Source organism: Peromyscus eremicus, chromosome 1 (genome assembly GCF_949786415.1).
Source record: "Peromyscus eremicus chromosome 1, PerEre_H2_v1, whole genome shotgun sequence".
Taxonomy (NCBI): domain Eukaryota; kingdom Metazoa; phylum Chordata; class Mammalia; order Rodentia; family Cricetidae; genus Peromyscus; species Peromyscus eremicus.
In genome coordinates, this window is record NC_081416.1 from 191,929,909 (window position 1) to 191,990,856 (window position 60,948).

The 60,948-nt window shown below is 39.0% G+C and overlaps 3 protein-coding genes and 3 pseudogenes across 3 annotated transcripts; 3 read left to right on the forward strand and 3 right to left on the reverse strand.

Annotated features, from left to right (window-relative positions):
• The first annotated feature begins 29,912 nt into the window (after window positions 1-29,912).
• LOC131894662 (non-histone chromosomal protein HMG-14-like) lies at window positions 29,913-30,188 on the forward strand (annotated as a pseudogene).
• Window positions 30,189-32,456: 2,268 nt separating this feature from the next.
• On the reverse strand, window positions 32,457-33,374 carry LOC131903943 (vomeronasal type-1 receptor 4-like; annotated as a pseudogene).
• A 723-nt stretch (window positions 33,375-34,097) lies between these two features.
• LOC131894644 (hemoglobin subunit alpha) lies at window positions 34,098-34,655 on the forward strand. The gene has a single exon (XM_059244955.1). The coding sequence runs from the start codon at window positions 34,128-34,130 to the stop codon at window positions 34,554-34,556; it is 429 nt and encodes a 142-aa protein (XP_059100938.1). The 5' UTR covers window positions 34,098-34,127; the 3' UTR covers window positions 34,557-34,655.
• Window positions 34,656-41,911: 7,256 nt separating this feature from the next.
• On the forward strand, window positions 41,912-42,900 carry LOC131903950 (vomeronasal type-1 receptor 4-like; annotated as a pseudogene).
• A 3,451-nt stretch (window positions 42,901-46,351) lies between these two features.
• Window positions 46,352-47,669, reverse strand: LOC131894603 (creatine kinase B-type-like). Its single transcript, XM_059244921.1, is given in 2 exon segments — window positions 46,352-47,435; window positions 47,437-47,669. Coding segments are annotated over 2 exon segments (1,128 nt in total). The 3' UTR covers window positions 46,352-46,540.
• Window positions 47,670-53,222: 5,553 nt separating this feature from the next.
• Window positions 53,223-54,119, reverse strand: LOC131894624 (vomeronasal type-1 receptor 4-like). The gene has a single exon (XM_059244934.1). The coding sequence runs from the start codon at window positions 54,117-54,119 to the stop codon at window positions 53,223-53,225; it is 897 nt and encodes a 298-aa protein (XP_059100917.1).
• Between the last annotated feature and the right edge of the window lie 6,829 nt (window positions 54,120-60,948).

Below are 60,948 nucleotides of genomic sequence, written 5' to 3' on the forward strand. Positions count from 1 at the left end.
ACTAAACTACAAGATATTCATAGAATCTGAAGACTATTTTTGCAGTTTGTGTTTTTCCAACTTCTGAATCCCTTTCCCAGATATGGGCATGTACACAGACTTCCTTTCTTATTTGTTCTTTTTTTCCCCCAGACTAAATACAAACTGCTCACCTGACTCCTCAGTGCAGAAACTTCTGTTCAGTGTGCACTTTGTGGCATCCTGAAATCCAGCACCATTGTGATGGAGGCATTATCCACCGTGAGATAAAGGTCTGTGGCTGTGACCTCACCTCCCTTCTGAACTGCAGCTTTCACTTCTGCAGTGACAATGACAGTTCTCGCTTTGGGAGTCAAGAACTTTTTCAGAACTTTTTTTCACAGCTAATTACCAAAGCTGTTTGTGAGTTTCCTGTGAGTGTCTCCAAAGAGACAGTGTTTGGAGAGGCTCTCACATTCTCATGATCTCTGAAAAATGACAGTGACCCAGGATCCAGAAAATATCAAGTTCTTGTGTGCTGGAGTCTTTCAGAGGGGTATATGTGTCTCACTGGGCTCCAGTAAATCTGGATTCTTCTACAAAAGGTGAAGTTGATTATAAATTACCAGGTGCTGCCAGTGTTCACACATTGTGCAGAACATAGTCAACCGGGACTTCAGAGATATCTACTGAAGTGTCTGTAGGAAGAAAAACACAATGTCGGCTGGGCGGTGGTGGTGCACGCCTTTAATCCCAGTACTCGGGAGGCAGAGGCAGGCGGATCTCTGTGAGTTCGAGGCCAGCCTGGTCTCCAAAGCGAGTTCCAGGAAAGGCGCAAAGCTACACAGAGAAACCCTGTCTCGAAAAACCAAAAAAAAAAAAAAAAAAAAAAAAAGAAAAGAAAAGAAAAACACAATCTCATCATCTGCTCTAGAAATCTTTGCAATCTATGTCATACTGCTCACAAATTAACTGGAATGATGATATGGAAATATGCTACAAAGATTTACAAATATCACCCCACTATTTCATGAACTCTAAACAGCCCTATTCATTAAAGAATTTATATCCAATTATCTTTCACAAATGAATTCAATGTGTTCATTAAATATTCCACAAGCCGAGGTTATCTTTGCAGTATAGGAGCCTGCATGGAGCTGACTTTGGCCCTCTGCATGTGTGTGACAGTGTGTAGCTTGGACTGTCTGTGAGGCTCTTAGCAGTGAGATCATGACCTGTCCCTGTTGTGCTTAGCTAGCTTTTGGGAACCTGCTCCCCAAGGGGGAGGAGCTTGGCCCTGCTTCAATTTGATGTGCCTTACTTTGTTCAAGCCTATTGGAGGCCTGCCCCTTTCACAATGGTAACTGAGGAGGAGCAGATGGGGAGTGGGGTAGATGGGAGGTGGGGGGAAGGAATGGGAGGAGAGGAGGAATGGAAACCTGTGGTTGGTATGTAAAATAAATGAAAAAAAAATTAATTAGAAACAGGTTTAATTATAAGAAATGGCATTGAGTGGAAACTGGAATATCCACCATTATTTTGCTTATTTGAAAAATGTGGAGCATTAATCTTTTGTAATTAGGAAGAAACAGAAAAATTAGAGGCTTACCATTTGCTGTCTGGCCAGTAAGTGTCCTTCTTTGAGGATTTTAGGAGAGCAGAGATACAGATCTATACAGTACACAGAAGACATCATTTCTTCTGACCGACAAGTAAGCCTTCAGTTCCCAGAACTCTCTGAGTTTCAGTAATTCCCTTCAATATAGTATAAACTGAGAAAACTGTTCTGCTCAAGGTCAAGGTTTATTAAGATAGAAAATTGCTAGTTTGAATGAGAAGTGTCCCGTACTGCCTCAGAAATTTGAACACTTGGTGCCCTGCTCTTTATACCTTTTGTAGAGGATTGGATGGTGCAATCTTTAGGGGAGAAAATGCTTCACTTCAGAGGACTTTGATATTAAAATCCTTGTGCACTTCCAGTTGGCTCTCTCTGATTCCAGTTGCTTTTGAGGATGTGATTACTCTGCATCCCGCTCCTGCTGCCTTTCCTGCTGCTTGTTGCTGTGTCTCCCTGTTATGAGGAGCAGTCATATGCATACAAATGCCCATAAACGTTTCATTCTGTAAGTTGTTTTAGTTATGGTGTCGCCATAGCAACAGAAAAGCAACTAATATGTAAATTGTTACCAGATAGTGGAATGTTGCTGTGAAACATCTGACTGTGTTGTCTGTTGGAGGAATGTGGAAGAGCTTGGAATTTTGGATTAGGAAAGCAGTTTTGAGGCCTGGGGTGGTGGTGGTGGTGGGTGGGGAGTGGAGGGTAGGGGGCTTGGTCCTACCTCAATTTGATAAGCCAGGCTTTGTTGACTCTCCATGGGAGGCCTTATCCTTTCTGAGGAGTGGATGGGAGGAGGGATAGAAAAGAGGTAGGAAGTGAGGCAATGGGAGGAGAGGAGGTAGAGGAAACTGTGCTTGGTATGTAAAATAAAAGACAAAGTAAAAAAGAAAAGGAAAAGTAGCTGAGTGCTGTGAGCAGCAGCGTGCCACGGTCCATTCTACTCGGAACCTGGAGAACTGTAGGGTGTTAGGCCCAGATCGCGGGGACCCCCAAAAGACCACTATGGAGAATGAATCCAGCATGTAAAAGCAAGGAACCTTTATTGTACAACGCAGCAGTGCGAGCAGAGAGTCCTGAGCTCAAGGGGGAAACAGTTTTTATCATAGCAGAGGTTGGGGTAAGGGGATTTCCAGAGTTCAGGACCCTGATTGGCTGACAGTTGTCTAAGGGTATCTGTAAAGCAAAAATAGGGGTGTGGTAGACTCCAGGGCATCTGGCCACCTTATCTAATGTTTGGAATGTTTGGGATGTCAGGTCCTTCCTCATCCCTGGGTGGATCCCTGGGTAGTGTCAACTTAAGGATTTTCCTGGATCTGGGTGTTGCCTGCCAGTAAGCCTGTCACAGAAGCTGTGTCTAGGCCCCTAAGCCTGTCATGGCTGCTGTGTGGTCAAGCTATTTTGGGGCCCCTTCACATAGGACTGAGAGCAAAGTGGACTTTAAGGGCTGCCTCAAGAGGTTTCAGAGGGAATGGGGGCTTTTTTTTCTTTATTAAGAATTTTTTTATTCATTTTACATACCAACCACAGATCCCCCTCTCTTCTTTCCTCCCTCTGCCCCTCCTAGCCTTGCCTCCCAGTCCGCGTGCCCATTTCCTCTTTCGAAAAGGTAAGGCCTTCCATGGGGAGTCAGCAAAGCCTGATATATTCAGTTGAGGAAGGACCAAGCCCCTACTCCTGCATCAAGGCTGTGCAAAGTGTCCCACCATAGGTAATGGGTTCCAAAAAGCCAGCTCATGCACCAGGGATAGATTTTGATCTCACTGCCAAAGGCCTCTTAAGCAGACCAAGCTACACAACTGTTTCACCTATACAGAGGGCCTAGTCCAGTCCCATTCAGGCTCCACAGCAGTTGGTCTAAAGTTCATGAGTTCCCACTAGCTTGTTTCCATTGTCTCTGTAGGTTTCCTCATCATGATCTTGGTGCCCCTTGTGAATGAGGGAATTTTAACAGCAACCATAGAGAAGGTTGTATGTTATGGGAAACAAAATTGGAGGCATGTAGTGTTCTAAGTCTCTTGATCCTAAATTCCCAAAACTGATTTTGGAGCTATAGGCTTTGGTGATATGTCTGCTAAGCTTCTTTCTTGATTTGAAACAGTATTTCCTCACCATGCCCCATTCCTTGTTGTTGGGATTGAAATGCATATTCTCTATCAGTCAGTTTTGGAAGAATTATTATGAGGTGGTTTTGGTGGGGCTATTATAGGGGTTCGTGGTTAAAAAATTGCCTTGAGTTGAGACTTCTAACGTTGTACAGAATACAGTTTGTGGCATAAGATGTCCATGGGTCTGTGGAGAACAGGAAAAGATGTCTGGTTGTTTGACTGATAAATGCCAGACATAGGCTTCTGACCTGCCCATTGAAATGCTGCCCCTCGGTGCCGCCCTGCTTCCTGATGTAAAAGCCTCATTTTAAGGAAAAATTCCTCCCCTTCCTCTCTCTCTTCCATCTTTTCTCCCTACCCTGCCATGAGGTGTGTACATCTCTGCTTTCCCTCTCTTTCTTCCTGCCCACCTCTTTCCATATCTTCCTCTTTATCTCCCATTATAATAAACTCATTTCCACGAGGAGGTAGCACCTGGGTTGTGAATGAATGTCCAGCCCCTACCAAGCCCACATGGTGTGTCTTGCCTGCCACCCTCTGCTTCATCTGTCCAGCATGCTAGCATGTTTTCCCTCACTTGTGGGATACCCTGGCTTGCCAGGTTCCCCTGAGTGCAATATCATAACAGTGTGTATCCTTGGTTCCTCATTGGTGGTGCTCTAAGGAGAATTTATGAAATATACGGATGGTACATCCTTGATGGAGAGAGTGAGAGTTTATAGCATCACCTCATTTATATTCCTTTCTTTGCTTCCTGTGTGGGTACAAATGAGATCTCTTGGCCTCCTGTTTTGGTTATCTCTTGTCACGCTTCTCTCTCCTTTATCTCCTCCCTCTTTTATGCATGTTCCCCGGAACCATTACTCTGAATAAACCATACCTTCCATAAGTCAGCTTCGCCATGGTAATTTAGCACAGCAACAAAAAGTAACTGCCTCATTCTCATGCTGATATGCTGCTCTTCTCCTCAAATCCCTTTATTTTTCTGTGTTCATTGCCTTCACCCCCTGCTTAACTCTTCTTAGCCCAGTTGATTTTACTGACATGGTTGGAATAAAAGTCTCCTCATTCAATCAGTGTTTGAGTCCATGGTTCAAAACTGATGGCACCGTTTAAGAAAGTTCTTGAAGTTTTGGGAGCTAGGATCTACCTAGAAGAAGCATGTTATTCCTAGAAAAGACTGTGTGCTAAGAACTTTGCCTCTTAACCCCTGGCAGCTAGATTGAGCTCTTCCAGTGTTCTGGGATCTTGACTTGGGTTTTTGTTGTGTTTTTCAGTCTCAGTTGTATGGCTCTTTCTAGTAACTCTTCCAAATGTGTGACTAGTGCTGTAGTTGGAATCTCTACTTTATTACAATCTACACAAGCAACATACTCAGTCTGTCATACCCATGAAGAATAGCATGAATAAGAAGACATCACTGGTGGTAAACATTTATTGAGACTAATGCTACAAAATAAGATGAGTGAGGACAGTAAACAGAATGGTAGTCTTTCATATTAATAAAAGAACAAAGTGAAGACCCAGTTTACATTTCCACAAAAAATATTACCCTCAATATAGAGATTGTAATTACACCAGTAATTTCCAGCCATGTACATGGTTCCAAAAACTTCTTTGTAACTCAATCATAAGCCTCACATAGGAACCAATTGCAAACCTTCAAAGGGTACAGCCTTTTTGTCATCAAGAGTTCTGGCAGGAGTGACAAACTGAGATGCTACTCTGTGTCTCACAACATGTAGGGGATATGTATACTGAGATCAATGCAACCAGGAGATAGATTATTTGTGTATGTGCACCAGGGTCACTGAGACCTTTTGGCTGCAGATTGAACAGCAGTGATTCCTATTGCCCAGTTCTTGGACTCCATTCTGTCATTCAGCAATTTTCCCTTAAATTATTACAATAGACAAATCTCAGAGTCAAATAATTCATTGAGCATTTCTAGGCTTCAATGTGTTGGTGAGAAAAAAAATCACTTGAGTTCAAGATTACAAAGCTACAGTATGCAACATAGCAAGACTATGTTTCAAAACAAATGTTTTATTATAATTATAACTTTCAGTGGGCTGTGCATGGTAACTCATGCCTCTAATCCTAGCACTACAGAGGAAGAGGCAGGTAGATATCTGTGGGTTTGAGGCCAGCCTGGTCTACAAAACAAGTTATAGGGTAGCCAGGGCTATTACACAGAGAAGCCATGTCTCAAAAAAAAAAAAAAAAAAACAAAAAACAAACAAACAAACAAACATGTCTCCAAAAAAAACCCAAAAAACCCCCAAAAAACAAAAACCAAAACAAATGAAAACTTTCAGTAAAACTTTAGAAGTTGATAAATGCACATATTTATGGGTAGAACTCCCAGTACACTTCTTAGAAATATAAGCACTAGGAAAAAGTGCAGGCCACCCTGGGAGAATCAATAGCTAGTGAGTTCAAGTGAAAAGAATGCTCACTTCTAAGGTCCAGAATAAACTGCTCTTTACAAATCACATTAGGAGAAAAGAGACTTAAAATCATTATTTTCAGCATGAAAGAAATCCATACAGTCCTCATGTCATAGTGAAGCATTAAAAAGTGAACACATTACACAATAGTGTGAGTATGTATTCTTAGTGAAAATGTTCATTGTTCATGGCAAAAGACTCTAACCATAAAGTTAAGTTAAAAATTAGGACACATTACACTGAGAACTAGCTGTCATCAAATTTCACAAAAATCTCACAAATACATGCAAGCCTACTCATTTGGAGTAAGGGTGTGGGAGAGAGCCACAGTGAATATATTCCATGTGTTCAACTCTTACCTAATTGCAATAGGATGAAAATGGTAAATCAAATCAACAAAAGGTTGAGGACTAAACAAGAAAAAAAATGTTTAGTGTTCTTATTAGATCTATTGTTTGGTGTCATCCTACAGTAGCATAAATATAAAAGAAAGATCATAAGACACACCAATTATTTAAGAATGAGGAAAAGGCATGCAATTCTGCATACCATCATGGTTTTTACTATAAAGGAAGATTCAGATTCTTGTTTCTTTCCAGAATTAGATCACTGTGATTTTACTTTAACCCTCATCATACAGGTGAAGTTTTTATAGCAAATTCTATGATTGTCATATTGGAAAATTAGTGTACAGTGTATGTAAAATACATGGAGATGGAAATGTGAATAACATAATTACTATGATCCCTAAGCATCTTTGAAGTCAGATTTATTATCATTGAGATGATTCAAAAACAGTCAAGTTCAGGGATTTTATCAAATGATTTTTGGAACATCAGGGGTTAGCACCAGGGCAGGGACATTGTTCTCTTTAGCAAATTTGCTTCTAGCCAAGCAAGTTTCCTATTCCCTTTACTGAAATGGTCTGCATGTGTTTCCACCCCAGAATCCCTCCTTCAGACTTGAGCACCTGCCAGACCTCCCTTCTTTTTTGCTTTTCAGACTCAGTACTAACTGCATACCTCACTTCTGTCCTCAGCAAACCTTACTGTATGTTATCAATGACCTCTGTCTCTTATAATCTTTCCATTCACTCTTCAGAGAAGATTGATGAGCCTCAGTGGGAGTGGAATGATATATGTGTCCCAATTACAGCGGAGTGTTCTGCAGTCTCTTATTCTCCTCACAAACACCAATTGGTAGGGCTACCTGTGTTAATTTCCATCTACTTCAAAAGACTCATCTAAGGAGAAGTAAGAGATGTTGTGAACTATTGGTTTAACAAAGAAGTCATTAGGAGTCATTGTAAGACTATTTCCATTTAACAGAATGCTAACATTAGGTTCTCCTCTATGACCTATGTCTTACCTATTGACATGATGCAGTGGGACTTGGTGATGTATCTGTCTTTGAAAACTTTTTTGTTAGTGGTGGTTTTTTTGCTCTTTACTCTATGTGGGGGCCTATGAACTAGATCCCAAATAAATCACATGAATACTTATTCTTAATTATAAATGCCTGGCCTTAGCTTGGCTTGTTTCTGGCCAGCTTTCCTTAACTTTAAATTATCCTGACTACCTTTTGCCTCTGGGCATTTCCTGTTCTCTTACTTCCGTGACTCTTACTCTTACTCCGTGGCTTGCTGTGTAGCTGGGTGGCTGGCCCTTGTAGTATTCCTCCTTCTTCTCCAGCTACTTCTTTCTTTTTCCTCCCAGATTTCTCCTTCTATATATTCTCTCTGCCTGCCAGCTCTGCCTATCCTTTCTCTTGCCTTGCTATTGGCCATTCAACTTTATTAGACCATCAGGTGTGTTGGACAGGCAGAGTAACACAGCTTCACAGAGTTAAACAAATGCAACATAAACAAAAGTAACATGCTTTAAAATAATATTCTACTATATTTTTTTTCTCCTGTAAGTAACCCATCACTCACATTCCTTTAAATGATGCCAAGAAAACTCCATGGTTCATGAAGTTGGCTTTGGCTGGCATCCTTGTCTGTAAATGCACATATATATGTCAGGTAATCCCAGTATATTTCTTAGAAAAACCAGAGAGGAATAGAGGTAGGGGGAAACTGTATTAAGGATAGATTATTTGAGAAAAGAATCTGTTTTCGGTAAAAGGGAGAAAAAAAGAACAGGTCCATGTTACTCTTGGAGAGGCAATGCCCAGTGAGTACAAAATGCAAGAATGCTCAATATTGCACATCTGAGTAAACTGTTATTTCCCACTCATATTGGTGTCAAAGATACTTCAAGCACTATTTCCCCAGTGAAGAAATCCATTCTGAATCCATTGGTCTTCTGAATATCAAACATAAGAATGAAGATGCTATGACAACAGTATGAAATATTCTTTATTCTTAGATTAGAAAATGGGTATTATACAGTGTACAACACACAACTCTATGTTCAGATGACAAATTAGAAGATGTTACAGTAAGAACTCTCATTGAATTAAAAAACCCACAATCTAGTATGCATTTGTACATAGGTACAGTGTTAGAAAGAGAAACAGTAGGTGACTACTTCAAAGGAAAAAAATCAGTATTTACATGCAACTAATAGGTCCTTAGCAAACATTTCTCCCATGCCTACTAATGGCATACCAAATCTGCATAAACCTTCATATCAAGACTGGACCAGGCAACCCAGTTGGAGGAGAAGTCAGAGACACCACCACTCCTATTGTTAGGAGTTCACCAAAAACCTCAAGATGAACAAGCACAGCATGTATGCAGAGGGTCTAGCACAGACCCATGCAGGCTTTCTGGTTGCCACTTAAGTCTCTCCGAGCCCATATGAGCCCTGTTTAGTTAATTCTGTGGGCTGTGTTCTCCTACCGTCTTGACCTCTCTGCCTCTTAGAATCCTTCCTGCCCCTCCTCGAGCTCTGACTAATATTTTGCTCTGGGTCTCTGTATCTGCTCCTATTAGCTGCCGGAAAAAGCCTCTCTGATGATGATTGGCTAGGCACTGGTCTATGAGTATAGCAGAATATCATTAGGAATCATTTCCTTTACTTTTTTCCCCCCTTGTCAATCTGTTTGTTTCTACTCTACATCTCTAAACTATCCAGCCTCTGGATCCATGCCATGCAAGCAGTGTTGGACATGGGCTTCTTTCTCATGGCTTGGGCCTCAAGTCAGACCAGTCAATGGGCTAAGATGATCAGGGTAAAAGGCAGTTACTATAGGGGCATGAGGCATGGATCAAGGGCCAGAGGTAGAGGGCTATATGTGTTATATATTTATTAGTTTTGCAAGATGTTGAACATGCCTGAAACAACCACTGCTTTCAAGGTTTTTGGTCATGGAGGACATGGCTTGCCCTCCACAAGCTGCTCTCAATGGTTCTGTTTCTTGCAGGAGCAACTATGTGTGGTCCTTCCTGGCATGCTTTCATAACTACTGAAGAGGTTTTTAATTCACTCTCCCAATGAATCAGTATGCTATGTGTTCATATTCAGTGGTTTTAGCTGAAGTGTGAATCAGTGGTTGAGTACATACTAATTAGAGCCAGAACATTTTCTGCTTCTTGACCCATCTACTTTATCCCTTGGCTGAGTTTAACCACTATCCTTTCCTTATAATGAGCCATGACCCAAGCTCAATAGCTCTCTGTGTTTCCAACTTATTCTAATGAATTATTGGCTTTCAGGGAAGTCTGAGAACCAATGACTTATAGGTGTGTCAGAAGTGATGGTACTTCACACTTCTCTGTTTGTCTAAACCTCCCTAAGGTGGATACTTTGTGGACAGAAGGCAAATGCTAAACCTATAATTTTATGCTTCTTCATTAATTGCTGAACAACGAATAATCTTCATTTTCCTCATGAAATTTAATTATAGAATTTTATTTTATACATTCTGGACTTTTAGACTGAGAAGGTAGCACTAGGTTGTGTGACACTAAATGTTGGCTTAGTTTTTAAGAAATGACACACACATATATAAATAAGTGGATTATTAAAGAAGTGGGCTCTGTTCAGACTTTCTATCATTGCAGGTACAATGACTATGATATATAGCATGTTTCCATATCAGCACTTCTAGTTATATGGTATTTTGTTATATAAAGAATGCAATGATTTCTAGTGCAGATTATGACATTGTGCTTTTCCTTTTACTGATAATTCATTGGATATCTAATAATTCCCCAAATGGGATTCTGCTCTTCTGCTGGGTGTGTTAAAGTGCCAAAACTTAGATGTGAGAAAGTTATTAACGTAATTGTTCAGTAGAAAAACTTCGTGAGGACTGGAGTCTAGTGAGACATTTAGACTCCTACACAAGTCTCTCATATGACAGACTGATACTTTCTACAACTTCCATACGAGATGTTGTCAGCCTCTGGAGACAATGAAACAGTAAGGGCCTTGTTAAGCATGTTGTTTCTGTGGAGACTCTCACAAGAAACTCATAATTGCTTTTGGTAATTATCAGTCAAAGTTTCAGAAAACTTTTCAGCTGCTAATGCTGGTGGAGACACTGCCACTGCAAGTGAAAGCAAAATTGCATTTCAGAAGGGACCTGAAATCACAGAGCCACAGATTTTGTCCCAGGTCTCACCCTTCCTCTAAGTGCTGCCTGTGGTACAGTGATGTTCTGTAGATGAGTCTCAGAGGAAGGAACCAGCTGAGTGTCCTTCACTCTAGGAAGTGATATTACATTTAGCCTAAACAAAACAAGTGCAGTGAGGGAATATACCTGGTGTTGTCTTATTATCTTTGGTCATGAGAAAGAGCCAAGAATATTCCTCCCTGGTTTCCACATTTCCCACAGAGAAAATATGGACATGTCAGGGCATTCCCTTTAAGTTCTTGATTTAAACTCCATCCACTTATCATAGTTCATGTAATTTTTTTTTCTAAAAGTACACCTTGTGAGAACTTTGTGCACTCTGCCTCATTCTTAGTTCACAGCTTTCTCACGCAGGCACCCATCAACCCAGCAGTGACTTAGTTTCTATGCCACACTAAGTACTAATCTCACTACAAATTAGTTTTCATTTTGTATATATGAAGGTCAAAGGATACTAAGTAATTTCATAGTTATGGCTGTGTTTCCTTTCCTGGAATCATAACAAATAAATATATTTGATTCAAACTGACTTTGTACTGGGACACTTGCCTGTGGGATGAGGCAAATATTTTAACACTGCCTTTTTACATTATGATGTTAAATTGGGATACCATGCCATTTTATGAGAAAACCTGAATGGAAGTTGAGTCTTTGACATTGTGGCTGACAGCATTTTTAAGCTCAAATGTAGGTGACTGTCTTTGCACACAGCCTGGTGTTCATATGTTTCAAGTCTCTTAACTGCCCACAAAAGCCTTTTAAACCTGAACAGTCATTTTCCAAAAGTTCCCTAAGGTCTTTTCTTGGCAATGAACAGAATGCCATTGTCTACATCAAACATTTATACAAGTTACAGAAGGTACAAGAACAGGGTTATAGCAGGATTATAACTACAATTCTTAGATTGTCACATTGGTTTGCCGTTTTCAATTTAGTTTTACAAAGCTTCTTAACATGATGGAACTGTACATATGCATCAGTGAAAGTACAGTATGGTTGATGTGGTAAGTGCAGCCAAACTTGTGTGCTCCTGTGCAGAATCATGCCATTCAGAAGACAAATGTCAGTCACTGGAAGTTTTCAAAGTAACTTCCAGATTGAGAAATTGGAGTGGTTCACACATCTCTGTGTGCTGCAGGAATTTGGGTGTTTTCTCTCTCCTTTGAGTCATCAGTTTTTTGTCTAAAATGAAGGATGGATGAAACCATTACCCTCAATTTTGTAACACGAAGTGCATTCCACTTCTTAGCCATCATATCTGAGGGTGTCTCTTGGGTCTTATCCATTCTTAGGTTGAAGAAATTACTAATGTATTTTTTTTATCCTAGCTATGGCCAGTTGTTTCTATTAACATAATTGCTCATTGCTTTGAGTATGTCAAGCCATCTCAGTCAACACAGAACTCCAGGTGGGATAAACTGTAAAAAATTCTGAGTGCAGGGGGTTCTCAGTTTTATCATGTATACTCTGATAGATGTTAGTGTTTCTCTGTATGTGATTCACAAGTGTCACATAAAACAAAGATTCAAGTCAGTTTCCTAAAGAACCTCATAAAGAGCTCTCAGTATGCATTCTCATTAATATTCACATGTGTTCAGGTATTCCTAGAATTACCAGCTCAAACACTTTCAATAAACCATTTCAAGAACTCACAGTCTGTTTTGTGATATATAAGTTTCAATGAAATAAACATTTTGAAGTTGTGGTCCCACAGCTCAGCTCAGGTAAAATTACTGAAATTTGTATAGAATATCAAGAAACAACATATTGGCTGGATATAACAGTCCCAGGGAACCAGAATATGAAGCAGGAGGATTACTGAATGTTCCTGATCAGCCTGGATTGCAGAGTGATCTCTTGTCTGAAATAACCTCTCAAAATGAGAAGTTTTAACTAGCGCTGTGATAAATCTAAGTCATTTCACCAATAACAGAGTTCTATTTAGTTTTTGGTGGGACTGGAGGTTTTAGGACCTAGTTTTCTCTGTGTATTAACCTTTAAGGGACTGGATCACTTCCTGGTGTTTTTCAGTGACTTTGATTTTGTGATGTATTGCTAGTTTTGTAAACACTGCTGCCCAGGATGATGCTGTGTGAATGTGAGTTGAGTCAGTGTGATGTTAATAGGCACATAATGATAGTGGTCATTGGTTTGAATCTATCACTTCCATACAAATTCGAAACTTTGTCTTTGAATGTAAAGACATAAGTGCATGATTGATGTGTAGGCTTTTGTGTAATCCAGTTACACAAGATTCTTATTTTACAAAATATTACAGCAGAGTGTCCACATCATCAGTGTTTGAGATACCCTCTTAATTTTCTCTTTTATTAAACATACATTTTTTTCTCATAAAATATACCTTGATCACAGTTTACCTTTCCTCAACTCCTCCAAGTTTCTCTCCACCTCCCTTCCTATATGGTTACACTTCCTTCCTATCTTTAATTAGAAAAGAATAGGCTTCTAAGAGACAACAAAATGTAATAAAATAAAATATAATAAAATAAAACAAAAACTATCCCATTGAATTTGGAAAAGAAAAAAAAACAACAGAAGACAAAGAATCCCAAGAGAAGCCATAAGATTCAGAGACCCACTTAATCACACACTCAAGATTCCCATAAAAATACTAAACTTAAACGATAATATATATGCAGAGGACCAGGTGCAGATCCATGTTGGCCCTATGATTGCTGTCTCTGTGATTTCATATGAACTTTGCTCTGTTGATTTAAAGGGTCTTGTACTCTTGGTGTCTTCTAGCCCCTCTGGCTCTTTACTCTTTCCACCTTTTTACCTCAGGGTTCCCTGATCTCTTAGGGGAGGGATTTGATGGAGACATCCCATTTAGAGCTATGTGTTCCAAGGTTTCTCTTGCTGTGCAATGTCTGGCTATGGGTCTCTGTTTCTGTAAGCTTCTGGAGGAAGCTTCTCTGATGATGGCTCAATAAGTATATAAGAGTGTAGTAGAATATCACTAAGAGCATTTTTTTTTCTTTTTTTTAGACAGGGAGTGTTTGGTTTTGTCCTAGGTCTATGGGCTATCTAGTCTCTGGCTGGTGTTTACATTTCTGTTTTGGTAGCCAGCAGGGTCCCTTCTCATAACAAAAATACTTGGACATAGGGGTGAAGGTTCTATGCAGCAACAACTCTACCTCTTCATGTTCAAAGAGTGTGGTGGGTGTTGTCTTCAGCATTGATGTCAGTTTGTGGAAAGCAACCTATTATTCTGGCAATTTTGCTAGTAGTTATTTTTGTAAGACTTATTTTCCTCACATATTTTCAGTTAAAGGATGGACCCAAATGTATGTTTCTGCTCCAGTCACTGCATAACTGAGACTGGAATAGTTGTAGACAGGAAAATGGTGCCATGAAAGCATTTATGTTTTCTTTCATTTTCTTAGTAATTATAGTTTTCAGAGTTCTCCTGAAGAATAGAACCAATATGATGAATGCTTATATGTACCTTATAAATATTAAATAATTTATTAAATCAGTTTATGCTAAAATTTAATTACTACTGACATACTGATGCCTGATGTTGGGTGTCTCTACAGTTGGAATAATACCACAATGCTTGACTCACCTTGCAGAGGTCAACATCATGGTAGTTTTTCAGTTCTTTGATCTGTGTTCCTTATCTTCCCCAGTTTGGTTCCAAAACCCTGGAAAACCCTGGAGAATTTCTGGTCTTTAGTCCATGGTAGAAGCCTGAGAAAAGGATAGGATATCAGTGAAGGAACTGTCAGCACTAGTATCAAGGTATATCACTTGCTGTCAAAGGAAAAGGCCAAGTAATTAATCTTCCATCTGCTCTGCTTCTTATATCTAGGCTTCTAAGAGAAGCTGTTGCCCACACTCCTGCTGGGTCTTCACAAATCAACTAAAGCAATCAAGACAATTCTTGAGTTGCAGCTTTCTGCTCAAATGATCTAATTTGGGGCAAGTTGACATTAAGACCAACTACAATAAGAATAAACAAACCAGAGAAACCCTGTCTCGAAAAACTAAAAAAAAAAATAAAAATAAAAAAAATAAACACATTTGAGAGATTGAAATGGGGACTCTTCAGTATGAGAGATATGAGCAATATGAGCAATATGAGCAGAGATAATTAAAGGAGTCAAGGATGACTATAAGGAAGAGTGAATTAATGGGGACTATGGGAAATGGCAATCACTATATAGATATGGAATATGAGTTGGGGGCAGAGGTATTCATTATATTCACTCAGAGTTAAGTGATGACTGGAAGTTGTGTACTGTGACATTCAAGTTTGTTAGGCCAAGATCATACAAGGAATGGTCTAACATTGGGGCTTGGTATACGTCAAGAAGAAGGCAGACAGATGTCGGTTGGTGGTGCTTACAGGAGTGGCTGAAGATAAAGAGGGGTAAGACTGATGTGTTTGGAATAGAGAGAACTTCCCCAGAAAGGTGAGAGAACAGAGGGTGCAGAAAAAAGGAGAAGGGCTACATGAAAGTCATGGATGATGTGAGTATTGGAACTTTTAACAGTTTACATCTAGAGAGGTTGACCATATGGAGGTCTGTGTCCTCCCAGCCTGGAGCCTGACTCCATCCTCACCAATGATGCACTTGTGTAATTACCCTGTGTAGAAGCTACTGAGACTGCAGTCAGTCCTCTGCTCTGGCACAGATGCAGTAAGGACTTGCAGTAGGATGTTGTATTAGTTATTGCTTCACTGTTACAGAATATCATCATGGAAAGTGACAGAAGGGAAAGCACTTATTTCAGAGTATGGTTTCAGAGGGAAAGAATCCATCATCACTGGGGAGTTGCTGTGAGAGTTAGGAAAAGCAAGGAGGCAGGAGCAGAAAGCCAGCTGATCACATTTATTTTATTTTATTTTTATTTTTATTATTATTTTTTTTCTCGAGACAGAGTTTCTCTGTGTAGCTTTGCGCCTTTTCCTGGAACTCGCTTGGTAGCCCAGGCTGGCCTCGAACTCACAGAGATCCGCCTGGCTCTACCTTCCAGTGCTGGGATTAAAGGCGTGTGCCACCACCACCCGGCAGCAGCTGATCACATTTAAATCAACACACAGGAAGCATAAAAATAGAGAAGTTATTAGGACGAGGCTATATAATTCACAAGGCCTGTCTGCAGTGATGTATTTCATCCATCAAAGAAATCTCAACCAACTAAGAGATCCTTAATAGCCCCAAGGAGTGCAAAAAAGCAGGAGACAAATACCAAGATATTCTAGATGAAATTTTTCATATACATAACAACATTTTGCTTCTGTTTTGGTAATTTTTTTTTTTTCGAGACAGAGTTTCGCTGTGTAGCTTTGTGCCTTTCCTGGAACTCACTTGGTAGCCCAGGCTGGCCTCAAACTCACAGAGATCCACCTGGCTCTGCCTCCCGAGTGCTGGGATTAAAGGCGTGCGCCACCACTGCCCAGCTGTTTTGGCAATTTATGCACATCTCATGGTGTAAAATCCATTTAGGCCAACTTAAAAAGTCCTCATAATATTTAACAGTGTGTACACTGTTGAAAAGCTAAATGTCCACAATCTTTTCTAAGCTTCAAGGTACTCCCTTAGCTTTGAGCCTTTGAAGAATCAAAATATAAATTAGTTATGTCTAGTATGAAATGGTACAGAATATACATTTCCATCCCCAAATAGTGAAGAAACACTCGACCAAATGGAGATAGAAAGCCAGCAAGCCCAATATCATATACTATAGAGCTCCATATCTGCTAACTGGGGCTTCATTTTATGGGCTTAGATGTCACAACCAATCCAATTCTGTGCCTGAAACATACATATCCTTTCCAATTCATTTCAAACCCTGTAGGCAACTTTTCTCTGCAGATGTCTCAGGGCTCTGGCAATATCCACTTTCTTGGGTCTCCAATGCGACTCAGCCCTCACCTTCACTGCTTCACACAATGACTTCTAATGGCCTCCTTGTAAGCTCTGTGGCCAATGTCTTTCCAAACACAGGTCCCTAGTACACTCTAGTAACTTACTTCATTTCTTTCTTTGAAAAAACTCAATAGAGAACCAGAGATCATTCTGTGAAAAATGTGGATGATTTAAAAGTAGCATTCCTTACAGCTTTCTATCCTAAATGTTTGACCCCATAGTGTACAACTTTGACCATGGTCAACCCCTGACAGGTTGTTAGAAGAAATGTAGCATTTAACTGACTCCTGGCTCTATTTATCCCAATGCCAAACTTAACACTTTCTGCCAAGACCCATAGGTGCTTTCTAATGCCCAGATCTTCCCAAAATCAAATTTGTAATGGAATACAGCCAGTTTATTTTTTTGGCTTTTGTTTCACAGACCACTCTTAAATATGACCTTTGATCAATTTTGAAGTGAGTTGTGATTCCTACAATTTTTCTGCCCCTCTTCCTCAGGGTTCCTTAAGTTCTGAGGGGAGGGAACTGATAGAGACCTCCAATGTAAACTCTCTCTGTATAATGTCTACATGTGGGACTCTACATCTGCTCCATTTGCTGATGGAGGAAGCCTATCTGCTAATTACTGGACAAAGCACAAGTCTAAGAGTATAGCAGGATATAATTAGGAACCATTTCATTGATTTTTCTCCCCTCTCTCTGTGTCTTTCTCTGTGTCTCTGTCTCTGTCTGTCTCTTTTTTTCTCTCTTTTGTCAGGAGTTCCAAATTTCATCTTAAAGAGTCTATATGTTTTTTCCCCTTGGGTTGCAGGGAATGGCCCCTATGAGAGAATTTCAGTGGCTGTTTTGTATTGTTTAAAAGACAGGAAAGCACAAAGCTTATGGTAAAAACTCACTGATGTCTTGGAAAGTGGAATGTCTCATGGCTGAGTCCCTGAAACTCTTCTGGTTCTTTCCACATAGTGTCATTAGGTCATTCCATGAAAAATTATCCTACTGTCCATTTCCTCTCTGTGCAGAGTGTTCTTCAAGACTTCAAGGTATGTTTAATCCAGTATCTGTTTCTGGATATCTCTAGTGAGGCATCTAACAGTTTTCTCCACCTTCCTTTGTCAAATAGTAACTTGAGGGGCTTCCCAATCCATAATTCCTCCTCAGTCCTCCACATCTCAACTTCATTTGACATAGAAGAATTCAGTGAGATCTGCAAACCAGTGGAACACACAACCTGTTTACAATTCTCTCCTAAAACAGATCTCAGAATTCTTTGCATGTTTTATCCCTGTTTGTCAATAATAAAAAGTTAAGAAACCAGAGTAACAACTTTGTCTGTTGGAGACACTCCCAGGAAACTCATAAGCGGCTTTGCTGATTAGTAACGGAAAAAGTTTTGGAAAAGTTCTTGACTCCCAAAGCCAGTGTTGTCGTTGTCCCTGAAGATGAATTGAAAATTGCAGTTCAGAAGAGAGGTGAGGTCACAGAGCCATGAAATTTTACCTCAGGATTATACTGAATCCCTGTGCCATAGTGCTGGCTGTCATGATGTCTGATCTGCACACTAAGCTTACCATCCTACAGATTGAGTCAGGTGAGGATTTGGGACCTTAGTCTCAAAGGCAGAGAAAGTAAGAAGAGATGTCTTAGATCTGGAAGAATTACTCTGGGATGAGAAGTAACTGAGGTAAAAGGGAGATGAAGGAGAAAATCAAATCCTTGGCCAAGAGCTGAATGCATTATAGAGGTATCATTGACCTTATACAAATCTTTGTAAGCCCCCAATGTAAACTCTCTCTGTATAATGTTTACATGTGGGACTCTACATCTGCTCCATTTGCTGATGGAGGAAGCCTATCTGCTAATTACTGGACAAAGCACAAATCTAAGAGTATAGCAGGATATAATTAGGAACCATTTCATTCACTATATTAATCATTAATTAATATAATTAATCGATAATGTCTCTGGGTGAATGATCCCAATTAAATGAGGTCAAAGTTTTAAGTAATCAATCAATTTGATGCTCATGTTACTTTTAACATGAAATGGAAACTGATTTCATCAGTATTAGTGTGTGTGTATGTGTGTATTTCAAGGATTAATGTCAGCAAGAATCTTAGGAATTGAATGATATGAATCATATCATCCTGGATGTGCAATTTGGCATCTGTAATAAAATTGTTCTTATGTAATGCTACATTGTGGTACAGATATGGAGACAGAAAGTGAGTGTGGCTTAACAGTCACTGGCATAATAATTGTGGGTCCTCTCACTCTCCTTTCAAACTTGGTTGAAGTGGAAGTGTAATAGGAATACTGGACAATGATGATCATAACCAAATCTAATTTGTGTGGTTTGTTTTGGTTAGCAATATTCTAGTGCTAGACTCAATCTGATGTCATGACTTTCCTAATTAGTTCTTGGTGGTGTTAGTCTAACTTACAGCCCAGAAAATTGTGAGAGAGGACCCCACCATGAGATAAAGTTGCAGACTCATTTCCCACTTGTTTTTAAACTTACATAATGCATAAGATTTCATCTCAACAGACTCTATTAGCATGTTTCTTGCTTTAAGTTTCAATTTGTATTTGACAGTGGGTTCAGAAATTTAAACATTAAGATGAGAACCACTTACAATAAAAACTGTTCGGTAAAATGCTAGTAATGTAAATAAAATAATGACTTATGAAAATAGGCAGCCTGTGTGTGGAGTGTCGCATCATTAGACTGAATGCTTTGAAGATCACAGAGGTTAGGTGATAGCTTTTGCACCAAACTAGATCTATCCAGGTTCCTATCTTTTCACCCTGTCTCTGTGTTATGAATTCAGACAGTCATTCTATGTATTTGTATTATCTACCTTCATAATAAAAATAACTTGACTTTCCACATTTGTCATGAAAATCAAAGAAGAAACTTATAACACTGATTCACAACCTCTCATTATGACTCACAGATTTCACAGTTTACTCTGTGGATTCTGTTATGACTATACTTGCAAGAACTTTGGATTTCAGTTATGTGACAAGCCATATGTCATGTTCCTGTATAGAACAATTGTTGCTTATCAGAACCTGGCAGAGTGACTCTTAAGGACTTGGACTAAAGAACAGCCCACATGGCTCACATTATGATGGAATGCTGGTCATTTTCTATTTCACATTGTCTTCTACTTCATTTCCCTGAGTGTAGACCTTGGCCCATAAGTGAAGTTCTTAAGTAGGTACTTATGCCTACTTCTTTTTTTTTTTTTAACACATCCCCTACAATTTTATTACTTCCTTAAATTTTCTACCAGTGTCATTATTTAGAAAATGACAAATTCTTTTTTTTTGTGCCTTTTTTTTTCATGCCGAATGCCGTTTATTGAAGGAGGGAAGAGGTCTTAAATACAGGCTTACAGCACAATGGGAGAACCCTGGAGGGCAGAAGTTCGCTACCAATGTTTTACAATCTTGCATCTGAGCTGTTAACACCCATTATGCAGGATACACAGACAAAGAACTTCCCTTAAGCATTCAGGAGGGTGGAAACCAGCAGGGAATTAGCATAGGGAGGATATCAAGGTCAAGGGCAGCAAGCAAGGCAACAGTTACCCAAAACGGGGGCCAGGGCCCTACAGGTCCCCCTTTTACTAAAAAAATGAGCTTCTGACTTAGGTTGCGTGGGATGTCAGCAGGTCACCTTACCCGTCATGGAGACGCCTGTCCAGGCCACACAGGCGCTCTGTCTTAGGCTGGTGAGTGCCCCTCAGGCATTACCCATCTCTGAATACTCATTATCATACAGGCTCAATTGTGTGAGAGCTGCAGAGTTAACTGCTGCCAAAGATCTCAAAGTTTATGCCTACTTCTTATTTAGCTTTTTTAAAAGTGTACAAAAGTTCTTGACAGCTCTTAGTCTATTGCTATTGCTCTTGGTTTCCTTTCAAAGCATAAAGTTAAGGTTCTCCTTCTCAAGAGACTACATAAGGGAGTCAATGAGAGGGGAATATAAAACTGGTCCCCGTTTGGAAACTTTGTCCCTTCTCATTCACTTCCATAGTTCTGGAAGGTGTGATGCACTCCAATAAAAAAGAAGAATCCACCAACATTACTCAAAAAATGAACCCCTTAAGATATAATAATACCTGACCTGATGAGGTATACTCACTGATAGAGCAGTGCTATGAATATTATAGGAATAAACAATGACTTTTTGTTTGGATTTAAGTCCTATCCCCAAAGGTGCAACTCATGCCTAGTACCACTAACTGGAATAAAAGCTTGTGGTAGGCTAGGTCATAGGCCCCAAGGATAAGCTAGTACTGTAATTATATTAAATGAATGTGCTATTAATTACCTCATGAATTACTATATTTATAACCATAGATTATTGTATCTCTCAACCCTCAGCAGAGAAGCTTTTTTTTGACAGTATATGATTTATATACATACCTGAAACCTCCTAATATGTAGATAATGAAAGAGTGTGACATACTTAGCTCTAAATGGTAGATCATCACATTTCCCCTAAAAGGTTCAGAGATTTTAGTCTAAAGGAGGAGCAGAAAGACTCTGAAATTTAGAGTTAGTGAATATTTTTAGTAAAGTGTAAGGGAGGAGATGCAGATGTAGTTGACCAAAATGTGTTATTTGCATGCATGAAATTCTCAAACAATAAAAAGAAAACAAAGCATTTTAAGACAGTAGACACATATTTGTTACCAAATGTGTTCATTGCTTGTCTTTAAATATTAGATCTTGTGATTGATAGATCCACTGAGAACTATATTGGTTATCTCTGGGTGGTGAGTTTGTCCCTTTCTCCACATGACGAGCTAAGGTCAGTTTGACCTATGAATGTTAGATGGTGCTTCAGTTGACTTTACTCTCACTTTCTCTGTTTCTACCAAACCATCATTAGCTATTCCTTAATGATACCTTTCTAATGACACATTTTGGAATTTCCCACCTCAAAACTGTCAAAAATACATTTTTTTTTTTGGTTTTTCGAGACAGGGTTTCTCTGTGTAGCTTTGCACCTTTTCCTGGAACTCACTTGGTAGCCCAGGCTGGCCTCGAACTCATAGAGATCCACCTGGCTCTGCCTCCCGAGTGCTGGGATTAAAGGCGTGCGCCACCACCGCCCGGCCAAAAATACATTTTAAAAAGAAACCCTAAGCTTTTAGTTTAATAAACAGCTTCTACTACTTTAGGTGAACTGTCCCGGCCAGCGGGATCTTCAGCAGAGACCCTAGAAGGGGGAATGGCGAATGATGGGACAAGAGACACAAAGAATTGACAGCAAGACAGTATTCTGATCAAGCTGCAAAATTTTATTTTTCTCAGGTGGGTTTTATAGTAAGCAGACCAGGAAACTTTCTTTGGGAAAAGATCAGGGGACTGTTGAGTTGCCAAGCAACCCAACCAAACAACCTAACCACAAAACATTGTTACTAATGGTCACTGTAGCAGAAAGATAAGGAAATGTTAAGTTATTTTCTAATAACTCAGGACTTGTACAGGCATGTCAAAAGTTTCTGATTAGTGGCTCAATACTGGACAACAGAAACTTAACTCAGGCAGGCAATATGGCATGGCTCTTGAAATTGTACTCGGCAGTGAACCACATAGAGACAAAATGAAAGTTTTACTTTTACAAGAGGAATGATCACTACTATAATATGAAAGAAAATGTGGTTAGTTGTTAGACTAGACTACTGGGAACTGGCAATAGGAATAGTGCTCCTAACACAGGCTGTAGTTGGAATTGTGGGAAATGCCTATCTTCTTTCCTATTATCGTCTCATTTGCTACAGCGAATGCACATTAAAGAACACACTTGATTTTCACACATCTGATCATGGCCAACTCCTTGATTATTCTCTCTAAAGTAGTACTCCAGATAATGGCAGCCTTTGGGTTGAAAGGGTTCTTCGATGACTTTGGATGCAGACTTATTTTGTATTTTAGGAGAGTTGACAAAAGTATGTCCATCAGTACCACTTGCCTCTTGAGTGTCTTCAAGGCCATCACCATCAGCCCAAGTGGCTTTTGTTGGAACAATCTTAAAGTTAAAGCTAGAAAATACATTGGCCTTTCCAGGTCCACCTTTTGGGTCTTATATATAAAGATAAATGTATTTTTCTTTGTTTATAACTATAATATGTGGGAAAGCAAAATCATGACATACAAGATAGATTTTTTTTTTGGTTTGGTTTTTTGAAACAGGGTTTCTCTGTGTAGCTTTGCGCCTTTCCGGGAACTCGCTTTGGAGACCAGGCTGGCCTCAAACTCACACAGATCTGCCTGCCTCTGCCTCCTGAGTGCTGGGATTAAAGGTGTGCACCACCACCGCCTGGCACCAGATAGATTTTTATAATCTGCTCCACTATACACCATGGTAAAATCATACAGTCAGTGTAAACAGCATTATTGGTGTTCCCTGAAGTTTTGTTCTCTGTTCTCTGTGTTCTAGCATCTCCATGGCTGTCACTCTATACAGGCACAAGAAGCAGGTTCAACACATCCACTGCACTCATTTTCACAAAAATCTTCCATGAGTCTAGAGCCACCCAGAGCATCCTGGGCCTAATATCCAGCTTTCTAGCATTTTATACCATCTCCACATTCTTGGATGCCTGTATTGCTCATTTTGTTAATTCAAACTGGTGGCTGATGGACATCACCGCTTTAATCTTTATGTGTTTCCCCACCATGTACTTACTCCCTTGTCCCTATGCCTCATAGCTCCTCTGTGTTCGGGTCCTGTTTTGTTTAGAATGCAAAAGAAAGAATAACCAAGTTCCCTAAACTTACCAGAAGTATGTAACTTATGTGGTTTTACATAGTATCTAACTTTTAATTATTCTTGCTTTCAACATATCAATACAGATTTATGGAGGATATTATCTGTCATTCTAAGTCCAAACTTCTTTTGTATGTACCTTATTTGGTACATAATTCTTCACTTAGTTGAATGTCTTGAATATGTGAGAATAGAAGTCAATAAAGCTGTGTGTTCTTACCCATAGTTATGATGTTTTGTTAACAAATATCTTGCTTAGTGTTTCTTCAAAGAAAATGAATGATTTTGTTTTGAAGTGTTGAAAGTCTGCTCTACAGATAAGAGAATAAGTGTAGAAAAATGTGCAGTTTGGTGAGTAAAAGGGTATGTGTTTGAAGCATGAGTGCAGAGAACACAGGTTGAGGTTGAAGAGATTGGTTCCGTTAAAGAGAAGCACCATGTTTTGCTCTGGACAATGGGGCAGATATAATTATGCAAGAGTCTACTACCTCAATCCTCCAATTTTTGAAAATATAATTTCATTTAAAGGAAGCCCCTGCATTGAAAATGATACTGAAGTAGTTTCCTGCTGAAAAACAACTGTGTAGGAAATTATTTTTCAGCTTCATTTATTTTAGCTCTCAGAGACCACTGTAACTGTGGCAGAAGAGGGCAGAGCACATATTGATGTATCAGCACAACTTGGGCGTATCATTTTCATGGTTCTGATTTTGAAGACTTCCAATGTGCATATAGGGTCATACTGGCTGACATGAAGGTTTTAAAAGTCTGAGAAAACCAGGCAACAAGTACAGGATCATATGTGTTGAAACAAAATCTTAGGAGTCCATTGTTTGAAACTCTGGAGATGAAATCTCTTTTGAAATAGAGACGTTGGTGTATGGGCAATGCCAAGGTCCTGGGATAGTCATCAAAGAAATTTATAGCCTTGAAGAGGAGCCAACCCAGGTGAGAAGTTTTCTGTTCTCCAAGACAAAACTGCAGCAGATGCTACACGAAGGTATTTGAGGCCAAATGATGCCACAAAGAACCCTAGATGTTGCAGAAGTTATTGTCTGCTCTGAGGGATTTTAGTCTGGTTCTTCCAAGTGACCCTTGTTAGCCTCTACTCCTACCTTTTGGAACAGGAAAGTTCACTGTGTTCCATTGTATACTGGAAACGTGTAACTAGATTTTCATCTAATAATAGCTCTCAGTTGAGATGTTGCCTCCACTTTCAGAAGAGACTTTGGAGTTTGTTATTTTAAACAATGCTAGAACTTAAAGATTTGAGACTGTTCCAGGTGAACAAAATTTGTTTTTCATTATGATATACTCATGAGTCCCTGAGGACCTTGGTGTATTGTTATACATAAAATGAGTATATTTGCATGTCAAGTTGAGAAAGGAAAGACTTTAAGTAGTTTTACATTTACTTATTGTATATCTGTGTGAGCAAACATGTGCACGAGTTGAGTGTGTATGTGTGTGTGTGCGTGCATATTTGCATATGTGTTTGTTTATATATATATATGAGGAGGGGAGTGAGTGGTATGGTATTGTGATATTTTATCTAGCATTCATGTTGAGGTCAATGGAAAACCTGAAATAGTGATTCTCTCCTTCTATCATGTGGGTTTGAGGATTCAAACACAAGTTGTCAGACTCAGCAGTAAGTGCCTTTGCCTGCTGGGTCATCTTACTGGCCCAAGGATGGGCTTTTTAGTCTTGACTATCAACTTGACAGGATTCAGAATTAACAGGAGACACAAATATGCATATGTCTGTGAGGGTGCAGCCAGAGCGGTTTATCTGAGGATGCAAGACTGACCCTAAATATGACTGACTAGATATCCTAGGCTGAGTTTCTGTCCTAAAGCAAAAAGAGAACATGGACCATTAAGATGAGTCAGTATGTAAAGGCAGTTGCTCCAAGTCTGATGACTTGAGTTGGATTTTTTGTGCCTATATGGTGGAAGGAGAGAATCAACTCTTGAAGTTTTTCTCTAACCACCACACATGTTGTGAGTACATCTGTATGTACAGTCTGTATATATATATAAAGATACAGACTGTACATATATATGTATACATATGTATATGTATATGTATATATATATATAGTGTGTATAAACACTGTACTGTATACTGGCTGATCAGGTCATAAGTCATATTTAAGAATATATATGTATGTGTAATAACAATTAATTATTAAAAAGGCCATGAATTTGGAACAGAGTAAGGAGGGGTATATAGGAGGTTTTGGAGTGAATTAAAAGGAGAACTGTTGTAATTATGTTCTCAAAAATTAAAAATGAAAGAAAATAAATCTGTTCTCCTCTAAAGCTGTTTTGTGAGGTGTTTGTCACCGTGATGAAAAAGTAACTGATACAGTAGTCAAAGAATTATTTCCAAAGGTGTAAATAGGCTCAGCTAATGCCTGGGTTATATATGAAACAAATAAATTTTTCTAGGGGTATATTTTTTATGTGAAAAAGTAATGGCAATTGAAAAGGGAGGATGGGCAAGGAACCCAGAGACTATGACAACATTCTATTTATCCTTGCAAAGTAGGAATCAGCTATGGACTGTGGGGAAGTATAATTGAAGAGGCCATCTTCCTCAAAGGAGAATGTTTCAGGCCCCCAATATACATGTAATATCACAGATAATGCCAAACTATATTCATACTATATTTTTTTAGACATGTATAGCTACACCCTTATTAGATTTTAATTTACATATCAGGTAAGAGAATAATAGTAACTAATAATTCAAAAGGGCAGGTAAAATAATATACCAATCAAAATTAATGTGAAAGTGGTTTTTGCCCATTAAATTGTCTACCAAACCACAGGTAGAGCACAAGTAACTTAAATCACAGTTCATGAAAATACTGTGGAGTGGTGTACCTCATATTTGTGTGATGTCTCAGCCTGGGTTGTCAGCCTTTGTTGGATGTCAGGAAGCCCTATACTAAAACTCAAAGCTCTCAGTTCAGTCCTCAGAGCTATGAGTGAGTCTTGAATCATTTTAACTTTCCCTACTCCAAACCCCTTAACCAGTGATATGTGTCCTACTTGAAAACCATCACTTTCCAAGAGGCCTGAAAGTGAAAACAGCCACCAGAGGGAGAAAGAGTATTCAGTTCAACCCCAAGGGCCTTTCATGAATTTCATGAAGCTAGTAGCTTGCCAAAAACTTCCTCTAAATCTCTATCCAGAGATTTGTGCTGTGCTAAACTTTGAAGATTGTTAATGCAGTGGTCAGTGATTAGGTCAGAGACTGTTCAACATGCTGAGAATTAACGGCCATTGGGAGCATTATGAGGGCTCTCCCCTCTGCTTTTCAAGCCTCAGGGAATGTCATAGAAGATGGAGAAAAACAGAAAGAACTAGGGTATGGGAAAGAACTCTGTGAAATGTTGTCTGCTGGTCAAATGACTGTTGAGCAAATGAATGCATAGCATCTGTGGTTATTGCATAAAACCTGGATGATATCAAGTTACTTAACAATTCAAACATGAATGGGTAACAGACTCCCAAGACCTCATGCCTAGCTGAGGAACAATGGGAAGATAGTGACTTCTGTGAGAGGGACAGTCACTATTATTTCTACTTGGTGATGCTAATTGGTTACTTAAGCCACAGTGGATGATCCCATACTCATAATTATATGGGCATCATCCATTGGATTCAGTGAGTTTAAAATATTGGTCATAAACAAACAGAAATGAAAATGAAATTAGGAAGGAGATGGATTGTGGGACCTTTTGCAAGAGTGGGAGGTAAATATGTGCCCAAAATGCATTATACACATATATGAAATTTTCAAAGAATAAATAAAAATGTTGTTTTTAAAAGTTCAACACAGTATCTTAATAATTTATGGGATTGGATTTTCTACTTAATTTGTATAACCAATGTAATATTTCACAGGCACAATCAGAGGTTACAAAGAAAATCTCTCACAAGGATGCTGGAAGGCTTATTTCCTAGATGATGCCAGATCTTGGTTAGTTCACAAATATGAATAGTACATAGCATCTGGGATGTTTAAAATGTCCAATGCAGTCTTGACAGCACGCACCGGTGTAGCGTACTTAAGACATTTGTTTTATGTTCAAAATGGCCAGTATAGTTTATCAGGCTGCTTAACTAATAGACCTAACCACAGTCAGTGGAGAAAATAGAGTCAAATCAACCCAGCCCGCAAGATATTACCTTATTTAGAGGAAGAGCTTACAATAAACGTTTATGCATGACATTAACAGTTTGTAGAATACATTGAGCAGTACTTCCACATGCCTAACACTTGTTACAGTACCCCATTGAGAGGAGAATCCTTCTGGTCTTTCCCAGAACCTCTCAAGGAATCCACATTTGTTGATATATTTAGCCCTGCACACCCAGAGCAGACCATGTTTCTCACACACTTGCCTGTACTCCAAGCTTCATCTTTAATACAAGATACTAGTAAAAATTTGTAGTATTTGTAGTATAACATGGATGGAATCTTCCCATTCAAAGGCAGAAAGAGTTGGGCTTCAGGAAAGACATATTGTAGCTCTTGGTAGCGGATAACTGTATCTGAGACCTAACAAATTGTGAGAAACAGAGGCTACAGGTACAGAGACATTTCTAGTGTCTTCAGAAGGTACTGTCACAGGGTTGGCCAAAAGGTTGAGATGGGAAAATGGTGTCTTGCCTGGGTCATTATTTTTCAAATTCCCAACTGAACAGTGTGGCTTCCTAATTTTATGCTTGGGTAGATTTAGGGAGATCTCAACAATGATTGTATCTCCTTCCAGCAATCTATATTCATCGTGTTATTATTGCCTCTTGTTCTGGTAGTGTTTAAGTCACCCTCCTGCATCAAGCCCTAGCACATGCAGCTAACGGTTCTATAGATGGGCAGTGTGAGACTGAGATAACAGCATAGGATCAAAGCAGTATGGCTACATATCTTGTGTTCATATGCATTATGTCACATTTCTACCCAGAAACAGAGATATAACCAGTATACATCACTCTTTCAGCTTCAAACGATTTTGTTGGAATACATGCATTGTGTGATATAATGGGATTTTCTGTTGGTGGGCATTTTTAAATGGCTCTGTGCTTTGATAAACACAGGTGTTATGTCACAGAGATTTTGGATCCATATCCCTGGTGATATTGGCAGCATATTCTCATCAGTATATGGACTCATACTTGGAATGCTATTAGAATAGTTTGTAGACATTGGGATTTCACTACTGTAGACTTTGTGATGATATGTGCAATAGTCAGGTTCCTGGATGAAAGATGATTCCAGAGTCCAATAAGTGTTGCTGACATCATATCAGCCTGTTCAGTCCTCAATATTCTCACCCTGCAGCTTTATTTTTCTTTTGCATGATCTGAATAGTTTTGGATCATTTTGCTAATTTTTGATAATTTAATTAAGTGAATTTTAATTATATTTTCTCCTCTCTTTTTTTGTGATACCCATATATTTTTGAATGTGTGACTTTCAGCTATAGTGTTGGCAACCTACTGGGGGCCACAATATTAATGAGAATGTACCCTCCCTCTCCCAGAAGTTATAAATTACCAATATCTTCTGACATAGAGATGAGATGCCATGCCTACCACCACACTCCATTCTAGAATTTTGTGTGGCTTGAGATTGCATGTTTTTTTTGGTATGATGTCACAACATTTGTGAGTTCATGTATGCAACTGCCCTTCTGTATTTGGTAAATGTTGATTTGTGATAGTAATTTACCACCTCTGGCTCTTATATACTTTCTCTGCCATCTTTGCAAATATGCTCTGAGCTTTGGTAGTAGAGGCTATGATGTAGATGTACTATTTAGGGCTGCATATTCTTAGTCTCTTATTCTGTGTGCCTTGACTGTTGATGAGTCTCTGTGTTAATTGCCATCTACTGTAAAATGAAGATTCTCTGTTGAGAACTGAGAAATGCACTAATTCATGAGTATAATAATAATTAATCTTGAGTTAATTTAACAGTATGTACATTTAGCAGAGCAATAATAGTAGGTTTTTGCATAGGCTTTATGACTTATATTTAGAGGATGCTAGGCATAGAGAAAAGAGGAACTGAGCAAAAACACTTACATTACATATGTATAGATGCAGAGCAGAAAGGAAGAAAGACATGGATGAAATATAATGATGCTTTCATAAGTTTTCAGACATTTGAAATCTGCAATAAAACCAACGTAAATATCTACCTGTGACCCAGAATGTCTTCCATTTCACACACTCAGCCCCTCTGTCCTACCCTGATTCAGTCTTTTGTGTTTACTATTCTTAAATTACTTGTCCACCATCTTCTCATAGAATCTCATAGAGATTCTTTGAATGATGTGGCTTGCATATGATTATTCTCCAAAAGACAAACATCTTGAATGTTGAAATGACAATATTTTAGTATGTAATAGAAATAAAGAAGAAAGATGTAATTAGAAGCTCTGTGACAGGTTCTGTATTGCATGCGCCTCCCATCCAGTGCCAATACGATGCCCAAGAGGAAGGTTAAGGCGGAGCCCAAACTATGCTCCCAGAGGCTGTTGGCCAAGCCCGCCCCTGACAAGGTGGACGCTAAGCCGAAGAAGGCCATGGGAAAGGATAAATCATCAGACAAAAAAGTGCAAACAAAAGGGAAGAGTGGAGCAAAGGGCAAACAGGCTGACATGGCTGACCAGTAAACTACAGATGTGCCTGCAGAAAACGGAGAGACTGAAAACCAGAGTCCAGCCTCTGAAGTAGAAGAGAAAGAAGCCAAGTCCGACTAACCATCCTGTAGCTAGAGTTTTCCTGCCTGGCCCACAGTCAGGACAAATCTCTCTCGCCTGCCAGTCCCACAGCCGCTCAGACCCGACCAAGTAAACACAGAGATTTATATTGGTTACAAACTGTATGGCCATGACAGGCTTCTTGCTAACTTTTCTTACAGCTTAAATTAATCCATTTCCATTAATCTATACCTTGCCACATGGCTCGTGGCTTACCGGCATCTTCACATGCTGTTTGTCATTGTGGTGGCTGGCAGTGTCTCTCTGACTCAGCCTTCCACTTCCCAGAATTATTCTCCTCCTTGTCCCACCTATACTTCCTGCCTGGCCACTGGCCAATCAGTGATTTATTTATTGACCAATCAGCAACACACTTGACATACAGACCATCCCACAGCACCATCCATCATGTCTGTCGGTGTCCCCACCTCCCTTCTTATACAATCCAGAGGAATATTTTTATCAACTATTTTGTAAATGCGAGTTTTTTAGTAGCTCTAGAAACATTCTTAAAAGGTGGGAGGAAGTCCCATCTCATCCCATTTTTTAAGTGTAAATGATTTTTTTAAGAGGTTAAATAAATCACTTGCTGGTTGTTTATTTTTTGGTACAACCAAAAAATAGCAGGACACTGAATCAGGAGAGGCATACCATAGAAGGGGCTAGTTTTATATCCTATAACACAAAGCATACTGAATGGTAATTGGAGTCTTGTGCATTTGTGTCTGGACTATTTTCAGTTATTTCTGGTCTCGTGTTTCTAGTAGAACTGTATCCTAAAAACCCACTCCTCGGTCCTTGCCCTGTCAGAACTGTCTCTGGTCATGGCAGTCCATTTTCCTAACAATTGTGATAATGTGCTGTGAAGGATTGAAATTTTGAATATGTACTGTATGTGGCATAAAATTGTGAGTCAGTGGAATTAAGGATTGTGACCATTTAATTGTTATGTGAAGTCTTAGGGAAAATTTGACAAGCTTGGGATGGAACATCACTGGAATAAGTTCATAGAGAAACAACACGTGGCTCTTTTGGGTACGTGAACACAGTGTATGACTCTTAGAGTTTGGGTCCATGTTTTAAGAATTGAAATGTCTGTGTACTCAACCAATAAAGTCTCAGTTGTGAAAGAGTTAAAAAAAAGTGAGTCATGTTCTGATCCTTTCAGGTTAGATTCTTGGCTCCTAACTCTTGTCAGATCTCTGAACTCTTACAGTGACCTGTGAATACCGTCTTGGTTCTTTGCAGTGTCTTATATTTCCAGACCCCAAGTATCTGCCATACATTTTCCCACATATCTTCTGCCAACTTCAGGATTTTGCTTCTGTTGTCAGAAACACTGCTGGGGATATGGATGCTGATGGAAGCTCCAAGGACTTGACTGTTCTTCTTGCTACCAGCTCAGCCTTCTCTATCCATAATAAAGAACAAAAAGAGGCAGCATCTTCTGCTTAGTGGAATGTTACATCATTGATGATGGAGGAATACAGGAAAAAAGTTTTTCTGACTCACTGAAAAAGAGTACTGGATAGATTTTTTCATACCTAGAAGAGGAGTATGGTATGCTTATATTCAAATTGTAAATCTGTAAACATATGCCTTGTTTAGATACACTTACTCTTTCTCAATCATGTATTTCACTGAATATATGTGAGAGGAGTTTTTCCTTTTTTCATTCCTGGTTGAGTGTAGCTATGTCCAGGCTCAGAACTGACTGGGTCTGGTAGCTTTGGAACAGCTACAGGCAAAGTGATTAGGACTTTATGAAAGAAACTGAGTTTGGAGCATTGATGTCTAGGAGCATGGGTAAGCTAAGCAAGGCTTCCTGTGTGAAAGGTTATGGCTTCACCAGCTGCTGTGATTTCAGAGTTTTATGCCTGTAGAATATAACTTCCTTAGGATGTCTATGAAATATCTACATCAACTGTAATATTCCATACATATAGAGGATGTATATGTACAGGATGCAATGCATAGGATATTATGTATCAGTCCACATGATGCCAAAAGAGGGCATATTTTGATGACAAAATATTGAGCGGCTTTTCCTCAAGACTTCATGTCACAAAAAGGCTCAGAAAAGTGGGAAATAAAGGATCAAAAGTCTAGATCCCAACAGTTTAGGTATTGTTGAATGCACATTTTGACATTTGAAGCTCTCTGAAAATCTTTTAAGATTTACCTTAGAAAGACAAATGACTTCACCCTCAAAGCATTCTGTGTTATTTGCAAAATTTGATTTTGTGAAAAAGCCTGCATTTTACATAGTTATAATGACATTGGGAATTTTGCACCCTTTATCCAGATAAAGCAGGTCCTGGACACAGTAGAGTCCTGACTCTTAAGAATGAAGGGGCTCAATGTGGGAAAACACAGAGTTATGATTGCTGTGATGTTCACCAACCATGAATTGTTACTATATAGTAGAGCAGTACAGCCATGCAAGATTGCAGAGAAGGTATAAAAAACCAGAAAGGTAGACACTAGGGCCAGGATACTCTGGGTTGCTCTGGACTCCATGGATCATCTGTGAGAAACATGAGTGCTGTAGATGTATTGGACTCGCTGCTTGTGGCTGTACAGATTGACAATCATTGAGCTGCTGGACCAAGTGATAAGGACAGAAAACAGAAGTTCTGGAAACATGAAGAAAGTTATATAAGAGGAGACTGTGACTTTGTCATGACCTACAGATGTATGGTGTTCAAATTCTGTCTCTTTTGTTTTGTTTTTCCTATTAAATTTTATGGATACATACACTGGGAAAATGACATTTACCATGATGTAAAAGACCCAGCAAACAGAAATGTAGAGACCAATGTCCCTTGGAGACTTGACTTTAAGGTTCTTCCAGCAGGAGTTTCTAGGACTGATGGTGATGGCCTGGAAGACACTCAAGAGGCAGGTGGTGACAATGGACATGCTCCTGAAAACTCTAAGAACATACAGAAAAAACTGATAGTTCCAATAATTGAAGAACTGTTTCAAACCAAAAGCTGCCACTGTGTTGGGCAATCCTTTAAAGAGAATGATTAAGGAGTTGACCATGATTAAGTGCATGAGAATCAAATCCATGGGCTTTAACTTCTTCTTCTTTTGGTAAAAGACCAGATAGTTAAAAAGAAGAGAAACGTTTCCCAATATTCCCATTGTACTCTCTGATAAGAATAATCAAATTCCCAGAGTTCATTTTGTTATTGAACAACTTTTACTTCAAATTATGCCAACAATCACTTATCAGAGTAAAATAATTGAGTAGTGGTGTACACCAAGTCAAGGTTGTCAGAATTGCTCAATACTAGAAACTTAGTGTGGTCTGCCAAGCAAGACCCTTCCATAGTCCAACTCAAAGTTATTTTGACATGAATGACAATTTCCAATGTAACTGCTGATGCCTTCAAATGTATGTCATTATGGAAAAGATTGCCATTTTACTTTTTTTCTTTCCGAGACAGGGTTTCTCTGTGTAGCTTTGCGCCTTTCCTGGCTCTCACTCTGTAGACCAGACTGGCCTTGAACTCACGGAGATCCACCTGGCTCTGCCTCCCGAGTGCTGGGATTAAAGGCATGCGCCACCACCGCCCGGCGCCATTATACTTCTTATAAAAGTCAGCATTAAGAATAGGGCAAAGTTATCCTGGGAGAAGGAATGACCAGTGAGTTACAAATGGAAAGAACACTCAATTCTACATGTCCACCAATATTAAAGAAAAATAGTATTCTGTCCCCATCTTCTCCATAGAAGAAATCCACTGTGAATGCATTTTTGTGTCAATTTTAAACAAAAAATAATAATGGTACAACCAGAAAAAGAATGTTTTTATATCATACATAAGAACGTTGATTAAATAGTAGTTAACAAATTGTATGTTAGATAATGTTATATTAAGAAGGAAGTCTTGACACTTCTGATTCTCGAAGACTCAGAAAGGAATCATCATGGTGCTGTCTGCGGAGGACAAGGCCAACGTCAAGACTGTCTGGAGCAAGATTGGCGGCCACGGTGCTGAATATGGCGCGGAGGCTCTAGAGAGGATGTTCGAAAGCTTCCCCACCACCAAGACCTACTTCCCTCACTTTGATTTGAGCCACGGCTCTGCCCAGGTCAAGGGCCACGGAGCGAAGGTCGCCGCCGCCCTGGCCACCGCCGCTGGCCACCTCGATGACCTGCCCGGTGCCCTGTCCGCTCTGAGCGACCTGCACGCTCACAAGCTGCGTGTGGACCCTGTCAACTTCAAGCTCCTGAGCCACTGCCTGCAGGTGACCCTGGCCGCCCACCACCCTTCCGAGTTCACCCCCGCGGCGCACGCTTCTCTGGACAAATTCCTTGCCTCTGTGAGCACCGTGCTGACCTCCAAGTACCGTTAAGCTGGAGCCTCAGGGATGGCTGCCTCCTGCCAGGCTTGCCTTCTGCCCAGGCCCTCCCCCCTCCCTCGCACCTGTACCTCTTGGTCTTTGAATAAAGCCTAAGTAGGAAAAAAAAAAAAAAAAAGAAGGAAGTCTTTAAACTTCACAAACACACATATTCTCACACACATCTGAATGCTCACACAGAGTTAGGGTAGAGAGAATGTGGGGAAATGATGAGTCCTCTGTAGAGATTGATAACAATGCCCAATTGAATGGAAGTGTTTCAAACATTGCAACAGAAACTTAGTAAAAACTGTATTCAATAAAAAAAATTAGGAAAAAATGTCTACTGTTACTTTTAAATGCAATGTCTGGTATCATCAATCAGTTGAATATAAAGTAAAAATTGTATGAAATAGAAACACTCTTGGTAAGGATAGGAATAACCTAGAATTTCAGGTATTGGTGATGGTGTTCACATTGCTTCATACAATTACCAAATGAAAGTCTGTGTGTAGGTGGAACAGGTATATAATTTCAGGTTGATAAACTCACATTTTTAAATGAATCTTCATAGGCACTGCTCAGAATTTACACACAAGTAATAGTTTGAAAGCAAAGATATGCACATATACATGACTTTAGCAGTAGTTATTGACTTATGTCAATACAATGCCATTCTATGCATTAATATAAATGAAACTATCAGTTTGTTCATAAATCTCAGATTCACTGCAAAACACCTGGAAAGTATATGATTTCTTACTTAAGATTCAATTAGTGAAAACAACCTCACATGAAGCAGTGCATTGGCCTCTTAAAGGTCTGTAGAAATATGAACATATGTCTAACCAATTTTACTCCTGCAAGTAACCCAATAATACTCCATTACTGATGTGATGACTTTAAATTGAAAGAAAGTTAGTTGGCTAGATCTTTTTTTCTATTGGGAGGGCAGCAGTGTTCAGAATCTTCTGCTGTAATTCAGGTTGGCCTGTCATAATCTGAAATCCTCCTGCCTCAGTACTAGGATTCCTGTAACTGCCACAACAAGCCACTCTTCTGTTTCTTGATCTATGAGATACATTGTGAGATAATTTTCATTAAAGATCTGTGAATATAGAAAGAAATGCTCAAATTCATGGATATTTGATTTAACATAAGCAGTGGCAAGGCCTTTGAGCCACTTTGAAGACAATGGGGAGCAGTTGAAGACACCCAGTGTTTGACAATCAGACATAAGGACCTGAACCCTCAGTGAAGAAAAAAAAGAGGTGATGATTTCACCTTTACTGTGAGACCTGTCAACCACTTCTGGTTCTGTCATCCCTAGGGGCATTGTACTGCTTTCCAGTGATTGATATTTGTCCTCAGAGCCAAGGGACTATTCACAAGAACACACAGTGGGGCTAGTTGTACCATATCAAGTTGTAAGAGATAAGTTCTTAAGTTTTAATTGTGTTAAGAGCTTTCCACAGTTAAATGGAAAACTGCATAGAGATGACATTCTATGAATCACTGTTATAGTGCTGTTCATTTTGTGCTTCCCACAGAATGAATAACAGTTTGATGTAGAAAATGAAATTCTCTTAATTTCAATCACAAGGTTTCAGAGCATATGTAAAAAAAATCAATTTATAAGACCATTATGGGCAATGTGGAAACTCGAGAAATAGAACATGGCAAGCCTGAAAAGAAACTTTGCACTAAGCCATGCTATGTCAGTCATATTCTTCAATGCTCAACCTATAATCTGTTACTTTTCGTAACTTACCCATGTATTTTCAACTGCTGGTGATATATACAGGTCTGTCCCCAAACTGTGATGTAATCTTACAAAAACTTCCTTTGTCCCACTTATATTTGGTGAGTATAAAAGAGACACAATATGTATTTTCATCAGATATATTTTTATTATTCCAGGAGATAAAATATGGTGCTATCTATCAAATAAATGAGTTATTGATCAATATTACTTTTACTCTCTGCTATAAAACATGAAAATTAATATATAAAAATTGCTCGACCTAGAAATTACAGTATTAAAAATCAAAGAGATGGTTAAGCTCTTACTGTTCATTCCTTATCAACAGGAGGAGCTGAGTTCAGTCTCCAGAATTCACATAAAAACCTTGGCCAAACTTATACATGATTATAACACAAACATTAGGGAATGATGGAAGGTGTAAGACACCAGGGGCAGGTTGGCTAGAAAGCTTATCATACCCTTAGAATCCTAGATAAGTAAAAGGCCCTGTCTCAAAAAAGAAGATAAAATGTGCTGTGGGATGTTCTGTATGGCAAATGTGTTGCTAATTAGTCAATAAATAAAACGCTGATTGGCCATTGGCTAGGCAGGAAGTGTAGGCGGGACAAGGAGGAGAATAAAGCTGGGAAGTGGAAGGCTGAGTCACAGAGACACTGCCAGCCACCACAATGACAAACAGCATGTAAAGATGCCGGTAAGCCACGAGCCATGTGGCAAGGCATAGATTAATAGAAATGGATTAATTTAAGCTGTAAGAACAGTTAACAAGAAGCCTGCCATGGCCATACAGTTTGTAACCAATATAAGTCTCTGTGTTTACTTGGTCGGGTCTGAGGCTGTGGGACTGGCAGGTGATAGAGATTTGTCCTGCCTGTTGGCCAGGCAGGAAAACTCTAGCAACAAAAATGTGTCTGCGGAACTACAAATGAAGATTTCTGATGCAAGTACATATCTACCCAAACAGGAGGGAAAGCCTGCATGCAAACACAGGAGCACAGGTACGTAGCAAAGATGCTAGAGTATAACTAATTTTAGCTTAGAAGTTTTGTATATTATTTCTTAGATCAAGACAAACTTAGTAATAAATCAAGACTTATGAATGACACTTAAAACATATACATTGAATCTGAAGAAGATGGAATTCAACAAACTGTGTATATTGAATGTAAAATGGTAAATATGGGCTGTAAATGCACCCTAAAGGTTATGCACCTGCCTGACATGCACAAGGCTCTATGTTCCAACAACATCAGCAATGGAAATTGGAAAACCCATCTTGAGATTTTAGCGAGATCAGAATATCACTAAGCAAAGAGAAATAACAGAAGATAGATTTGTCCTAGGCCATGATTGTTTAAAACTAACAATGACAATGTCACTTCCACTTGAACATCATGTACCCATGTTAAACAGGAAAAATAGTCTCAACAGTGGTAACTGTTGACTTTTAGGACAGACTTGTTCCTACTCCAGTCACACATGTAATGCTACCTAAAAATGTGTTCTACTTCAGAAGCAGGTCCATAACCTACTATTTTCCTCTCCCATGATTAAATTATTTTCATAGTTATGTTATAATATTTATCATAAACATTGAGCCTTTATAGCAGATTCTATGGTTGTTGTACTATAAAATTAGTTGATGCTTCATGTAAATGATGAGGGAATAGAAATCTAAATGGCATAAATACTACATTCCTGATGAAACTTCAACATCGGATTTCATTAAGCGTCACAGCGTTCGATAGGCAGGCTCAGAGAAGATTTTGATATGTTTTGCTGTATCAAGAATTAGTACAAGGTTGGGGGCACTATTCTTAGCAATTCTCCTTACAGCTCAGAAAGTCTTCCTAGCTCTCGACTGAATCCCCACTGTACTGTTTCTACCCAGAATCACCTTTCCAGATGTAGGGCACTTACCAGAACTCTCTGTTTTGCTTTCTCTGCCTTCAAGAGTGAAAAAGAAATACTTACATGAGTCCTTCTCTTTGCAGAACCTTCAGCTCGGTGTGCAGCACCTGACATGACTGCCAACACTATGGGAGAGGGATGCTGCCCAACCCTGAGGTAAATGTTCATAGATCTGTGACTTCAACTCCCTTCAGAACTGCAATCTTCATCTCACAGAGGCGATGATAACACTTGCTTTGAGAGCAAAGAACTTTTCTGAAACCTTTACCACTTCTGATTACTAAAGACACTGATGAGTTTCTTGTGAGTGTCTCCAATGGGACAACGTGTTTGGAGAGGCTCTTATATTTTCATGATCCCTGATGGCAGACTAGGAGGGAAGTGTAGGGAATAACAAAGTTTCTTGTGTGAGAGTATAGCAAGGAGGATTGTGTGTCTCTTTGAATGGGGCTGATCTATTCTAGCTTCTAAATATAAACAGTTCTTAACTTGGATCCCAGCACTGCTACCTTTTAGAGCATCCCTTGGAATGCAGTCAGTCATGTGTTCTTGGATTTCTACTGAAGCACTAGTAAATTTAAACATATGACATTGTAATCCACACTAGAAATCTTGTCTACTTTTTCTTTTCTTTACAAACTGAGGGCAAATTAACTATAAATATTGATATGTAAATATGCTGGGAAATGTTGCAGTTATAACCCCAGCAGTGACTAGAAGTCTGAACAGAGTACTATACTACTGGAATCTATATATGTAATCATTCCTCAAAAATGATATAACCTTTAATATCCATTACATGTCATATGACCCAATGCTACCTTCTAAAACTACTGAATAGAAACCAGAGAAACCTACAGTTAATTTTTTTTTACTGAAAAATGGAGTATTCCTTTTTCATCAATTAATGAAGGAACATAAAAATTAAAAGTTGCAAATTTACCATCTGTCCACTAAACTTCTCTCTTTGAGGACTTTAGGCCAACCAAGAAATGATAGAGATAAAATCCACACCAGACCACCTGAAAGCCTTTTGTTTGTATACCTGTCTGTGCTTCAGTAAATCACAGAAATAAGTCAGGAACACCGAAAACTGCTATGATTAATATAGGAAAAGGATAATTCTCAAAATGAATTGAGTAGTAGCATATACCCGAGAATCATGGAAAATAATTTGTGCTTTATGCAGAAAATATCCTTGCCCTGATAGGCATATTGTCTTGAATTTGGAAACACTGTGGTAAAGTAAAGGTGGCAATGTTAGTGTGAGTCTTGCAAAATTCTGGTCTAGCACACATAGAGTTTCTGGCATTTACCCTTATATAGTGATATTCTGAGGACACTGCAATCTCAGGATAGGTTCCCCCCTTTCATTGCTCAAGAGTCCAGCAGTTAGAGCCTCATTCACATCAGGCAAGAGCTTAAATTTAGGTTACATCCACAGCCCAGACTATATTTACCCCTTGGCCTCTATTTATACAATTCATAAGATTTTGTATTTTACAAATTTTATCTGTTTATGTTTTTGTTTAGAAGTTGTTTATAAGTCTTGATTCATTACTAATAATTTGACTTGACAAAGGCATTAGTAAATAAAGGTTTTAAAAGTAATTAGTTATAATCTAATAATGTCTTTCTGTGTTCATATGTCCCTGTGTCTGTGTGCAGGACCTCTCTCTCCTGTGTTCAGGTGACCATGAACTAATGTGAGAGTGTCGAGTCAAAGTAACACTTCAGTTGTAGTCCCTCAGACTTTTTTTTATCTTGTTCTTTTTGAATCAGGGCCTCACTCATCTGAAATTCTCAGGGAATATTATGCTTTCTTGTCAGCCAAATGCAGAGATATAACTGACTCTGCCCCTTCCCTGCTGTGTGATTTGTAACTGAGGGCACCCACTTCCAGATTTTTATGTGAATTTTGGAGACTGAACTCAGGTCCTCATTCTGCTAAATCAAGGACTGTAACAGCTTAACTATCTCCATTGGCCACTTCTGGTCTTATGGTGAAGATGAAATCCTGGATGTTTTCTCCCTTCTTGGCATCATCTCTTTTTTCTCTTCAGCGACTGGGGGTTCTGACTTTACATAAGATTCTCAAGCACAGGGTGCATTCCACTGCTGCACATTGTCTTCAAGGTGTCTTCAAGATGTTGGCATCTCTTGTGTTAAAACTGATAAGTCCTTGATTTGTGTATTTGTTCATATCTTCACAGATCACAAATGAAAGGCACCTCATTATGTTACACACAGATCAAGAAACTGAACATTGGTTGATGTCAATCCCAGGAATCCCTGAATTGAAGCAAGAGGATTATTGTACATTTCAGGACAGCCTCCATTACTGAAGAAGACCCTATCTGAAAACACATGCAACCAATGGAAAAAGATTTCATTAACTAGCTTCCTTTCGATTTCAGTCATCACAACAAAACTAGAGATCTATTGGGTTATGGCAGGAATGGAAATTATTAGAGGTAAGTTCATGTCTCTGCTAAGCTTCAAAAGACTAGAACACTGCTTCTGTGTCTTGCTCTTTGCATAATTTGAATTTTAGAGCAAGATCTCCTATGTTTTTGAAGTGGATTTCAGTGCATGTTAGTGCTGTCAGTGCACCCCTGATTGCATTTACATTGTTGCATAGGATGGCATTGCATAAACATCAGTGAATCACTCTACTGCTAAAGTACAGGTTTGTATTTATTTGCCTTCAAGACAATCATTGGATGTAGGTTCTGAGCATTACCTATGAAGGCTCATTTAGTCTGTAAAAGCTAGGTTTTCCACATGAAGGTGTACATCTGTTATGCATACTCTCAGTCTCTCATTTGGGAAATTGTGGCAAGTACCATGAACACCATAGCCAGGATTCTTGTTTCATCCAAGACTATGTTTCCTATGACTTCTGCTTCACATTTATACTGCAGAGTGAAGCATCAGATAATAGATTAGATAAGAATACTGGACATTCTTCCCATATGTATTATTTGTTGAGTACTGCCTCCTTCTAACTAATTTCTGTTGGAATCATTCCCCTGTTTTCTCTCCAGTGTATCAGATGACAATTCTTTATACAGAATGGGTCTCTTCTCCTCTCTCTTCTCATCTTAACTTTGCACCACCATTCTTACTTGTGTATATGTAGGGGGTGGAATTTAAGAAGTTATCTCTTAATGTAACATTATCTAATTCATCATTTTCACCTAATGGCAAGTGCTATGTAATAAACATAATTACCAATGAATAGAAAAACATTCTCGCTCCTGTTGTAATATTTTCAATTTTAATGTTAATATTGGTATAAGAAAGGCATTCACAATGGATTTCTTCCTTGGAGAAGAGTACAAGAGAAAACTTTTTCTCCAATATGGGAGGACTTGTAAAATTGAACATACTTTCATTTTGAACTCACTGGTCATTGCTTCTACCAGGATAATTTTGCCCTATTCTTAGTGCTGAGTTTTGTGAGAAATGTAATGGGAATTTGCTCCGTAAACATGTGTATTTGGAGACTTCAGCAGTTCTTACTGATAGTTGTCTTTGGTGTTAAAATAACTGTGAGAGATGGTGTGGATAGGATCGTGTTGTGCTGACCTCCTTGGATTTTCAGTCTTCAGCTAATGTGATTCTTGTGCATTTGTGACATCAGGTCCAAAGGACCATCTTAGATATAAAAATACAAAATTTTTCTCTGAGAAGTGACTATTGGCGTATTTTGAAGTAAGTTTTGCTTTGTAACAAAATGAATTCCAGGAATTTTGGGATAGGAATAATATTCTTGATAGAAAATACAGTTGGAATTCTGGGAAATGCTTCTCTTCTTTCCTACTACCTAGTTATTTATTACAAGAAACACAAAGTAAAGCCCTTGTGTTTAATTCTCATGCATCTGGTCATAGTTAACATCTTGATCATTCTCTCTAAAGGAATGGGCAACACAATGATCATTTTTGTGTTGAAACTTTTCTTCAATGATTAGAGCTACCAACTTTTTATGTATGTTCTAAGGGTTTTCAGGAGCATGTCCATTGCCATCTGTCTCTTGAGTGTCTTCCAGGCCATCATGATCAGCCCTAGAAACTCCTTTTGGAAGAATCTCAGAGTCAAATCTCCCAAGGACATTGGTGTCTACATTTCTCTCTGCTTGTTCTTGTACGTCATGCTAAATGTTCTTTTCCCTTTGTACGTGTCCATAAAATTACGTGGGAAAAACATAACAAAAGAGACAGATTTTCAACAACAGTATGCAGTTGTAGGTCATGACAAAATCACAGTCTACTTATATATATAGTTTTCTTTGTGCTTCCTGAACTTTTATTTTCTGCCCTAATCATCTGGTCTAGCAGCTCAATGATTGTCATTTTGCATAGGTACAAACAGCTACTTCAACACACCTGCAGTACTCATGATTTCCATGGCAGCTCCCCTGAGTCCAGAGCCACTAAGAATGTCCTTGTCTTACTGTTCACCTTTCTGGACTTTTATACCCTCTCTGCCATCTCACATTGTTGCAATGATCTATTATATTCTCAAAATTGGTGGCTGATGAACATCACAATCATTACAACTTTCTGCTTTCCCTCTTTGAGCCCTTTTGTACTTATGAATCAATTCTCCCCTCTCTTTAGACTCAGCTTTCTTTGGATAAAAGATACAGCATCCTCTAATGTTATTATAACTATTTAAATTGCATGCTTTTTCAGAATCCAACTTTTGAAAAATGAAACAATACAAAAAATTCTTTGAGGAAGACATCTGTCTGTATAATGTAAACCTTAAGAATTATTCAGGTTTCTTTTGCTGGTGGAACTTCATCCAATTCTAGGAAAACTCTTGGAATCCAGGCCTTTTTTTCCCCTTTTATGGGACACATTTCACAGCCTTTCTTTAGTCCAGACTGCCTTGAGGAGTATGCTCAATATGTTTTCAACAAATAAATTATCCCTACTTTTGTCATCAGGTAGACTGATACAAAATATCTGGGATGCTCTCTTAATATATGTTCTATGGTAGTTAAATTCTACAGCCACAAGACTCTACAATCACAGCTACTATTTAAGCCATGAACTTTCAACACAGAATGCCTTGCTCAGTTCACATCTGGTCCAGCACCTCAGTTGCCCAAGCTCCTTTTATGGATAAGCTCCTGATCACTTCGCCTGAAGTTACTTCAGAGGTACAAGCCACAGTCTACCCTGAGCCTGTTTGTAGTTACACTCTACCCTATATGAAAGTTGGAATCACACCTTTCTTGGGACTAAGTAAAAACATATAATTGAGAAAGAGTAAAGACACTGTCACAGAGCTGTTATTGGAGATTTAGAATAACAGTGCAAGCCAGCCATGCTTTTCTTCTATGTATGCAGCAATGTATTCAACAGGTTTTTTTTTGGTGAATTAGGAATGCTTTTCTCCTATGTTCCTTTACCTGCAATGGTGTGACATTTGATTCAGTGGAAGATTCTTCCTCCTTTTGGTCTTTATTATGGGTAGAAAAGGCTGAACTGGTTGCATAAAGAGTAGACAAGTATGTGGAGTTTCCAGCATCATTCCAGAGTTTCAACAATGTCAGTGGTAACACCAGTAGTTGCCTGAAGGTGGATGAAGATAAGAAGTGACCATGAACATCAGGTTCTTGAGACATTGGCAGAAGATATGGCAAAGAGTTGATATTATTCAAGAGTTACTTTGAAAGTTCCAGAATTCTGATAGGAGTTAGGAACCAAGAGTTTAACCTGCTAGGAGTCAGCCATGATCCACTTCTTCTAATTACATCCTACTTTCTGATGTTTCCATTACATTCTAAAACAGCGACACTCCAACACTTTAGACATTTGTGTTTTGGGGAATTTTCATTCTGTGTAAGTTTAAGAAATGCGCCCTAAGAGAGGATGATGGACATTCAAGGGAAGATGAATGAACAAAAACAGAGGGAATCAGCATATCACAGGAGTCCTTTGTGGCTTCAAAGGCCCCAGAAAAATTGAAAGTTTTATGTTCATAGGTAGGTGCTTATAGGGCTTTCATGGAATATTGAAAATTGTCTGAAATGTGAGTGTTTTTTTCCTTTGACATTATTTGGCATAGAAAAATGTCTATAGTAAGATGTAGGATGCTTTGGTTATACGGCCAAGAGTGATATAGCTTGGTCTTATGATTAATCAACTTTCAGATGTTTGAGGACCCTCCAAATTTATTTCTACAGTGTTTATACAAGTTTCTTTGGCCACTATACATAAACAAATGTTCCACTTTCCACACATCATCACCCCCATCCATTTAGAATAAACTATATATAAACAAGATACATTGCCCGACTGCTTTTAAGCCTTAATTGTCAACTGCATCTCCTACTGCCACATCCTATGCCACCATGACTGCATGTACTGAAAATGACACAGAAGGATAACATAAATACTATCAGCACTGCAGGCTATAACAAACAAATAAAAATAGACTGCTTCAAGGAGACCCCATCATCACTGAAGTCTCCCAGAGACTTTTGAGGCATAGCTTTAGAAACATGCAGCCTATTGCTTAGTTGGACAACTGAAAAAAATGAACCAGGATGGCTGTCATTGTTCTAATTCAACCCTGTGGCTAACCCTTGACCATAATTTCTGAAGGCGTTAGCAGTGTGTCCATCTCCCAGGAATTCTTTAACCTTACATGAGTATGTTAGACATCAGATCCAGCTATTTGCTACCAAGAGCTACAACATCTTCCCTGTGGTGTGGCTCTTGCTAGCTTTGAAAGGGAAGATGGCAAACTGGCTTTCACTGAGAGCACCCAGTATTATAGATTAAGCATGGGGTGCAGCCTGTGGTGTGGGATGTAGCCTCTACACTGGGTGCATAGTGTTAAGGGCACCCAGAAGTATGGCTTCCTTCAGATTACTGAATATTAGAAGGGTTCCAAAAAGCCATAGGGTACTGTGGTAAGATTAGACATTTTAAAAATACTTCTTTATATGGCCCACCTGCAATTTATATTAATAATAAGCTGTTATTGTGAGCTGTTATTATGAGATGTTACAGACTGAGTAATTTGAATCTCTTATTTCTTTCCAGACTGGCTTCTGAATTATCTACCAAGCAGCTTGATGAACTTGCAGGGCAATGAGAAGGGAGACATAGTTGATGGTCAGTAGCATTGGTAGACGTAACTGAAGATAAGGAGGATGTAGACTGAAGCCCTTGAGATAAAGAAAATGAATGCACACCTTAGAAGATTGAGAGGTAGGTGAGTACAACACACACTATAAGGGTTGGATTTCAGTCAAGAATGATGGGTTCATTTTAAACATAATAATCATGTGATTTGGGAGATAGAAGATGTGTTCAATTGAATGCTTCTCTCCTCCTGAACCTGTACTCCACTGTACAAGACACACACCCAGGGTGCTGATGTGGATTTGGTTGATGTAGAACCTAATGGGATTCTATCTGGGCTGGTGATCTGACAAATGTATTCTGGGGGTTAAGCACCACTGGCCTTGCAAACTGTGCTTCTCATCTTTTCACAGCTGTCCTTTGCATGGTCCTGGAGACATAAGAACCTCTGTGACATATGTGAACAGGCCCCATACTTAATACTGTGGATTTAATTGTGGATACTGTGAAGCACACAGTATTCACAGTGACAGTCCCTCCTATAGACAGAGATCCTGTTGATGACAGCACCTTAGGACTGTGTGGAATAAGACAACTGCTTGACAGCTGTCAGTCCAAGGGTCTTACTCCTCAGAAGCTTAGGTTAGTGAGAGAAAGGCTAAAGACAAACATTTGCTTACCATAAAGGTCTCTTAACAACATTAACCTCGTTTAGCTTTATAGAAACTTCCATTAAATCCTGAGAGTGAGTTGACTCATTTGATGTCTTTCTGCATTTCTGGATTCCTTTACACTACATCAAAAAATTTATCCCTCACCCTAATACTTCACTCACTTTGAAAACTCAACTGAGGGGCAGGACGTTATCACCCTTGTGTCTGTGACTCCTTTCACTTACCATCTTTCCAGTTCTTCACTATGTTCCCCGTTTAAATTTGTGTCATGTTGAACTCCTTGAAAACATGTAAAATACTTGCCCCTTCATATCATTTTCTCTTCTCATTTGATCTTTTTTTTTTAGGCCAAACCCTAGTTTATTTCAGTGTCAGCAACAGCTTAGCCATCAAAAAAATAAACTCTACCCAGGGCAACATAAGTCTCTACAGCGAGGCTAAGGACTCAGCCGCCAGGCGGCAAACATCAGGGATGCATGGCGGGCACTGCCCGGGTATTAGGTTAGGAAGCAGCAGGCTGGTGGTGGTGAGGGCCAGGCTTCACTTCTGGGCAGGCATAAGGTCGTCGATAGCCTGACCCTGCTCAAGCCGCTGTTCCATCTCAATGAGTAACTTCACTCCATCCACCACCATTTGCACCAGCTCCACCTCCGGGAAGCCCAGGCGATCGGAGTTGGAGATGTCGGAAACTCCACCGACAGCAGCGGTGTCCACACCGCCTGTGCCTCGCTTCTGAAGCCGCAGCCGCTTGAGCACCTCCGAGAACGTCTCATGCTTGCCCAGGTGGGGCAGCTTGATGTGCACACCTGCCCGCAGTCCAGTGCCCAGGTTGGATGGGCATGTGAGGATGTAGCCCAGGTGAGGGTTCCACATGAACTCATAGTTCTTAGACTTGAAGAGAATTTCAATCTGGGTGAGGCCAGTGCAGAATCGGGTGAACACTTCCTTCATGTTGCCCCTCTTCTGCATGGAGATGACCCGCAGGTGGTCCTCCTCATTGATCCACACCAGGAAAGTCTTATTGTCATTGTGCCATATGCCGCGAGCATCCGGCCAGTCGCGGGCCATGCCGGAGGCCAGCAGCAGAGGCGACAGGGGCTTGTCGAAGAGGAAGTGGTCGTTGATGAGCTGCTGCTGCTCCACTTCGGTCATGCTCTCGAGCGCGTAATACCTGCCTGACAAGTCTCCATCCAGGCTGGACAGGGCTTCTACTGCCAGCTTCTCGACGGCGCGGCGCTCCCCGCGGCTGCAGTGCTGGGGGAGACAGAAGCTGTGGCCGGTGCGCACCTGAGAGCTCAGCATGTAGTTGGGGTCCAGATCATCGCCGCCCTGCAAGTTGTCTGGGTTGAGGTCCGCCTTGTGCTCATCGCTGGGCTGGTAGCTGCCGTGTGGGTCCTCAATGATGGGGTCGAAGAGTTCCTTGAATACCTCGTAGGTCGCCCGCCGCCGCACCCACCGTCATGATGAACGGGTGGCCCAGATTGTCCACGCCAGTCTGAATGGCGTCGTCCAGCGTGAAGCCGCTTGGTGTGCACTTGGCACGGAGCTCGGCATGCAGCTCGGGGGTCAGCACCTTGGCCATATGGTTGTTATGGCTGCTCAGATCAGGGAACTCATCCTCGGCTGGGAAGCACAGCTTCTGTGTATTATGGCTGTTGGAGAAGGGCATGGTGGCGGGATGTAGGACAGAGAAGGGGTGCAGAGTGCCTGAGCAGCTCCTGGCGCAGCACAGACGAACCTCATTTGACCACTTTTAACTGAAGGTTCAGAAACTGCCCACCACCTCAAGCCTCCTCTTCCCTGACTCCCTGAGCTGAATTGTCACTCTGACCTCCCTCACCTATCCTGTGTCATGGCTGTGAACATCTAATTGTACAATGATTGTCAGGGATTGTCTTCAGATATTGTTAATATCATCATTTGCACAAACCAAGTTATGGGAAGAACAGAGAACATGAAAATTATTTTCTCCTGCCTCCCAGAATGATAAGAGAAAATTATCAGAGGATGGCTTTGGTAGCATTGTCAACAATTTTGAGTCTTTTAGTGCCTGCTAAGGGGTTGATTTTCTGCAGTTTCCATTTGAAATGCTTGCTTCTGGCATCTTATAGCAGATGACTTGGGGTGGGATTGGGTAATATAAAATGTCACAGCTTGCTTGTGGATGTAGCTTCCATTGATTGCTCAGGTGGAGGATGTCTTTGGTCTCTAGCCAGATCCTAATAATGGGTCCAGATATAGAAAGTCAGTGCACAGCCATATAGACCTGGGACCACATCAGAGCCATATTGGGGACGTGGCCTGCTGCCTGTGGATATCTTCTGCTGAATGCAAAATTCTAGATGTAGTTTATACTTCCATAACCTTTGTTTCTGTATGTCATCATCCTTCTGTACTGTCACCAGTTGCCTGTGTTAATCTCTTACATGGCTAACTTACAAACTTTCTAAAAGCTACTTATTTGAACACAGGTATAAACAGTACATGCAGGGTCTCTGTGCACCCCCAGTTTCATGCATGCACTGTGTTCATATTCCAAATTGATGAGAAGGGTATGCTGAATTCCTTACCTCTGTGCAATTATAGAAATTTTATCCCTATGTACCACTTTGATCACTTTACTCATGCAAGGGATACTCTTTTTCATATCTATGTTGTCATTATAGAGAAGATTCTTTGTTTAAAAATCCACTGTTTATAAAACAGACATTTTATCCCCATGTGACCACTTTGATCGCTTCACTCATGCTAGGGCTTATAGATATAATAGGATAGAAGGGTAGATTATTGAATCTACTTTTAAAGAGCAACAAGAACTTGTTTAAAATGTTTTACATTGCAATTGATGTTAATTTATTGATACAAATTTAAAGTTAATAATGTTATAATGTATGTATATTTCTACTCTTTTTTAAGGTATTATGTTTGTGCAGCTCATTTGAAATTGTAATGTATAATTAAGAAATACAAATTAATAATTAGTCATCCATGATAATCAAACTTATAGTCCTGTTAGTTAAGTTTTCAATGTATATATAGATATATTTTGATTAGGTATATAATCTTCAAACACTTCAAAGACCTACATCTTATGACATTTAAAAGAGGTTTTGAGAACTTTGACTTTTCTGGACATTGAGACATGTCTGCTCCTGGCAGCACTAATCTACTTCAGAAAAGATGATGGGAATTGAAAAAACTCCATATGGAGTTTTCTTTCCTCATGGCAAAAGTTAGCCATTTGGGCAAGAAACTGTTCTTGCCTGGACTGCTTGACAAAAAGTTGTATTGACTGGACGTGCAGGACCCATGAATAAATGACCACTAAATTTGCCAAAACAAAGTGTGACGATCTTTCAGTTTCCTGCTTTGCAGAGGAGACTGCCAGACATTCTGCAGGACACAGGGAAAAGCAACTGAGAGACTCTAGGCCTATAGGCTGAAGATGGATGCCCTAACATTGCAGAGGAAATTTGGATGACTGTCCAGGCAGGCAGCTGTCTCTGTCATTCTAGACTTTTGTAAGTTGCTTACAATGCACGTCCTATTTACTTAGGTAATATATCCTTCTGGGGTCTTTGATGTAGTTGAAGACTAAATAGTTATAGGTATAATTATCCTGGGTTATGATAAAAGATAAATTAAATATGAAACTTTAGACTCACAAATATAGGATACATGATAAAATATTTTCTTTAATTTTACCAGATACAAATAGACTAGATATTGTAACAGCAATCCTTGCTTGATAACTGTTCTATTATATGTAATTTTACTATGTTAAAGTTAAAACCTTCCTTTTTGATTAGACAGAAAAGGGGAAGTGCTGTGGGATATCTTTCTGTATGCTGTAAATATGTATTGCTCTGACTGGTTAATAAATAAGCTGCTTTGGCCTATGGCAAGGCAGCTTGGAGGCAGATAGAAAAATCCAAGGAGAGAGATAGAAGAGAAAAAGGCAGAGTTAGGCTACACAACTGTTTCTCTGTGTAGAAGGCCTAGTCCAGTCTCATACAGGCTCCACAGTTGTTGATCTAAATATCATGAGTTCCCCCTAGTTTGGTTTGGTTGTCTCTGTAGGTTTCCTCATCATGATCTTGACGTCCTTGCTCATAGAATCCCTCTCCTCTCTCTTGGACTGGACTACTGGAGCTCGGCCTGGTGTTTGGCTGTGAAATCTCTTCATCTGCTTCCATTAATTAATGGAGAAAGGCTCTATGATGACAGGGTATTCACTCATTTGATTATTGGGGTAAGCCAGATCAGGCACCCTCTCCACTATTGCTAGTAGTCTAAGCTGGGGTCTGCTTAAGGGGCCCCCTGGCAGTAGGATCAGAATCCATCCCTGGTGCATTAGCTTTTTGGAGGCCCACTACTTCTGATGGGACACCTCCCACAGCCCTGAGCCAGGGGGAGAAGCTTGAACCTGCCTCTACTAAATGTACCTCCCCATGAGAGGCCTTATGTACTTGTAGGAGGGAATGTGGTGTGGGTTGGGAGGGGGAGGTTGAAGGGGAGGGAGTAGGGAAGAGGGGGATCTTTGATTGGTATGTAAAATGAATAAAAAGTTTTTCAAAAAAAAAAAAAGGAAAAAGGCAGAGTCTAAAGAGATGCCAGCCACCACCAAAGGAGAAGCAAGATGCCAGCAGACCAGTAAAGCCACAAAACATGTGGCAAAACATAGATTAATACAAATGGGTTAATTTAAGTTATAAGAGCTAGCCAGCAAGAGGCCTGCTATAGACCATACATTTTGTAAATAATATTAAGCCTCTGAGTGGTTATTTTATAAGCAGTTGCAGGATTGTGTGGCTGGGCTGGATTGAAAAAACCTTCCAACCACAAGGGCTACTCTTTTTTATATCTATGTTAACATCTATGTTAAAGAAAAGATTCTTTGTTTAAAAATCTACTGTTTATAAAACAGCATAGGATTTTCAAGATTCAACACATGAATATTTTCCTTTAAAATACCAACTATACCTCCTTTACATGCTAAATTTCACAGAAGTTTATGCCAATAACCAAAATACTTAACCTGTCAGAATTCCAGTTCTCCAAATAACTGGAACATTCTACATGGTGATACACATGAACTGATTCTCTCTTGATGACAGCCTAGACTAAACACTGAACTGACTGGGACCTAGAGAGTATTAACTTCAACTTTATAGAGATATAGAGATTTATCTACTGGCCCTTTAATGAATAATAGCTGTAATTATTTTCAAAGTCCATGGAACTTTTGAGATTATTCCTCAAGTCATCAACATACATGAGCTGGGAGCATAAAATGCTTGCAAGATAAATAAAGGTGTTTACTACTCAGGGAAATCCCAGAAACACACACACTCTGATTGTGACTATTTCGTTCATCACTATTTTTAATCTTTGTGATGGGTGTAAGCAATTGAGATTACCCTTCACTTGAGGATCTTCAAAAAATATCAAACTCATAAGGATAACTAACAGCAACATTATTACCATACTATCATTGTCATAGAGGGAATTGTGAGCTTTGTTTTATTGAACTGCAGAAGAATTTTTATCTCCACTTTAGAAATTGGCATTGAATCGGTCTTCTAATGAATTTGTTTATAAAAATCATGAATACAATAGACATGAAAATTGTGAAAAAGTAATAAACATATTCATTTAAAATACTATCTCACAGCAACATGCACCATTATTCTTCACTATGTTTTCTTTTAGAAACATTCTCCACTGAGTGAATTACATGGTCACATAGTCTCTGGAAACTGACATTAAAGACCTAAGGCCCAACTGATTCAATGTGATTTAAGAAAGTGTGCTAAATTTTTCTAAACGGAGAACTCTTTTCTCACAAAAGAACAACCTGTTTCATTCACCTCTGCTATGCTCTTACAGGTACTAATTTCAACAAGATTAAAACCCAAAATCAGAGTATAGTTTCCCTTAGAAAGACAAATATTCATGGCACTGGGTTGTCTCACCTGCCTCAATAGGAGAGGAGGTGCCTGGTCTTAGTGCAACTTGCTATAGCATGGCTGGCTGTAATACTTGTGAAGGCTGCCCTACTATGAAGAGAAAGGAGGAGGAGTTGATTTGAGGTGTGGGAAGACGGGAAGTTAGGGAGAGGGACTGGAAGAAGAGGATGGTGGATGTGGAGACTATGATCAGGCTGGAAAAATTTAAACATTTAATACCTAAGAATAAATTAAAAATAAAACATAAATTTAATGAATATAATTATAATATAATTAGAGTCATAATTTGTAATAGGTTGTTGATTGTTGGATCATTTGCTGTTTCTTTTTATCTAAAAATATGGAAATTTAGAATTAGTGCTCATCATATTTCAAATGCATAAAGAATTAACAATATGGAACTTAACTGCTTCTATCATGGCTCAGCAGTGAGAAGTCTAATCATGCAGTTGGGTTGAGTTAATCAGCCAAGGAACCTTACTTAGCCATTGTCAATAGTTGCTGGCAGGGAACACAGTAGGTAGACAAAGGCTCAGATTTTGTGTCGATAGAGGCCTTTACCCAGGAATCGATCAGAGTATTATGATGTAGTTTAGGTCACACATCTTCTTTGCAGCCATTCCTGGGTCTATTTTATGGAAATCTTAAACACCAGGTGCAGGGAATTCCCCATACTTTTCTCGTAGTTCCTCAGATGGGCCATAATGCTTTGTCTACTACTATCAGTGTAGAATGGTCAGGTTACTTTTCTTTGGAATTAGGATGGGAATAAACTAGACTTGGTGAGGGTGAAGAAGAGATTGTCAGTAAGTAAATCATTTCCTTGTTCAGTTTATGAAATATCTGTACAGACAAATCTACAAAATTTGAACCTTATGTGTCAATTGTCAATAAATTCAGATATATTTCTGTTTTAGTTCAGATGCAATAAATTTGAATGAGAAAAGGTATAAAATTTATAACTTGTGGAATAAAATAAATATTATATGAAGAAATATTTCTGAAAACAGTACTGTTTTCTCACAAAAGAACAACCTGTTTCATTCACCTCTGCTATGATATTACAGGTCCAAGTTTGAACAAGATTAAAACCCAAACTCAGAGTACAGTTTCCCTTAGAAAGACAAGAGGCTATACATTGTTGTATGTTGATGTTTTATATAAAAAGTGAATCTTAAAGTTTGTATATTTTGGGGAAGAGAACATATAGTATTTATACCTGTGATAAGACTATGGGTTTTGGAATTCGTTTCTTAGGAAAAACACAGCCTTGGCACTGTGGAGTCACAGCTCATAACAAAGGGCCCTAAAGTAGGAAAACACATTGAAATGATTGCAGTAATGTTTATCAGCAACCAACCAGGGTTATATATGAGAGCAATGCAACCTTGTAAGATGGAAGAGAGGACATAAAAACCTATAAATGTTGACACCAGGGCCATTATGCGGTAGGTGGCTTTGAACTCAGGGGATGTTCTGGAGGAAACACTGGTGCTGTGGATATGCTGAACTCGTTGTTTGTGCCTATGCAGAATGACAACCATGGAGGTGCTAGACCAAACAATGATGACAGAAATCAAAATTTCAGGAAAAACAAAAAATGTTGTATATAATGAGCTTGCAAGGTCATCATGACTTGAAGTGGAGCAGTATTTCATGCCACTTTTATGTGTCAGATTATTGCTATTCCCCTTGATATACCTATACACAGGAAAAAACATATTTACTGACATGTAGTGAATCCAGCAGAGGGAAGTGAAGAGACCAATATGCTTTGGAGCTTTGACTTTGAGAACCAACCAAAAAGACTTCCCAGGACTGATCGTGATGGCCTGGAAAACACTCAAAAAGCAAGTGGTGCCTATGGACATGTTTCTACCTAGTCTTTCAATATACAAAAGAAATTCGCAGCCAAAATCATTGAGGAACCTTTCCATCCCAAAAGCTCTCATTATGTAGAGTAATCCTTTAGAAATAATGATCAAGGAGTTGGCTGTGAACATGTGTGTAAGAATCAAATCTGTTGTCTTTAATGCCTGTTCAGTATAGTAATGGATGAGGTAGCAGGAAAGAATAGAGAAATTCCCAACAATTCTAACTGTACTCTGAAGTAAGAACACTATTCCTGTTGACAAATCCTTGTGGTCCATTCTGTCATTTAAAAATTTTTCCTTAAACAGTTCCAAAAATTACTTCCCTAAGCAAAATAGTGAGTTGAAATTTTGAGACCTGGTGTTTGGAGTGGGAAAATCACATGTTTTCAAGACTTCAAAGATATTGTGGACAACAAAACAGGACTCTGACTCACAAAATTATTTTGTCAACAATATTTGTAAAAATATTTTTTCAGTTAAACTGCTGATGTCTTTAATTGTACATATTTATTGAAAGAAGTTGCAGAACTTCACTTTAAAATGTCAATATTAACAGTAAGTCCAAGGTACTGTTGCAAAAACAATGACCAATGAGTATAAATGGAAAGGATGTTGGTTTCTAAATTTTAAAATCAACTTCTAATTACAAGTCATATTGAAGATAAAATGTCTTTAACCACTCTTGCAACATCATGAAGTAAACTCATGTGCATCTCATCTGAAATTTAAACATAAAATGAATATGTATCTCCACAACAATGAGAATATTTCTGTTCTTATATAATGGAATGTTTATTATACAGTGAAAATAAAATTATGCAAAGAGCTGTGTGTCATCAAATTTTATAAAAACAGACGTAGACATAGATAGGCATACTTTTTCACACAGATAAAGAACTATGAAGTAAAGAGACACAGGGTGTATTGTGTGGCAAATTTTTAAATGGACAACAGAATAAAAGTAATTGAATCACTTTATGGAAATATGGAAGAAAATGATCACACTTATTAAGGAATTAACAGATGAAGAATGTCCAGTTTTTATTATGAAATCCAATGTCTGGTGTCATTGTAAGGTAATAGACATAGAGGAAACACCAGCTGTCCCTATGTTTGGTATACATCTAATCTCAAAGATGAAATGGAAGGATCAATGATCCAAATCATCATGGGCAAATTAATGAAATCAAGCAATTGAATAAACGAAGCTTTTTGTTTCATGTACACAGGCTGCATCCCCATTAGTTGGGTTTTGAGAGTTCAGCTTTGAATGTGAGAAAGTTTTTATGGCTCAGAGTGAGGTCCTGATGGGAGGTTTGGTGGGAAAAAATAGTAGGGGTTACAGGAGCAGAACATACCCACAACAATTTAGATGATTATCCAGCCTGCCTCCATCTTATGCTTAAAAGCCATCTTATGATTCAGAAAAACTAGGTTTGTTCCTCTTTTTGATTACACTTCTGTTTCTCCAGGACTGGGCTGTACCCCAACTATAATCTTCACTACGCATAGTCATGTATTGCTTCTTTCAGGAAATGGCAATCTTGTATTTGTTTTGAAAAGTTATAACTATCTCCAAAGCCTACATTTGTTTAAAAATATTGTTAGAACTATCTGTTGTTATGACTACCTTATGACCACTTTGCAATCATGTCTCTGTTTTAGAAGGCCATTTTGACTTGTGCATCTATTATTCTTATGTCCTGCTCCCGTAACCCCACCTGTTTTGCCTTCCAAATCCTCCTTTAGAATATTTCAACTCTTGACCTATAAAAACCTTGTGTTCCCATGTCTTAGACTGGCCTGTGGAACCCTGACTTAGAGGGAGGCAGCTTGTTTGCATGAGTAAAAATGGTTGCTTTAATTGCTTGCTGTCATTAATTTGTCAATGATGTTTTGGGTTAGGATTAAAATCTCGAGGTCAAGACCCTAACACAAATTCAGAAATTCAGTAACTACACCCTTCAAGACCCCTCAGGATTCCTCTGACCCACCAGGACTGTAGAGATGCTCCCAGGAATCCACATCTTAGAAAATTTCTAAAACCCCCAAGGCATGCCTTCAGTTTGTTCGACTGTCTGAACAAATGGCAGTATCATAAAAAAGGAAAACAGCAAGTATCTTCTTTTCTTTTTCATACAGGACTACTATGGTAAGTCAGAGAAATTTTCTAACTCTTTTAGTGATGCCTGGTTCTATCTCTGTTCTGGTTCTGTGGCATCCTGATCTGGTGGAAAGGCAGAGGGCATATCTGATGAGGTCCAATGTATATGCAACAAGGGAGACATTTCACAGCCCATATTGTAATTTCTGGTTACTTAGGAGTTTGTTCAGAAGCGCTAGTCCTTTTCTGACCTGCCTTGGGATGGTGGGGATGCCCTTATGAAAATGGGGGCCAAGAAATCATAGAGGTCTGGCACCTGAGCAAACACTGTCAGCTTACTATGACTAGGCCATACACTGAGGAACACTGAGGACCTCCTGTAGTTCAGGGAACCAAGTGATTGGATAGGCACAACATAGAATAATGCTAGGCATTACCCAGAGCTGAGACAGAATCAGAGAGGCCTGACCTACTTGAACCAGAAAGTAAAAATCTAAGAAGCCTCTGGTGGGTTTCTAGTGCATGGGTTGTGAAAGGAGGCAATTGAGAAAAAGCTTCCTATTTCTTAAAAAGCTTAAAATTTTTTTTTTTAAAGTATGGCTATAGCAGGCTTCTTGTTATCTAGTTCTTTTATAATAAATATTTTATTTTATAATTAATTTAATTTTACATATTAGCCATGGATTCCCCTGTCATCCCTCCTCCCACCCTGCAAAAAACTTCTTTTTTTTTTTTCTGAATGGTGAAACTCTGGAAGACCTCAGTGGTTGTTGTCATGGTCCCTGCTGATGTATTCAATTTGTTTTCGCTGACTACATGTCTTGTACATTTTGTGTTTTTTTTTAGATTTTGGTGTCTCTGTCTGAGACTTGTATGTGTTTCTGTGTTACACACATACATGGGAGCCAGGCCAAGCTCTAGTTGCCATCACTTCCACACGGCTGGGCTGGAGTAATTCAGACACCCTCCTCTACAGTATGCCACTCTAGGCAGTTTTGTGGATTCCCCTGCCCCAGGACCAACTCCTCTGCTGCATCTTCCCATGGCTACTTCAGTAATCAAGGTTTAACATTTTTATGGTCACTGGGTTCAGTTTAGAGATGATTCAAATGTCTTTTGAGATGGGTATGTGAAAATATTGTTCTATGCTGTTCTGCTGTATTGAACACGTGGTTCTGGAGTTTGATAGTTTCTGTCCTATGTCAGAGTAGCCACCTGACTTTGTGGCAGAAAACGAGAAAAGCAGAGCAGCTAAAAAGCTAGAATATTGGTTTCATTTAGCTGTCTAAATTGGGATGTAAACCTCATCCAAAATTTTATCAGACTATTATATGAGCTTTCTGTACCTCAGAATTTATAAGTTTATAATATTTAGTTAAAATATGTAAAATCTGTAAAATAATTTTACTTTAAACTTCTAACACATGGCTAATATTTAGAAAGTTACGTAGATAATTTTAAAATAATGACGTAACCCATCAATGTGTATAGTTTTGGGCAAGTCTCCAATATTGCCTATTCCTGAGTGGGAAAATCCAAATGTGAAAGTTTTCCTTAAGTTCTTTAACTTCATTTTCTGTCCCTAGTCTATATATGTCTTGGCAGAATTCCACTCAACTGGTCAACACCATCTAGCAATCAACTAAAGACTACAAATTGCTCCAAAGATGATCTACATGGTGGAAGCCCTCAGAAGTTCTACAAAAATCAGAAAGCTCCGGACTTACTGAAAGCTGATGTAATTTAGTCCATTCAATGTAATTGCTCCTTGTCTCTTCAGTTGGGTCAACAAAGCAGATGCTTCTCATGAATACTCCATTGTCCTAATCCTGTCCCCACCTTTGGTGACTAGTCCAGTCTCTCTGGGCCCAGACAATAGAACCCTAATTTCAGACAGTTGAAAATATGTCACCCCTTATTCTCAACAATGGGCTGGAATATTAGATATAAAGGAAATTCCCTGGAAAAGGGGACAAAATGGTTACCTATATTACTTTTGTTCTTTCAGTGCTAACCAAACAGGCATAATTTATAAACAGACCATGTATCTGTTGATACATTACAAATTTTATCCACCCACACAGATAAATAATGCTAAACACCTATCAAATAGTTGAGAGGGATATATAAGTCAAGTAGAGAATGATGAACAATCTTGCCTACATATTAGGCTAAAAAGCCATCTTATAATAAAGGCAAAATGGGTACATTCCTATTTATGATTAACCATCTGTTGCTCAAGGATAAGCCCCACCTCAAACCTTAATTATAAATGGTTTTGTACTGCCTTGGAAAGAGCAACTATATCTTTTCTCCAAAAACTTATAATCATCTTGCCACATTAACTTTGTTTCAAAGATTTTTATGACTACCTGTTGTTATGACTACATTATGATTACCTTGCAATCATGTCTCTGTTTCATGAAGTCATTATGACTAACTTGTAATTCTTATGTTCTCCTCCTATAAGGCCAACTATTTTGCCTTCCAAACCCCTCAATTGGAATCCCATTACTCCTTTGCTATAAAAACCTTGTCCCTTGTCTTCCTCATTTCCAAGACTGACCAAGAAAGATGCAATCTGAATACACAAATTGAAAATGCTAGCTTTAATTAATCGCTTGTTTTAATTAATTGGGCCATGATGATTTGAATTAGTGACCTTTCTCTTTCCTTCTTTAGGATAAACAGCCCAACATTCATCTCACGCAAAGAAAATGGTGATCCCATTGTGGGAAACATTATGGAATCTGAGAAGTTGTGTATAATAGAATGTATATAAAACTACATGTCAGTCATCCTATTCTTGTAATTTTGCCAAAGTCACAATTCTGATGTAAATTTAAGCTTTCAATGTTAGACCTAACCACATGTCCTCCTATAGTACACAGCCTCAGCTGATACTCACATGATGCTGTGTTTTGAAGCACTGTAAATGAAAGATGAAGAAATTTACAAGAAACAAGTACAAAGAAAGGGCAACAGTCCATAAATTATGAATGTACTTAGGAAAAGCAAAGCACAGATCAAGACTGATCCTGTCTCTTATCGGTTAACATAGATATGACTATATGTCCCCATAATTCAACATGGAAAAACCACACAACAGGACAGCATTATCAGTGACATGATGTAGGGTTGTGCCAAAGCATATTGGAAATGCTGTATTTCTATTTCTTTGGTAACTGACTTCACAAATGCTCTCATTTTGTAATGTGGGTTGAATATAACTTTCTGCAATCCTCTTGCCTCAGACTCTGGATTCCTGGCATTAACTCTTAGATAATACATTGATTCTTAGATATTACACTGGATATCTCTACATAATATTTAATGGAATAGTGTAGCCTAAAGGTTAAGTTATTTCTAGAATAGGGAGATGGTTCAGTAGGAGTAGTGTTGCCTTGGATATATGTAAGGGCCTGAGTTGAGCATTTACAGGTCAATAAAAATCTAGGTGTGGTAGTATTCATCTCTTACCCACACACTGGAATGAAAAATAATGAAGATCCATGGGGCCCTCTGCCCACCCAGTCTAAAACATCCAAAGTGTTCTAGGCCACTTAAAGACATTGATTAAAAGTATTATAATAATATTATTAAAATGCAAAATGTATAAAAAGAACTAAATGAGGTTTTTCTCTGAACACACGCATACACACACACACACACACACACACACACACACACACACACACACTATTCTCCTGAACTTATATGTCTCTGCCCACATGTTCATACACAGGCATGCATACACAGAGAAGAAATTAAATTATCATTAGTACATATTTGAATGTTTATATTTACTAATCCCTTGATTAAGTAAAAATATGGTAATAAATCAAGATTTTGGAAATACATTAAACTGTAAGATAGTCATAGAATCTAAAGTCTAAATTTGCACTGCATATATTTCCCACTTCTGAATCAACTTTCCAGATATAATCATTTCCCAAGATTTCCCTTAGTAGCTAGATTTGCTTCCCAGACCAAATACAATCTACTTGCCTGACTGATTCTCTCAGCAGAGATTTTTTAGTCAGTGTACACTTCATAACATCCTGAAATTTTTGAAATTCAGCATCAAGGAAAGGGAAACATCTTAACTGTGAAATAAAGGTCTGTGGTTGTGACCTCATGTCCCTTCTGAACTGCAGTTTTCATTTCACCTACAGAGGCAATGACAGCTCTTGCTTTGGGAGTCAACAACTTTCCACAAACTTTATTTGATAGGTAATTACCAAAGCTGATCATGAAATTCTTGTCAGTGTCTCCAAAGAGACAGTGTTTGGAGAGGCTTTTCAAATTCTTATGATCCCTGAAGGACAATAGCAACAGAGGACTCAGAGAATATGAAGGTCTCATGTGTGGGAATGTTGCAAAGAGATTTGTGTGTCTTACTCCCCTCCACCCTTCTCTGTATTCTTCTCCACAAAGTGAAGTTCATTTTCAGTGATCAGATTCCAGTCCTGCCCAATGTAACCACATTTGCTTATCCATAGTCAGAAATCCAGGGATGTCCACTCAAGTGTCTGTAATAGGAAAAACACAATGTCATAATCTGAACTAGAAATGATTGCAATCTTTTATAAAACTGCTTACAAATTAAATGGAATTATGATAAGGAAATAAGCTAGGAAAAACTATAAATATCACCATAACAATGACAGAAACTCTGAACACAGCCCACTTATCAAGGAATTTACATGAAACTATCTATCACAAATTAAATTAACTGTAATTTTATAATAGTACACATTTACAAGGCTACATTTTTAATATAAAAATCATTTTATGCAACTAGAACAATACACCATGAATTTGAAGGAAAATTTTGAACATTAATATTTTGCAGTTAGTGAAGAAAAAGAGAAGTTAGAGGCTTAACATTTGCCTTCTGGCTAGGAGAAATCCTTCTTTGAGTGTTTAAGAACAACAGAGATATGAGAATGCAAGCTCCATACAAGACAACTTCCGTTCTGATTCACCTGTGGGCCTTTA

Bases quoted from the DNA above. Each gene is read 5' to 3' on its own strand.
- LOC131894644 (XM_059244955.1), top strand. From the start codon at position 34,128: ATGGTGCTGTCTGCGGAGGACAAGGCCAACGTCAAGACTGTCTGGAGC.
- LOC131894624 (XM_059244934.1), bottom strand. From the start codon at position 54,119: ATGGACCACAAGGATTTGTCAACAGGAATAGTGTTCTTACTTCAGAGT.